General features: G+C 36.7%; 1 protein-coding gene and 1 pseudogene across 2 annotated transcripts; both read left to right on the top strand.

The window, feature by feature from the left end:
* Positions 22,315 to 62,747, top strand: DCN (decorin). Of its 2 annotated transcripts, XM_021401627.1 has the most exons (8): positions 22,315 to 22,541; positions 26,641 to 26,873; positions 44,044 to 44,156; positions 53,516 to 53,729; positions 53,943 to 54,056; positions 55,254 to 55,347; positions 60,054 to 60,192; positions 61,239 to 61,433. In XM_021401627.1, exons 2-8 carry the CDS (start codon positions 26,669 to 26,671, stop codon positions 61,431 to 61,433), a joined length of 1,074 nt encoding a protein of 357 aa, XP_021257302.1. In that variant the 5' UTR covers positions 22,315 to 22,541; positions 26,641 to 26,668. The 2 variants fall into 2 exon arrangements, with proteins under 2 accessions (XP_021257302.1, XP_021258134.1); XM_021402459.1 differs by lacking the exon at positions 22,315 to 22,541 and having other exon boundaries at positions 26,669 to 26,873; positions 61,239 to 62,747.
* On the top strand, positions 55,355 to 59,366 carry LOC110401779 (annotated as a pseudogene).

Below are 72,089 nucleotides of genomic sequence, written 5' to 3'. Positions count from 1 at the left end.
CTTTATTCACTTATAACTATCTTCACTTTAAAGAATTGTTAGCATCTTAAAAATGAAGTCCAAGTTCCTTAATTTTCCCACATATCCTTTTATTTTTAGTCTGCTTGGGCTCACAACTTCTGAAGATCTTAAACTGCAGTGATCAACTTTAACTCTCTTCCAAGCACCAAACTGTGACCAAACTGTCACAGCTGTAGATACATTCTTCTACTTCCAGCATGCTTAAACCTAAAGGTAATGCAATTCATATCGTTTTTTATCGTTTTTTTTTTTTGTTTGTTTGTTTGTTTGTTTTTTTTAAGTTACAAGCTCCAAACATATTTCTGGAAATAAACACAGTATCTCCACAATCTCTTCTTTACTTAAAATACTTTTCCTCATGGAAACGCATACACTTTCAAGGTATGAATGGTTCTTAACACCTAAAACTAATGAGTTAATTACTGAAAACAATCCTGCATTTGTGGCTGAGAAATTTGGTTTTCATACACATGGACATGACAGATGAGAATTCCAGAGATTTCTGAAAAAGATTCCAAGTTTGAATGACAGCCATTTTGTGCATTAATACAATGAACATGGTGCTCAACTGAGTGGCACGTATGCTTTTTTGCTTAAACTGAAATATCAGCAGCTGCAGGATACATGCTTGCTTTTGCTTTAGGAAAATAAAGTTATCTTTCTTGCTATTTATAATTAATAAGCAGTGACAGTACATAGAGAACGAAGAAGACATTTGCTCTGTGTCAAAAGTCTTCACAGGGCACACAGGGTCTGTGCTTTGAGAAATCTGAACTGAGATGAAGAGCACTGAGGGCAAAGTTTACTGAGGGAAAAGGAGTATAGATTTGTGAGATGGTGGCTGCAGCTGGAAAACCCACACAGGATGTTTCCACTTCTCTTGTACTGTGTCTCCTGTGCTATCTCCAAAGTTGTAGAGTTGCAAGTGCTCATAGCATTAAGCTGTCAATGGCTTACTGAAAATACCACAAATAACATTTCAGAAAGGAGAAAATAGTTTTATTCTTCACTCTGATTTCATCAGTGGTATTTGGGTGGAGAGAAGTGAATGCAGAGGCCATTCATGCTGGTTTTCCTGTCATAGCCAGCATCCTACCTGACTATAGATATAAAATCACAACATAGCAATGTGGAAAAGTTGCTTAGGTACTACAGAATATGAGTTTTGCCAGTGCAGAGATACCACTGGATGAAAAGACTTTTCAAAATTACCTCACACCTAAACCCAACTGGAGTTTAGAAAAAGGACTTTCAGTGTCTCTGTAAATCCAGGCTGGTGGGCATGCTGTAAACAAAACTGAGAGATAGCACTGAATTCAACAAAAAGTTAGGCCTCTATTTCTTCATCAATTGACCATGAAGTGGAAGACTTGAATTTATACTCTTTAGTTTGATTGGATTCAAGTTTACCATCCTTGGCTTCCATTAAATAGCTTAAAGCTTTGCAGTACCAGAAAGTCTGAGTTGGAACTACTCATGGTTTTCAGCAATCCATTTGGAATGGGGTGGGAAAGATACAAGGGATCTGAAATCTCAGTGACTGTATCACTGATCAGATCACTCACCTTTTCAGGGAGATGGAGTCTTTCTTGTTTGTCTCTTTATTGCAGTGTGTACAGACAGTTTCTAGATACTAAGAAGAAACCAGTGTCTCCTCCACACCTAGGTTAGTGTCCTCATGATCTCCAATACTTCAAAGTACTGGTAGAGGCCACTTTACTACTTCTGCAATTCATCATGTTAGGTGGAGCTACAGAATCTGATAAGGTCACAAGAAAGAATATCAATCTGTTCCTATTTAAAATGCATACTATAAGCTAAAGAAATAGAATAACTTGAATTCTCTATGCCTAATCATTTCTTCTATCTGAACTAGCAACTTAAAGATTGCAGTATGTCAGTTACGTTTGCAAAGAACTATAGCACTCAATATATAGCTTCTGAAAGAATTAAGAAAGGTTTTGGCCTGTAATATTTTTCCTCTACCCTCCTGCTTACAAAGGTGCTTTGAAGAACATTTAAACAATGTAATTATTAAATACAATACAGCAATGTAAGCCATGTGCCTAGATACCTGTGGCTATGTACTCGCACAGCTACACAAGGGGAAAAAAAAAGAAACCGTAGCAACAATGTTGCTCAGAAACAACACAGACTGGAATAATCAGATTAGAATGGAGAATACAGCAAAAATTATGCAATTTTTATATAGGCTAATATATTATCTGCCAGAAGGCAGATAATTTTCAGACGTCAGTATCTAAAAGCATCTGAAACCTAAAGGAGTGATTTTAGAGAGCTGGTTTTAGTAGGTTATGCTAACAAAGGAATGAAAGAAGTTAGTTAGTAAACACAGTTCTGAATAATGTTAAGCAAACTAGTATCCTGCTTCCACAACCTGTTCAGCAAAAATTGAATTTATAGCTGTCAGGAGAGAAAATGGTGCTTGATGGCATAATAAACTGCAAATTAATTAAAATACAAGAAGCAAATTAATAACAACTGCCTGATTTTTTGCCTTTTCCTCTTTTTCTCTCTGTCCCAATTCCTGTACTTCCTAACACCATTGTTTAGAAATATTTCAATGGGATTTTAGAAACTGGATGAAGATCTCTGACACTGAAACATTTCTCACATGACAAATGTTTTTCAAGAACGTGTCTGGTAGATATTTTCATACTGATATATGTGAAAGAGGGCAGTAGATATGATTCCTTTTTGGCTCTTGGAGAAATGAGGCAAAAAGTGTAAAGAGGATTGCATTTTCCAAAGGGATTGATTATGCTTTATTATTTATGGATTCTTTTGATTAATTTACTCCTCTTCGTCCTCTTCTTCCTCCTTGTTCTTTTCTTCTTCCTCCTCCTTTTCATGTTACAGCAAGTTCCTCGATGAGCACGAGGTGCCACAGTCTGCTTCTGCGACCAATTTGCTCCTTTCTGCCACAAATACCCCTTCTTCCTTATGCAAATGATTCAACGTTCTGTGAATCTAAAGTAAGCCTGGAGAAAAATAAGCTTGACTAGTTTGAGACCTCAGTTTAGGAGTTCCTCAGTTATCAGTTTCCGTTTCTGATTTTTTACCAGTTTTTTTTTATTATTATCTTTTGTTATTTTATCCTTATTTCACACTAGTTATCCACCGAAAATCCCCTTACTCACAATAACTTGCAGTTTGGTAACCAAATACAAGCAAAAAATAAACAAAAGAGAGTTCCTGGAAATAGCAAGAGACACCTCCCACTTTGTCTTCAGTATAAAAAGCCTGAACATCCAGATGTTTTTGATGATAGTGAAACATATGAAACACAATATTATTTAAGTTTTTAAGGAGTTGAAACGCTGTGCAAGTAGTAAAAGCAGTCAGTTTTTCATTTGGCATTGGATTAAACAGCATTTACAAAAAGCTTGTGCCTACGCTGCTGCCTTTATTGGACTTTCTGCCTTCACAACTCTACTAACTGACTGGAGATCTTACTACTAACATGGAGGAATCAGCTGAAATTTTCTTTTAAAACAACATTTTTGTCCAAAGACATCATGTTACTCCATAGAGAGTGTTTTCCCATATGCTCTTCAAATTACAGCTGCTTGGACGATCCTCCTACATCTAAGTCATTCAAAACAATGAATATTGTACTCATGCTATTGAGGCACAAAATGTCTTTATACTTCATCAGGAAATATTTAAAACCAATAAACAAGCAGAACATTCATAATTAAGTCTGCCAATTTGTTCCCAGTTCACTTTATTTTTTTATTTTTATTTTTATTTTTTAAACAAGATACTATTTTGTTTCTCTGGAAAGAAACAGAAAGATTGGGCAACTAGATGTGAATCCTGAGATAGCTGCAATGAAAACTGAATCTGGCCCTTCTGGAATGGCAGGTAGCAGGTAGATACAGTGGTTGGCGCTGCTGCCAGCATTCCCCTCCTCCCACAGGCTCAAAAATGCCCTTGGCTTTAGTCTGATAAAAGCACTTCTGCTGTCAGAGAGGGTTTTTGTAACTTCTTTGTCACAGGAATGCAACTTTAGTCTCCTTTTAAGCAGAAAATTCACTGTGTCAGGCTTAGGTAGTAGTGCTATCTAGTCGTTTTTATCTATGACTTCTTTCTGGGTAGGGAAGAAATTGAGCCTCTGATCATTATTATACAGTGTAACAGGAATCCAAGGACTGTTTTACTACACTGAAGAAATTGAATCTCTCAACATCATTATATAATATAGCATGAATCCAAGAACTGTTTTGCTGCACTAATGTTCCTTCTTGCCTAATGTAAGGAGAAAAAGTTGACTTTAAAAAGACATTAATTTGAAGACTATTCAACTTCAAGAAGTCAAAGGAAGTTTCAGTCCCCTACCAACACTGGCAGCTTTGCAGTTTTGTTTCTGTTTTCCTATAGCTAAAAGATGAAATTGTCCCATTTTCCATAGCAACGCAAAACAGTGGAAAATAATGTATGTATACACTGAGAGAGGTGGAATAAAAAGATTTTGAGTTTAGATATGGAGAACTCTGAATTGCTAATCATTAGCAAAAGTGTTTAGTGTAAATGATGAAATAATTCACTTCCTATGGCAGCAGTCCTAAAAAAGACAAAAAGGGGCAGACCCCTACATCCATGGAGAGTCCAAAGTCTCCTGCTGATATCTGCATGTGTAAAACAGCTCCCCACTGGGAAAGAGGACAATGGCATATCTCCATACTTCTGGCTTTAATTTACATTGGTTTTTTTTTTTTTTTTTTCCTTGTACAAGTTTCAGTATAATTTTCCAACTGCAATTATATTTATACTCTTATGCCTCAATTGCATTATTATACTAAATATTTAAGCAACTGTCACAGTGCTAGATATATTTTATGACTTAGTAGTAGAGAGAGGAGTAAAACTGATTTCATTTGCCTTCTCTTACTGATTCCCACGTGTTTAGGCTTGCTCTTAGCTTCTCATGTCTGGTCTGTAGTTTTAAAAGAGCTACAGAATTTGAATATAATTTTAGTTAGCAAACATGGGTACTGTTTAGTAAACATAAACACTTCACTTTTGTGTCCATTTGTAGATGATGTTTGGTAGGATTATCAGCAAAACATTTCCAAAGGAAGCTTACTGTGATAGCATTTTCACTCTGCTGTGTTATAAAGGTGTTAAACCCAGCATTTTACCATTTTACTGAAAAGTCTTTAAAAAATGATGACAGTTGAAAAGGTAAGAGCCTGAGGTCAGTTTGCTGATACATCATTTTTTGAGGACTTTGTTTTCAAATAAATTTGGGAAAATCAATTTTGGAGTATTTATATGTTAAAGACCTGGATGTAAATTCAATTATTTCACCATAATTTATCCTATCAACACCTAAGTATTCACAGTAGTCTGAGGAACAATTCACCAGTTCTTAGCTAAAATAAAGAGAAACAACAGTAAGCCTCAGGAAAATGCCCTACTAATCAGATTCAAACACATTGTAAGAAGCTACTGAATTCAAACCTAAGTTGCATGAAACAGCGCAAACACAGTATAGGAAGGACATGTCTAGGTACTAGAAAAAGAATCTGGGCATAAGAGCTATGCCATCATAGAGGAGAAAAGACAAAATAAAAATAATCTGGGATACATGTACGGGAGCAGTGCCTGCGAGAGCAATATTTTTATTATCTACAAATAGTCAGGATTGGAAATGCATCAACTGGAGTCCAGTTTTGAGTGGACCCATGCAACAGAAGCCACAAGGCAACACTGAGACAAATCAGAGAAAAGAAATCATGGTCTGTGAGGAAACTGCCAGAACTGGGGGCTAGAAAACAAAGACCTGACCTGTACAGTTAAAAGGTCCACTAAACTACTGCAATTGCAGAACAGACTATCTCCCCCCCTTCTCAGTGGTTGCAGTAGAGGAAGTGAAGGGCTTTGCTGCAAGAAGAGTTCAGGGTAGACTGTGGGAAAAAAACATCCAGCTGCCATAAAAGGTCACCTCGCCTCTGCTGGAGCAGCTGTAGGACTGCTACTGCTGATGGTCCCAAGTATCCTGAGCAGGGTGAGGGCATCTCAGGAGTGGTGTGGCTACTGCTCACTGTTCTTTGGATCCATCTGGGTCTGTGCTATTTCTCCTGGCTGCAGGTTTCTATGATTGCAGTTCTTACCCATAAGCCAGGTATCACTGTACAAAAGACAGTAAGGGATGTTTTTTTAGGAAATAACATCAAAGAGCCAGGTAGAAAGACTTTCTGGGATACTTTTTGATGCCTGGAGCAGAAAGGCTTCCTGAGTTTCTTACAGGCTCCATAACTTCTTGGCCTCTTTGTGTTACTTGCTTTTGGCTGTTGTGCTCAAGAAGCAGACTTCAAGTGTTTGATATACTGGTTGTTTTTTTTTGTTTTTTTTTTTTTTTTTAATGAGCAAAAAAGTACCCAGAGTTAAGAGTTCAGAGAATATATTTGATAAAATGTGTTCTTTTTTTTTTAAACACATTAAAAAAAAAAAAAAGACACTTTTTTCTTTTACTGGAGAAGAAAATATTCCCTACCAACAATTTCAAATCCGTATTACATCCACACTTCTTGGATTTAGCTACAAGGTGTATCAAGAGGCATGAATGTGCATGCCATGACCAGCATAGTATTAATATTAACAGTTAGCATGTTGACTAACACTTATGACCATGTTATAGTCATCTTCAAATATTAATCTATAGACCATCCTCCTTTTGATTTGTGTATTTAACTTCACTTATATACATGTGGAATTTGTTTCAAATGAATATCTCAGTGTTAGATCCAGTAATTTCTCAGCCCTTTTCTTAGCAGAAATTACAACAAATGTTAGTATAATTTTAAATCACTGACAGTGAACAACTTAAATGCAGAATGGTCCATTTTTCAAAGGTAAGTTATTTGCCAAGAATGAGTTACTCAAGTTCAGTGACTGTTGTTGTCTAGTTTCTGCTTTTATCAACAAACCTATACTTCTTGGATTGCTAAGTGCATATTAACAGCATCTTTCAAAAACCTATAGTGGATGAAACATAAAAATAAGCCTTTCAAATATCATTCAAATGCATGCCGTTTTAATATTAAGATTTGTGCCACAGCTCTTATAGATCTGGAATGACAGTAGGCCTTATTTTCTTCTTATTAGATAAATACCTTATGTGAAACACTTCTAGTCAAATTATCAAAGGATATACAGCCTCAATTTTTTCAATTGTTTCAACTCTTCAGAATGAATAAATAAATTTTCAATTTTATAAACCTGTTCTATTTGATATTTAGAAATACTCCAAGTATATTAAAAAGCTGTAAGTGATATCATTAACAAAGAGGAATGCTGCCAAGAAGCCTGTGAATTGTTAGGCTAATGCACTGAGCATTCACTCACTGGCTGTGCCTGGTACACTGCCTTCTTCAATACTCTGCATGTGAATGGTAATAAACCAAAGCTCAGCAGTAACTAATGTGCAGCAGTATATTATACGCTGTTTCACAAATATCCCTACATAAAGAATGTCAGATCCATGCCAAGAAAAGAACCAGTATGAGATACTGGGGCTGGGAAATGCTAAAAGGCTTTGTATCATTGGGGCTTCTTATCATTAATGGAAATAGACACCGTGGACAAAATCCATATTAGTGAAAACAGTGGTCCATCTAAATGTGTTCTGCAGAAGTAAAATTGTATATAAGCCAATGATTTTCTTTTTCAGTAAGTGAAATATCTGGTTACCTTTCCTGTAATATTTTATTCATTTTTGATTTCACAGTAGCTTAAATTTTCTAATTCAAGTCCAAAATTACATACTTGAATCCAGATATGTGGTCTCATTTTAGAAATGCTGATTTCCCACAATTTCCACTGAGCAAACACAACTGAGTTGATGCACAAAATTGACCTATTTACTTATGGTCATATCCAACATCCACAGGAATTAGAGAAAAAAAGAAAAAATATCCTTACATGATGTAACATGAAAGAGCTTGATCAGTCCTTTAACTTTAGGCACTTACGAAAACAAAATTTTGTCAAAAGAACCTTCAAAACGCCCAAGCAGGATCAGTGAAAAAGTTTGAGTTGAGAGGAAAATACTCACTTCTGAACATAAACACCTATTTTGGAAAATATGTGTCGAAGCCCTTGCTACTGTAATAGCTATCCATAAAGAACAGTGGCAAAGACGCCTTTATATTACAGTATATCTTACTCAAAATATTACACAAAATTATCCTCCTGAATTATTTGGGAGAAAGGAATTGTTATTTTTCAGTGTTCTGTCATAAAGGAAGAAATTTGTATCTGGATAATAATGCAAATACCCTCAAGCAAATGCACTTATAATAATATTATTCAAACTATTTTTGTATCTCAGCCTATTAATTCAGAAAGTTTTCTCATGGCCTCTCATATAATCTATTTATGCTGTGTCTGCCTGAACAATATGTGACTGAGAATGATATTTATTTTACAACATACTGGAAAATGTTCATTGCCCTCCTTTAAATAAGCATTTAGAACTTCCTGCTTCTTTCCCTCCTCCCCTCAGCAAAAAAGAAAAAAAAAAAGGAGTAGGAGTTTTCTCTTCAATTATGTGCAAAGCTGGCAAAGCTGAATGAATTTGAAAGAAAAAAAATAATTGTTAAATGGCTTGCTGCAAAGAGAAGCATTATTTGTTAAATGAAGCAAATAAAAATTGTTAAGTAAAGCAAATAAATATTGGAGGAACAAGTCTTAAGAAAAAAAAACAAAACCACAGTGCATATCTAATACACATATTTGCCTACTAATTAGTTGCCTCTGGCAACTTTCTCATGTGCCTATGACAGCTTTTACTTTTCTACCCTATTCATAGTCTGCATAAACCTAGAACCACACCAGAGTGACCACGCTGAAACATTTAGGTAAAGCCCTGTCCTGCAGTGGCTGCTGAGCAGTGAGATTGCTTGTGCCAGAGCTAAAAGGCTAAAAGTGATCTCTATGCAACGTGTAAACTTGAAAGGAGCGCAGCTATGAATGATGTTAATCCAGCATTCAATCTGCTCTGCCTACCTATTCAGAAAAAAATAATAAAAATAGCCCGTTTTTTGAATTAGGGAATTCTGAACACAGAATTTTCTGGGAGAGACTTCTAGTAAAGTTATTTTTCTTGAAGAGACTGAAAAAATATCTCACCATGGGAGAAAGTAAAAAAAAAAAAAATCACCCTGTGGGAGTGTTCAAGTACATATATTTCTTAGGTCTCAGTGAAAAATGGGAAAAGATGTCAGAAAAATATATGTGCTAGAGGAGGAAATCTCTAAGTGATTCAGTCTGGCGAGCAACAGGCGTAGCTTGAATTTTAATTTTTCTACATCTAGCATTCTCCTGCCCTCTTTTTCTGTTTTCTTTTTCTTCATTTTTTCCCCTTAAGTTCATTTAATACTCCTAATGATTCACTTTCAATCTTATATGGCTGTTGCATTATTTTTTTAGAAAAAGATGTTTTTTCTCAGACATCGTTAATATTTACAGCACTATGTGCAACAGCATAAGGTTTTCAGATATTGAAGAGATACATGTTTCTGTATATAAGAATTTCTTCAATTTAGCAGCATTTAATACAGAAAATAAGAAATATAACTATATTTTCCATATCCACCCTCCAAGAACATCTGGACTGCCAACACTATCTCCAGTGCCAGAAAAAACTCTGCTCTGTCTGTGCAAATCTAGAGCCCTGTAGAACTTCAGTTTTAAAGTTGCTTGGCTATACTTCCATACCTACAGTTTGCAGCATTGTGTGTCCTAATGTTAGAAGTTCATTCAGTAACATTTCTCCGCGATCAGTGGATCACGTGAACTGGGTTGCTATAACATTTGCATTCATATTTATATTGTACTAATGAAGAGGAAAACCCAGGCTTAACTTCATTGTTGTTTACTCCATCATTTCTTACTTCAGATAAAATTTCCTGGGAAGGGCCGAATTAAACAAGGCACAACATTTCTCTGAAATAACATGTACTTCCCCCAAAATATATATAAATGAACTCTGTAAAAGTGAAAAGAACTAAATTAGACAATTTAAATGACTGCAGTAAACTCAGTCATAGTAGGTTGAGCATAGCCTTATGTAAATTATTATCTGTACAACCAGAAGAAAACAAAGAAATAAAAGTTTACAATTTCTCAAGGGAAGCGGTAATTTTTGTTCACTACTCTTTTGCACAGAGTCAGAAAGATCTGTTGTTTTAGACATTTGAGGCTGATGTCCAGTTTTATATATTCTCTGTCAAATGCAGAACAGTGTTCAAAAATAACATTCAGGCTATGTGTATGTTTTTGCTGCTGATCTCTTTCTTTGCCTTCAAGACACAATAATGTTTGGCTCCATATGATTTTCCAGGTGCTGTTTGCATAGATTGATGTTTCCACACAATTAGTATGTGACATAGACAAACATAATTGAAATAAAACGTTACTAGTCTTCGTTTCAAGACATTTTTCAGAGCTTTGGTACTGATATTTGCTGTCACGCCTGAAGAAGGTATTTCACCATTAGCTTTTGCATGATTGGACTCAAATTTGTAGATGCAGGCAATCCTGAAATCTACAGAAAAGACAGGAATTCAATACTTTTATACTGTGTGAACCAGAAGATGATGTGTCAACAATTCCTTCAGAGTATGTAGTCACCTGTGTTTTTAGAGAAGCCATTCTTTTTTGATTTGTGAACTATTTTATTGGGTTCTGAAGCAGGAGAATTAACCACTGCAAGTAGATCATGTTTCATTACTGTAATTCAGATGGTTAAAGACTGTTAGGGAAGGCCAGGTGCCCAAATAATCCACCTCATTACTCCTTAAAATAAAATTATAATGCTATCAATCTGTATAAATCCTCAGCAATCTCAATAACACTTTTCATAGAAAGTTAGTGTCATAATTTTCCTGTAGGAGGGGAAACCAAGCAACAAGGTCTGATGAAGTCATATGGGAAAATCTGTAATTTTCACATGGTAGGTGGTTTAGTGACTTTGTATTGGATACTAAAGTGGAAGTTCATATATTTCAAAGATTTGTGAGAGCACACAACACTGTGAAACCAACTCATTCAAAACAGACTGTTTCTTCAAAACCAGGCTTTCCCTTTGAGAATTTAGTTTACAAGAGATTTAATCACTTTCAGGGAAAAGGTAGCTAGGCCAAGACACTTTGAAAAATGTCTGTTATCAAAAACAAACAAACAAACAAAAAAACAACAACCAAAAAAGCCCACCACCACCTCAGCAGCGTTAAAAGCATGTCACTGCTGTATAAAACTTTATAGTGTAGCAGACAAGGCACAGAGGATGGCTGTTCCACTCTTCTGGGCTCTTGTGAATTTCATGCAAGGTGGTAGGTACCTCATTTTAAGATTAAATGGAGAGTATCTATGGGTGAATTAATGAGTCATCAGAGGACTGGAAAAAAGAGGATCAGAATAGGCATTTGTTTAAAGTAGTTCAAGGAAGGAAATTATGACAGTTTTCAGGTATGCAAAAGGTCTCTTTCAATGTCTCTCCACATTGCTATTAGGGACATGCTGCACTTCTTCATCATAAGCTTGTAATAGCATATTGCTATTATGAAAACGTCTGCTGCAACTTCTGCTTTATAGATGTGACATGCATTTTTTAAACTAAAAAAATGGTGCTGGGTCATCAGCTCTAAAGCATGCCAGTTCCGACAGTTTTAGATACACTTGTGCCTACAGCTTTTACGAACCTTCAGCCCATGACAATCATGTCAAATTAATTATTAGCTTACCTAATGTGGTGTATACTGCTTTTTATAAATTATTGAACAATAAAGGAAACTACTTCATTTTGCTGCACCCCTGTAAACACTATGTCATATTGATTGTAATATGTAGCTAGTTAGCAAGTACATTTAAATAGAAGAGAGATGGGACTCCAGTTTACAGTCAATCTTATTGAAAAGTCTTATTGAGTTTAAAAGGACTAAAATAAATATGCTTTTATAGAAATTACTCAAAACCCATGAGAACCGAATAATGAATGAGATTCTTTCAGCAGAATTTTTACATGGAACAGGATGTAGAACAGAGTTCTATATCTGGAATATAATTTTGCATTAATATTCCTTGTGATTGTGTTGACTGTTTCAAAAATACTTTACAGTAACTGTTTTGTTTCCTGCTAAGTGCTTTTAGAGTTTTCCATAAAAAACATATATACATATATATACAATATTTTCTATTATTTCCTATCCAATTATTTTTGTTCTTTTTCTCTTCAAAGAGCTTAGTAATTATAAAAACAAACAAAGGATATTCTGATAAAACAATTTCTTTCATCAGCTTCTAAATAAAAATACACGTGGTTATAAAGCCCTTGCTCATGGTGATAGAGAATATCCTTGTGCCTATTTAAGGCTTCTATTGTGTATAATACTCTTCTAAAGCAAAGTGACTGGAACAATCTTTACTATATATGACCACAAATTCACTAGTCTTGGACTACCTCTTGGACTTCAGAAAAGCTAACACAGGAACTGAGAATTCAGTAAGCAGTAGATCTAAACGAGAATAAAGCTTTTATACTTATGATAATCCTGAGAGGAGTCTCGGTAAAGGGCACAGTGCAGGTCAGAGACTGGTAAAGGTGTTGCATATGTCACATCAGTCACTTCTGTTCACAGCCTTTATACAAACAAAACGTAACTGGAAAAAAAAGAGGATGGCAGCTTTCTTGATGTCTAGAATTATCATATTTAATTCAGATAATTATAAGCTGTCCTAACTCAACAGTACATAATCAAAGGAATCATAATGTTAACAAAGTATTGCATATAGTTCCACTTAGCACCCAGCAAACGGTTTATCTATCCTTAGTATCAAATAGCAACTCCTTCTTTTATGATATAAAAAGGCAAATCCCTTTTTGCACATCACTGGACAAGATGAAAATACACACTTAAATATTTACTTCAGTGAAAATATATATATATGTATTTGAAAGGGGAAATTTCACAACTTTTTTCAGAACAGGCTAAACAATTCTTAGACTGGAAACTAAACTTAACCTATCAAAAATATTGTTCAAACTTTCATTATAAAGCAGTAATTTGACTCTGTTATTCCTTGATGAAAGATATCTGGCATTATTTTTAAAAGCTTCAGACCTGAAATACAAGAATGTCAATTTTCATCTTTTACAGCCCCTGGTCTTTTATTATAAACAGAAGGTCATATTATGGTTTCATTTTTAATAAATAAAATATTTTCAGACATAATCTCATAAGAGAAGCCACACAAAAATAATAATCTCAGATGGACTGAAACTTCTTCTGAGGTTTAAAGAATACTTTTAAAAACTACAGAAAACATTGTGCTGTCTCCAGTGAATTTTTCAGTATTATTCCATACATTTTGTACTTTTCCAGTGCATCAATTTTATTTTCCTTTAGTCTGAAACATATAAGAAATTATCAATTTGCTATTTGGAAAAGCACTTATACAAATAAGCTGCTTGCTTTAGAAAATACCACCAACCTGCCTCAATTAACAGAAAATTCTAGAGGTCAAGGGGAGACTTACAGAAAATGAAAATGAATTTCAGTAGATGGTTAGAGCTCCATGACTGTACAAAAATCACCTAAAATGTCTGGCAAATAAATCTGTGGAGAAGAGTTGGTAAATACGTGAGAAATGAGGGCAAGTGGTTGCAAGGGATGAAATAGAAATCTACTACTAGAGCAACATTTTTTGTTATCATTATATTTGAATACATATTAGTTGGACTGATCAGGTCATCAAGCCTCTCATAATGCCTCATAATGCCCTCTCCTACAAGTCCTGGAAAAATTTATAATGAAGGTTATGGGCAGTCCCAGTGGTTTCAGGTAACTTCAAGTTTAGCACTTCAAGATCAACAAAAGCGATAGAAATATGTTAAAATACCTTTAACTGAGAATTTCTTGAAAGTATTTTTAAAGCCAGATTTTCTATTCTATCGTTGAAAAAAGGTTGTTTATTTTTGTGCCTCCATTCCAACTTCTCTTTTGCCAAATATTTCTTATTTTAAATTGACACAGAAATGGCTGCAACTGCTGTGAAAAGGTAGCATGCAGTGAGAACTCCTCCTCAGAGAGCTGAATTTTTTAACCATTACTGAAGTAAAGGTACTTCCTCTTGCAGAGATGATTCAAACAATTTGGAGTATAGACAGGAACACAGTGGAAGATCTTTAGCAACATGACAAATGACTGCCTCAAGCTGTCCAAGTCTCAAGATCCAACTTAATAGTGGTTTTGGTTTTACAAATCAAGAGCAGGCGCTGAGCAGATTTTTGCTTGCAAACTTGTGGCTTCTTCCTCAGATGTAGGCTTTCCATTTTGTCATAAAAAGCTGATGCATTCATTGCGAAACATCCTATTTCGTTTCTACGTATAAAGCAAAACAGCCCCATCCTTAAATTTAGTTGATATATTGAAACTTATTCAGTATACTGAGGTCTTAAAGGTGATTAGTCAGTTTGGTTGCCTGTTTTAATGTGAGTCCTATCTTCTTATAAAATACTAGATTTTCAAAAACTGCTCTTTGAAAGTCTCTTTGAAAATCAGATCTATTAGACATATTATGGAAAACTGTTACTTTTCCAAACCTTGATTTAGATCTCTGAGGGATATGCTTCCTGGTATATTATTGCAGATTAAGATGAGTCAAGAGATTCAGTGGCCAGATTTTGAAATGGTGCATATCAGAAGATGCTGCAGTTTCAAAAAAATTATATGATTTATGTCCACTGAGGGTGTGTCCCATCATGTTCATAAATTCATCTATTGCATATACAAATCTAAAAATAATTAAATCAGATGAGATAAATAAATACAAACCAAGCACCTTCATAACCAAAATATATTTTAAAATTTATTCAGCTGAAATATAATAGATGCATGTGCTATCCTCTAAATTAAAACATAGTTTTCCTGGGACACTGCATTAGTCCAAGAACACAGTATTGAAAAGAACTAACTGTACATCATGTTGTTAAGACAGAACTGAAACAATACATAATGTACAAGTAGGATAGTTTTCAGTTTTTCTCATTACCAATAGATAATTCAATAACTGAAGAATGAAATGTTACATTAAAAATGTTTATTGTAGAATTAAACTCTGTGTGGTTTTGTTTGTTCATTTGTTTCTTTGCTGTGTTTTTTTGTTTGTTAGCTTGTTTTTAGGAAAAAAAGCCCACAGTTTCTCTATTACTTCACTATATTTTTTCAGCTTGACTATGGAAAATTGCTGCTGAGGAACACTGATGCAATTAGTCAGAATAATTGTTCTTATATATAACAAGAGCTTATTCATATAAACAGTTTATTTATAGGAATAAAAGTAGAATCTGCTTAAAATTGTAGTGAAAGAAAGAAAGAAAGAAAAAGAAAGAAAGAAAGAAAGAAAGAAAAAGAAAGAAAGAAAGAAAGAAAGAAAAAGAAAGAAAGAAAGAAAGAAAGAAAGAAGGAAGGAAGGAAGGAAGGAAGGAAAGAAAGAAAGAAAGAAAGAAAGAAAGAAAGAAAGAAAGAAAGAAAGAAAGAAAGAAAGAAAGAAAGAAAGAAANAAAGAAAGAAAGAAAGAAAGAAAGAAAGAAAGAAAGAAAGAAAGAAAGAAAGAAAGAAAGAAAGAAAGAAAGAAAGAAAGAAAGAAAGAAAGAAAGAAAAGAAAGAAAAGAAAGAAAAGAAAGAAAGAAAGAAAGAAAGAAAGAAAGAAAGAAAGAAAAGTGTAAGGTCTTGTAGCTGAGTCAAGGCAACCCCCAATACCAGTATAAACCAGAGGATGAAAGGATTGAGCGTAGCCCTGCCAAAAAAGACCTGGGGGTACTGGTGGATGGCAAGCTGGACATGAGCCAGCAATGTGCCCTCACAGCCCAGAAAGCCAACTGTATCCTGGGCTGCATCAAGGATATGGGGTATCCTCAGTACAAGAGGGACATAGATCTGTTGAAGTGCGTCCAGAGAAGGGCCACAAAAATGACCCATGGAATGGAATACATCTCCTTTGAGGACAGGCTGAGAGAGCTGGAGCTGTTCAGCCTGGAGAAGAGAAGGCTGTGAGGTGACCCGAGAGTGGCCTCTCAGTATCTAAAGGGGAGCTACGGGAAAGAAGGGGACAGACTCTTTAGCAGGGTCTGTGGTGACAGAACAAGTGGAAATGGCTTCAAGCTCAGGGAGGGTAGATTTAGCTTAGATACAAGGAAAAAATCTTTTACAGTGAGGGTGATGAGGCACTGGAACAGGTTGCCCAGTGATGTGGTTGATGCCCCATCCCTGGAGACTTTCCAGTTGAGGCTGGATAAGGCCCTGGGCAACCTGATCTAGCTGTGGTGTCCCTGTTCATTGCAGGGGAGTTGGACTAGATGGCCTTCAGAGGTCCCTTCCAACTCCGAGGATTCTATGATTCTATGAAAAGCATATCTGGTCTATCCATTCTTGTGTTCCAGACATCAGCTGAAGGTAAAGAGATTGACTTTTCAAATACTTAATGAAAATCAATGGATTATTATCTGGACTATATGGTAACTCTCTGCATTTAACATGGTATTTTGATGTTTGATGACCAAGTGATCTTGAACTCGAAGAAATCTAATTTAACATTAATTAAAAAAGATTTAAAAGTTATTTGTGAGTTTGGATTTTTAAATTATGAGCCATGCTAGAGTCAGAAATTTCCTTTTTTATCAACTTCCTTTTTTTATTCTTGAAGAGACTTGTATTTTTGCTTTCTGTGTCTAAAAAATAGGTAAAATTTGAGTGAAATGTATAATACTCTGCTGATCACTTATTCGTTCAGGATGCTAGATAGCATCTGTACTGTTTGTACTTACAATCTGTGCTATTTGGACTCTGCTCTACATCATGATTTTTCTTTCTTATGTTTTCAAATTGGTCACAAATGCTGTCAATTACTTGAAAGGTTCAAGAGGAACACATATTTTTCATTAGAACCCCATGGGGCACACTCTGTTTAGAAAGAGTTGGCGTCTTTGTAACTCATCACCATTCACCTTAAGATTCCAGACAGTACTTCTCTAAAATGAGCGAGCCCATACAATCAAAACAAAACCAGTAAGATTTATGATGTCATTCCTTGTATCTTCAATGTCACTGTTTCATAAGTTTAGTTGAAGTTAGAAATTACTTATTTCTCAGCAGATTGCCAACATAAAAAGGACCGTTTTAATACAGAGACACAGACACAAATGCTACTACAAATGTCCTCTTTTCATCATTATACTCCTTATTTCAGGACTTTCCTGAGTAACACAGTCACTAGCTTCCTCTGAAACAGTTTGATCTCTGTGATGACTAAAATGGAAAAAAAAAGGATGGCCTGACCATTCACATGTTTTTCATAATCGGGGAATAAGCTGTTCAGAGCTGCACAGGATGTGTCTCATTACGAATGCTGGTTCATAACCCCTGACTAACAAAGGACATGCAAAGCGCACAGTTCCAACTGCATGAATTACTGTCATCCTTTTCTAGGGCATTGTGTAATCCAAATGAGATGATGAAAGTTGTCCAGGGCATGATCTAAGGGCCATCAAAATGAAAATTAAGGTTTGGATTTTCCATCAGAACCTTGAAAATGGTTGTACTCCAACTCAAAATACTGCAGAATATGAAAAAAGCCAAAATCTGAGGAAACAGCAGCTCACTTGAAATTCCACCTCCTCTTGCCTAAACTAGTCACCTCTCCCCTCCAGACTTCACTTCCTCATTTGTGGCCCCCACACCTAGAGTGACATTCTTTTGTGGGAAGGCCTCTTTCCATAGTGAGTTGTATCTTCCTGGGCTCTTCAGTGAGGGGGATACATCTGCATGCTCTTTCCTTCATGTTAGGGATTTTCTGGAGGGCATGGGGCAGCTAACACTCAGCAGAATTCAGACAGGAAGAAAATCTGATGTTATCTAGCACTGAAAACAGCAAGTAGAGTATCTGAGTACTATCAGAAATGCATGTTAGTGTGTAAGATAACAAATGCTATTGCATATGCTTTCTTTATCGTTAAATAGCCAAAGTGAGATTCTGGGGTCTTTGGTCCCACAATCACTTTTACTTTTCTCTCATTATTTGCTTCTAGAATGGATAGAAGCTAGGAGGACTCATGTAAATCTGATTTTAGCCATTCACTTTTGAAGGCAATAGGTAAAATGATCACAAAGTGTACGTCTACACCACAGAGGTGTGAGGAATAGTTAGGACAGGCTTCATCCTCAATGATCAAAGTTAAATTCAGAACATTTGTAATTATCATTGAGTAGTAAGGCTATGCTGACATGCAGTTAGCTCCTGCATCTTCTGGAGGTACTTGGACAAAACAATTTGATTCAAGAGAGAATAGAAAGGCCAGAGGACAGGAAAGACAGTGTCAAGTATAGGAACAGACTGACCTTTCCATTGAAAAGAGATCAAGGTAAAAGACACTATCACACAATGAATAGTTCAGTTGAGGACGATTTGAATCTGTTTCATTGAGTGACCTGCATATCCCACAGATTCCCTTCTGAAGAGAGCTGGGAGATGACCCTGAGAGGTGGCATGCACAGTACATGTTCCTGCAGAGTGGAAAAGGCAGAGAAAGACAGACTGACAGAAGCAACTTCCCCCAAATAAGGACTTTCTCTGTTGGAGGTTGTTTGCTCTTTGTTCAAGCAGTTGTACAAGAAGTGCTTTCACAGGTACAGAAAAATAATGCTATTGAGAGCACTTGACCAAAATCTGATACTTTGGTCTTTTCGATCTGTAGAAATGTTGAGAACTGCATGTCTGTAATCTGTGAGGTCACAGAAAACTGAAGGAAAATTGGTATTCAGAATATCCAGAAATGACATTTCTGTCTCTTTAGCTACCTTGTCTGTCTGTGTCTGGGTCAATATTTACCTGGATCAATGTTTAATATGCTTTGGTCAATATTTACTTGTGTTTTTAGTAGAGGAACTCCACTGCTATGGTAAAGATCTTACTACAGGTGTTTGGAAGAAATTATTATGCATAGTATAGAAAGGAGAGACAACCAGTAGTACATTAAAGGGCACAGTGAATAACATACCAGGGAGCTAGTAAAGGCTGGGCATGAGACACAGAGCAGGTGGAGAGGGCCTCTGAGAAGCAGCCAAACAAGGGATCCTGTTTCATTCCCTCCTACTGGGGATGGACACTTGACTAGCTGTTTCATGAGGTCTTTGAAGCGGATTTGCCTGCTCTTCTTCCTTACCACAGCAACCACAACAACACTAACCACATGCTGGTCCTCAAAGCTGACATCTTTTAGAAGGCAGCCCATTAAAAATTCCTTTTTTTAGGAGACGAAAATTAGAATGAGGAAGAACCTGAATCTCTGGGCCACCAAGTCCCTGCAGGACAGATCCCATCCTCCTGCTTTGCTTTCAGTCCTGCAACTTTCTGGATTGTGATAAATGCCACACTCCTTCCCCACACTTTCGAAAAAGTTTTCCTTTCCACTCCTTTGAGAGGAGATTATGTCAGTTCTACGCTCTTCTGAGGAGCCCTGCAACCTTCCTTACATTGCTTGATGCCTGCAGGACACGCCTGTCACCCAGCCCAGCCCCATGCTCCAGGAACTCTTCCTCCGTGGCGCAGGGCAGCTGCATGTCCCCTTCCTGCAAAGAATTCCACCTGACCTGGGCACAGCTGTTGGCAGCAGAGAGAAAGACTGGCTTCCTCTCCTGTCTCCCACCACTGCTCTTTGAAAGGTCCACAAAATAAGCTATGAGCAAATGAAGCAGATGCTATCCATCAAAATTTAATAAAAATACTGTTATATAAATAACATTAATATGCAGTTGCCTGTAACTTTCTGAGAACTGGTATCTGGAGCAGCATGTATCTGTATGGGTTAGTTAAGTTGAACTAATAAAATCTTACAAAAACCAATTGCTCTAATCATGATTTCTTTTATATTGATAAAGTAGTTGTCAAAGTAGATCAGACCGACAAGGAAAATTTATCAGTGCTAGGCTTTGTGTATGGTTATGTTCCTTAAAATAACATAGTAACTTGATATTGATGAGTTTTTGTTCATTTGTTTGTTGCGAAGTTGTTTTTCTTGAGTGACATAGCAGGAGGCAAAGAGAAGGGAAAAGGAATACTTGTATCAGAAAGGATTCCACATCCCCTGATAAGCACACAATTTATCCCCAGAGTGTTGTACATGGACACTTAATAGGGTACTGCACCAGCGTTCAATCTCGTAAGTCTGTACCCCCTCAGTTCCTTAGTCCCCTAGGTACTTTGCATTTCAGGAGGGGTTGGATACCTAATACAGACCTGCTCTTCTTCTTGACATAAACAGGCAGAATTAGGGATTTTTACAGTTCCTAAAGGATGTGACAACTTTACCCCTCTAAGTTTCTTGTTTTGGACTTCACTACAGAAGGAGGAAGAAAGTCATCCAGCTTATTCAGCTGGAGAGCCCTGAAGTCCACCCAGGAGACACCAAGTGCTCCACCTGTTCCCACCTGGCTCTTCATATTTTGTCCAACTCTCTCTACTGCCAAAGACAGAAAAGAAAAAGAGGTGGCATCCGTCTCCTCCTGTGCCTCCAAACAAAGAGATCACTTAGCTATTTACTTATAACACCTTTCAACCCCATAACAGATACCAGATCAAAAGTATTTCAGTTTTAGTGGGAAAGGATATGAATGGGCTTTGTGAAGCAAACTGACAACAAGTTTACCCTGACCTGTTCCTCATCAAAACCATGCTTTGAAATGTTTTTTAAACAAGCAGATGCAGCTGGTGACCAAGGTTCAAATAACTGACATTACTAAGATGCAGCCAAGACTTCAGCAAGCCTCATGGTGACACTTCTGGACAAAGATAAGGCTTTGTTGTAAGCATAAAAGCTTGGAACACTCCTCATCATATGTAGAAAAATGCCACAACAAAAAATATTAACAGTCTTGAATCCACTGGAGAGGCATGGGAAAAAAAGACAGAGGTAGCCATGAGGTCCAGGAACGAATAGATGATCCTTACTTTTAGTATAAATATACATAAAGAAGCTGTAATATAAGATTAAATCTGATTACATCCTTTTGCTACTCTGACCAAAACAAGCAGTAAATTATTCCAACTATGTTTTCTTTTACCAAAGAATAACAATTGTAAGAGCTGTTTTCTTGGCTTTTATTAAAATCAAACTAAAAGAATAGCAAAAAATTCAAGATTCCATTGTGTTTTTCTAAAAAGAAATCAGACTTCTTTTAAGCATACTTTTACATTTTACATGCTTTAATTTCAGAATTGCACCTGGTCCTAGCCTAGGGGCAGAAATAAAAGGATACAAGTCAAAACACAAAGACGTAAGCCTCCATTATTTTGATGGGACAGTTAACAGCACAGGGAAGCTGCACATGTTCACAATCTGTTTGAATAACTAAATAAATAGTAATCATTCTATTTACTCCCTTTCAGTTTGCCTGAATTTTTAAATTGTGCAAGAATAGAGAAATTGCATTGTAGCTTCCACTGATATTTGCATCAAAACAGGGATTACTGATTAAATTTGAAATCTGAACAGTAAGTCAAATACATTGTTCCATTAATGTTTAAAAAAGCCCCATTGTATCTTAGAGAAAAAAAAAATGGAGTTAAAACTGATTTCTCCTCTGCTTTGCTGTCCTGGTGAGAAAGCAGTGAAAAAAAGCGAAGTTTATATAAAGCTGTGTTAACCACAAATGCTAGAATCATTCAGCTAATAAAAACATGATTTTCATATATATCAAAAACATGCTGACGTTTGAAGAAATCTGTAAAGCTCTTTTTTATACAAGATAATAATAGTATATTACACTATATACTGTTTACTTAGATAATGATTATAGCATAAGCAGGGGCAGGTTAATATCTGTATGAATAGTTTTACCTAAAGCTACCCCTTTTTTTCTGATGTTAATCTCCACTTTGACTAGCTCTAAGATTAATTTTATATCCTTTCCTTGAATTACAACTATTATAAACAAGAGGAACAGCCAACCTTTTTTTTTTCTTAGCAATGAGTCAGAAAAAAAAACATAGTTAAAACCAAGAAAACTTTACTAAATATATGTCTTAGAAACCAAAATAAAATAAGTGAGATGATTTACAGCAAAGCATTTGTCTTATAGTGTACAAGCAGTTTGGGATTCTAAACAGATGAAAAAAGAATAAAGCAAATGGAAAAAAAAAAAGGAGGAAAAGAAAGCAAAAGAGCTGATAAAGTTTCTGGCTACAATACAGGAGACATATCATTACCATATGATCTAATGTGGGTGTCAGCCTGGATTGTGTTCATTGAGAGAAACCTTATTTTTTAACTGTGCTATGGAATAGAAGCAGGAGGGTTTTCCACCAAGTGACAGTCACTGAGCTGAACTTACCCCCTCCTCCTTTCCACACCTGCAAAGCCTTTTGCCTGGGTTGAATATTTAGTTTAATTACATCTCAGCTTTGAGAGCTCCTGTTGCAAATCCCTGGATTAAAAGGTACGGTTTTCGGTAATTCTCCTGAACTATGCTGCACTAATAAAACTTCAGGCACGTCTACGGCAAGAAGTAGATGGATTTTAAGAGAAGCAAGGAAAAATCCTACTAAATGTTTAGCAATGTTAAATGTTGTATCCAGCACTTTTGTTTCTTGAGAACATGAGAATGCATTCGTAAGGACTGTACACATTTCCTACTGTTTATTTGACTGTTCTGTCTCTTGTTTTGATTTGTATAAGCACTGCTATAGTCCTTTCTTTTTCCGTACCGTAAACTTTTGCAGCAGCATGTTCTCTGTTTGCAAATCAATGTTTAGAATCTATGATGTAGTGAGTGTAAAAAAGTATTCATGTACTTCTCGTTTAACTGAACTCTGAGATACATCTTTTTCCGCTCAGATTTCTTTGTATTTATTACAAACTCTAATGAGTATAATTTTGATTTCAGAGAAAAAGATGTGTAGTAGATAGTTAAACAGGATCGGTGTATGTCTTTGTAATGTTAGAAAGCGCCGTGTTACAGTGTGCAAATGAGGAACTTACATTTAAAGAAGCTGCCTGTGACTGAAAGAGTGGGAAAGAAAATTCCTGGATTTGAAACTCCTGTTAGCAGAGTTTTAATCTGTTTTTGACTCTCAGCTGCTCTTTTTCCATATGTAGACTTTCTTGTAAAAAAAAAAAAAAAGTTAAACATATAATGTAGGAGATTTTTCTGAAACTGCATGTATCTTTTAACTCGTCTTTTGTGGCATTTTGAGGGATTTCTGAGAGTGGATGAACTAATATTTAAAAGATAAGCTTAAGGCAAACTGACAAAAAGACCACCAGTACTGTGGTGACGTGAACTGATGAAGCATATTTCCAGGGCTATTTTGAATTGAAATGTGGCCAATTCTATGGTATAGTTTCCTCTGTTTGTGGAAAAGTCTTACTCACTGTAAACACATAATTAAAGCAAATTTAAACAGTTCTGTCTGCAGACATAAATATTGTGTCACAGACCTTTAAGAATTCAGATATTTTTTTTCCTTTCCTGTTTTTTTTTAATGTGAAATGTAAACATTTCTTACTAGTACAGTTTTATGTAATTTTGTATCTAGCCATTTCTGTCCATTTAAATGTGCAAACAACCGGAATATATGTGCCTGCAGTAGGAAAACATATGAATGAAGATGTGTATCCACATATCTACTCTTATTTCCTGATTAATCTGTAGTTTGTATCTGCTGTTTTCTCTGCTGTGTGGTTTGAATTAGATCCTTCATATCCTTTGTTGTCATACAGTCCTCCTTTATACACAACATTTTTTTTTCTGAATTTGTTCTAGTTTTGACAAAACAGGGACCAAAGGAAAAGGTCTACTACAGGCATTAAATTAGATAAGTGAAATTTATGAATATTGATAAGCGTGAAGATGTTTCCAAAGTGCCTTTATTTATTTATTTATTTATTTATTTATTTATTTATTTATTTATTTATTTCCCCTTGGGAGAAGAGTGTTAGTAAGTTAACTCTAGGATAAGATCCTGATTGTACATTCTTGGGGAGAGATGGGGGGGGGGGGGGGAGGGAATGGTACTTCAGTAGTGACACTGGGGAATATAGAAGCAGGTTTTTTAAATTTATTTTTTTTTTTAATTTACTAATGTGTAAAAAAGAATCTGAGGAAGCTTTTTGAAAGAATACTGATTGTCAGTGCAGGGGGTGGTGTCCAGCTTTCCTGGTGTTTATTGGGCATTTTGGAATGGGCATCTTTAAAAATGCGCTGTACTTGAGTGGTGTTTTATTGCTCATTTTCGCAAGGCAGCTTATTAAAATGAATGGCGATGATTTAGCAAGTTTGCATTCCTCTTTCAAACGATTAATCAATTGCATTGTTATTTTACAATCTGTGATTATGCCAGGAACTTGAATTAGGTTAAACTATGGCAAGAAGTTACCGCCCTGCATTAATACCTCATTGCTGTGACACCCTTACTTGTCCATCAGTACCACACAACAGGGCTGCATGCTGGGCATGGGACAGCCCTGATGTTGGTGGGGGCCAGGACAGGAGGATGCAGAAGGATGTCCCACCCAGGAGCACGGCCTGTCTTAGCTGCGGGACACGAGATTGCATGGTGTGGGGCTGTGTGAACAGGACAGGCTAAAATGCTGCAACTCTCCAGCTGACTTTTAGGGTCTGCAAAGTCCTTCAGTACATGCAGTGGGTAACATGTCTGTCTACTCCCAGAACAGAAAATACTTCACAATCTAAGAAACCAAGGATGTTTCCCATAGTGATAACAGAAACAATATTTTGCTCCATGTGAACTCACCTGGAAGTCTTTGGGACATCTGAAGAAGTTAGATATCCGTCTTTCTGTTAGTTAGATGACAGAAATGTAAACTCTGACGTTAACACTTGCACAGTTGATAGTCACCTTCCCATCCTGTCATGACTGAGTCTCAGAAGTTTCTGCAGGACTGCATTTTTGGCATCCGTAAGTAAAAATTTGTGAAGGAAATTGAACCCAGGCACTGTACATATTGCATCTAATTCCAGGCCTGTGATTTTTATTTATTTAGCTTTTTTTTATACTAACCATTTCTGTTAGAGTACCTGGATTTTGTGTTCTAGAAAGAGAGGCCTCAGTATGCAACTGTCCATGTTAATCATATAGTCCTACCTAGCATGTTTCAATAGAGTGAGGGAGTTGTTCATTCTCCCCTCCTTCCTCTCAGTTTTTTTAATTTCCAATAGCCAAAATGGAGCTGGGAAGTGCTATGTGACACTCCTAACTGTCAGCTAACTTCAAGATAGGGTAGAACCCCGTTAGCATCCAGACAAGGCATTTCAGAAGTAAATTTCAATGATCTAGTTACTGACCTGAAGAAGCAATTGAACACCTTTGCTTTCCCTGCAAAGAGCAATATCTGTATTCAGATTTGTGCTATTCATTTTCAGAAAAGTCTCCTAAAGAACAAGACTGCCTTCCTATCATTTGATGACTTGAAGGCACGTTTCTTTTTTATTAGTTTTTAACTGTGGATTGTTTATACATCAATGAAAAGTTGGAAAACATAGTTTCCTCATGTAAATTAAATAGTAAAAGAAGGTAACTTTCAGAAAGTAGAGGACAGCCTTGATAAAATATCTGGAAGCTACTGTTTTGAAATTTTTCCCTAGTGCACAACATTGGCAGCACAATGTACAGTGTCTTGAAATGTATTTTAGGCCTAAGTCCTGAGAACACATACTTATTATCATTATAATACATTATCAGTGGCAATTCACACTTGCGTAAACGTGCTCCTGTGCATGAAAATCTGCAGAATGAGGCCCTGAAGTACCCTTTGAACGTGTACTGACAATACTGAAAGCACCAGTTCAAATGCCTATGCAGTACAAAGCAGAGGATTTTCAGAGTGCATTGTTATAAGGTAAAATCCCCTAGCCAAAATCTTGGAAAGAAAGCCAAGAATATCCCATGTAATACAACTTTGTATTCCTTTTTATTGCACTGTTTAAACTGGGAATTAAGAATAGCTTACTTTAAAAACTAAGATCTTTCTCTCTCTCTCCTTCCCATCACTACATCTTACTCTTTCTCAGTCAGCTTTACTAGGATATAATTTAAAACACACAGCAAACTGGCAATTTAAAAAAAGATTTCTCAAGATATGAAATACTGCGTTACAGTTAGTTTGGGAACCTCAGGTTCATCTCGAGGGAGCAAACTCATTGCCATGAAACAAATGTTAACAAAATCAAATAGACTGTTCTGTTGGCAGAAAACATACACATGGAAAATGTGGCTTGTTGTTTTGACTGTTTTGCATAACAAAGTTGACAGTGCTGCCTGTTCCTAATAAATATTACTCTAAATATGCTAACAGATGTATCTAGAGTTGCCTTTAAACCATCTTGTGAAAAAAAGGCTATTGACAAGCAGTTAACAGACTGCTATCACATAACTGTCCTATTTTCACAGTTCAGTTTTCATTTATTGAAAGGAACAGTTATGCAACTGGTGGATATGCTGGACCTCCTTCAGCAGGAACTGTGCAGCTATGGAAAATTGCTACTTTTGCTTTAAATCCTCTACTGTGGTTCCTAGGTTCTGCCTGGAGTTGATGAACTGAGCCATGAGGCTAGCTCTCCTCTTCATCCTACTGCTGCCAGTATGCTTGGCCACGCCGTTCCACCAGAAGGGCCTCTTTGACTTCATGATGGAGGACGAAGGGTCAGCTGATATGGCTCCAACAGATGATCCTGTCATATCTGGATTTGGGCCGGTGTGCCCCTTCCGCTGCCAGTGTCATCTTCGCGTTGTGCAGTGCTCTGACCTAGGTAAGCCCAGGAGTGTGTTCATAGGGTCCAGCCTGCAAGGCTGGACGGTAGTGAACACAAAATATTTTTTATGTTTTATGTATATTTTATGCACGTACATTTCATTTGCTCTTTGAAAAACCACAGATTTCTGCTGCAGGGAAAATCACTTTTCAAGGTTGTTTCTTCAAATGTGTATTAAATAAATTTAGTGAGGTTAGATGTGGAGATGGAAACATTTTAAAAGTTCTTAAATTGCACAGTCCAGACTCCAACACTCTTAATCATACTGTCGAGTACCTCAACATAGAAATCATCCTATTTCCATAGGATTACATGAGCATGGAATAACCAACACTGAATCATGGAACAATCAACCTTGGAACCAGCTCTTTGAAGGAAAGAGCTTGGAAACTCTCCAAAACAATGAACACATTTTGGAGCGCCTTATTAAATACCTTTCTTAGACAATGTTCAAGCTGAAACCATGAGAACCGTTCTCACAAACTCCCCTTACTCCCACATGTGCAAGGGCTTGTCTATACAGTAAGACCAGCAGAGCATGAAGCCATGCCTTCCCTCACTGTATTCTGACTTTACCATGCAAAAATCTCTAGTAATGAAGTTGACTCCAGCAAAACTGCTTTTGGTTTGTTCCAGTGTTAATCAGTGAGCGTGTAGTGTAGAAAATTAAAGGTTTTCTTTTTTTTTTCTCACAAGGAAATTAGGTAGTTTGTTCAGTGGACAGACAAATAGTTTTTCTTATGATTTTGTAGATTTCATTTTTTCAAAATGTATTCTCTCAGCTCTTTGAATGTATTTCTAGTGTTTCTATTTTAGTAAGTTATTGCATTGTCTTTGATAATTACTGTAAGTCATGACACAACTCTACCAAATAGGACCTGGGTCTCATTGTGGTGGGTGTTGTCCAATTACTAAAATGAGGGGAAAACATTAGTTACATCCCTTGAAACTTCTGTGAATTTTTTAAAGTAACCCACATAATTACGCAACAGATATGTTTGGCAAAGAACCAGTGAACAAAGCAAGCCAAGCTGCACAAACTAGCACAGACTAACCTACCCATACATTCACAAAGCTTTCACAGTAATGGCTCTGCTGAAAGACATTTTTTCACTATTAAGACACTAGATAGTAGCAAACATGGAGTGTGGAGTGGAGAGGAGGTTGCACCACATACATGAAGATCTTAGGCTTTTACTGTTCACAGAATCATAGAATTGTTTGAGTCAGAAGGGACCTTTAGAGATCATCCAGTCCAACTCCTCTGCAGTGAACAGGGGACACCTACAGCTAGATCAGGTTGCTCACAGTCTGGTCCTGCCTAGCCTTGAATGTCTCCAAGGATGAGGCATCCACCACCTCTTTGTGCAACCTGTTGCAGTGCTTCACTGACCCTTATTGTGAAAAACTTTTTCTTTATTTCCAACCAAAATCTCCCCTGTTCTAGTCTGAAATAATTTCCCCTTGTTCTATCACAACACACTCTGCTAATGTGTCTGTCCTCTTCCTTCTTATAGCCACTCTTTAGATACTGAAAGGCCACTACTGGGTCTCCCCATAGCCTTCTCTTCTCCAGGCTCAACAGTCCCAGCTCTCTCAGCCTGTCCTCATATGGAGGTGTTCCATCCCTTGCATAATTTCTGTGGCCCTCCTCTGGACACACTCCAACAGGTCCACACCTCTCATGTGCTGAGAACTCTACATCTGGATGCAGTACTCCAGGTGAGGTCTCACCAGCGCAGAGCAGAGGGGCAGGATCACCTCCCTTGACCAACTTGCCACACTTCTTTTGATGCAGCCCAGGATGCGGTTGGCTTTCTGGGCTGTGAGGGTACATGTCCAGCTTGCAATCAACCAGTACTCCCAGGTCTTTTTTGGCAGGGCTGCACTCTATCCTTTTGTCCCTCAGCTTGCACTGATAGTGGGGATTGCTGTGACCCAGGTGCAAGACCTTGCACTTGGATTTGTTGAACCTCATGAGGTTCACCTGGGCCCACTGCAGAGAGACCTGGATGCCATCCTGTCCCTCTGGTCTGTTGACTGCACCACACAGCTTGGTATCATCTGCAAACTTGCTGAGGGTTCACTTGATTGCACTGTCAAGTGTCCCTGATGAAGGTATTAAAGAACATTTGTCCCAGTACTGACCCCTGAGGGACACCACTTGTCACAGATTTCCATCCAGACATTGAGCCACTGATCACCACTCCCTGGGTATAATCTTGCAACCAGTTCCTCATCCATTGAACACTCTACCCATAAAATCCATACCTTACCAATTTGGAGAGAAGGATGTTGTGAGGACTGTGTCAAAGCCCATATTGAAGTCCAGATAGATGACATCAGTAGCTCTTCCTTTGTCCACTGATACAGTTATGTTGTCATAGGAGGCCACTAGGTTGATCAGGCCTTAATCAAGCCATGTTGGTTGTCTCAGATCACCTCCCTCTCTTCCGTATGCATTAGCATAGTTTCCAGGAGGATCTGCTCTATGATATTCCTCAGCACAGAGATGAGGCTGAGAGGTTGGTAGTTTCCTGGATCATCCTTTCCACCCTTCTTAAAAATGGATGTGCCATTGACTTTCTTCCAGTCACCAGGGACTTCACTTGACTGCCATGACTTTTCAAATATCACTGAGAGTGGCTTGGCCACTGCATCAGCCAATTTCATCAGGACCCATAGATTTATGGGTGTTCAGGTTCCCCTGGTGGTTGTGAACCCGACCTTTGCTTACAGCAGGAGGGACACTGCTCCCCATGTCCTCAAATTCCAGCCCATCCACTCGAGGGGTGTGTGACAAGCAGTTGCCAGTGAAGACTGAGGCAAAAAGGTGTTGAGTGGCTCAGCTTTCTCCTTGTCTGTTGTTACCTGTGTACCTGTATTGCTCACTTGTGGGGGTACACCATCTTGGGCTTTCCATTTCTGGTTGTACCTGTAGAAGATTTTCTTATTCTTTTTGCCCCTTGCCAAGTCCAGTTCTGGTTGGGCCTTGGCCTTCATAACCCCATCCCTACACAGCCTAACAGCATCCCTATACTCCTCCCAGGTTACCTGTCCCTACTTCCACTGCTTGTGCATTTTCTTCTTGCTCTCCAGTTTGACGAGCAGGTCCCAGTTCAGCCATGCTGGTCTCTTGCCTTCCTTTCCTGACTTCCTACATCTGGGAATGGAGTGTTCTTGTGCACTAAGGAAAGCTTCCTTCAAGATCTGCTAGCTCTGCTCAGCTCCCTTGGTCGTGAGGACAGTTTCCCATGGGGAGGATGGTTTCCCAGGGGACTGTAACTGTTGTTATACTGGATAACACTGTTGGAATTTAAGATATTTTAGGAACTTTTCCCCAGTCTGTTTCAATTCTGCAGAATTGAATTCAGTTAAAAAGTGGAGATATTCACACAGGAGCCCTTTGTTGCTCTACTTGCTCCCACGTTCATTCAGTTCCCCTTCATACTCATGATTTCCAAAAAACTGCACTATAATCCACTGCATATTATTGCTTCTGGGTTAACAAAGTCCCATACTGTCAAGGAGATTCGGGAGTAAAGTGATTAAAACCCCAGTTCTGTATTTCCCAGATAATTTTGAGAGAGATGATAAGAAATACATTTTCAGCTTGGTTTAAGCCCACACAGTGCAGATACTGGAATGAGAAGACAGTGCTTTTGAAGCAGCTGGGCTGATAACATCCAGCCTCTGGGCACAGAGGAAGAGAGATCTCCCTGGGGTTCAAATACACAGCACAGCAAAATAAGTAATATTTCCCTGGCAGAGCTCAGGGAAGTTATAACCGTTCAGTTTTCCAGCCTTGGCATGAAGTTTCATCCATCCCCACCACACGTGGTTACAACAGCCACTTCTGGGCCTGGCCCAAATGGGAGGCTCATCAGGATGCAGGCTGCCCCTGAGAGCAGAGACAGGACAGCTGAAGTGTGCCTCTGCTCCACACTCTTCCAGCCTCAAGTCCATTTCTGTGTGTCTCAGGCTCCATCAAGATCAGATTTACCCCATTACTCTAGGACAGCCAGGATCTGGCTCTAAGAGCTCAACATTTCTTTGGGAACACTGAAGGTGATGCCAGGATGACCTAGTGTGCTTGTTGGCTCTCAGCTGAAGAGCACTTGGGGTGCAGTGATCAGGCTAGAGCCATAACACCAGCAATGAGGACTGCACCTCCCTGCAAAACCACCACTCCTGGCTTGCCTTTCCCTACAGCTTTAGGTATTTCCTACCCATCCAAATTAGCTATCTCCCCCCTAAAATTATCACATTTAATCATCTCGTCCCATGGGTACTTGAAGAAAAGCTGCAGGCAATAACAAGACTCCTCCCAAGGACATATTAAGAACATACTGAATTAAATCCCTGTCCACAAAGGAAAACTGAAATCTGGATCCTGTCTAGCACTCGCTCTCTGGCCTGGAAAAAAAGGGCCCCTTGCACTGGGTGCAGAGGGCAGGTCAGAGCAAGGCACCTGGGAGACCTAACGTGGGCCTTCTCTTCCTCTGTATGCCTCATTTTGTGCTCAAAGGGATATTTACTATTTTTAAACTCCTGCAGAATAAGGAAGAAGCTCACTACCTGACATAGACTTATGTGAAAAAAAAACAGCAGAACTGTCACATCCAGGGTCCAGAGACCAGATTTGCTCCTTTAATTGCTAAGTCTTTTTGTCCAGTTGCCACTTCTCATGAGGATTGGATGGGAATATTAAAAAAAAAATCTGAATTCTATAAAAACAGTGAAAAAAATGCCTGGTGGTCCAGTTACACTAGTGTCAGCTGAATTTTTTCATTTTTGTACTTTCAAGCTTCAGTCAAATCTTCCTAAGCACATACCTCTGAATTAATTTATTTTGCCTCCAAGCCAAAAACTGAACTAGCAGGAAGGAGAACACTGTCTTCTCACACCCCGAAGAAGAATTCTCTCAGAGGTACAGTTACTGACATATTGAGAACAGGACCCAGTGTACCTACCTCATATGAAATTAATTACCTTTGTGCAACAGGCTCAAGGACCTCTGCAGTACTTTTATGAAAGTGCAGCCTTTTCTGAATTTCCCTCCTGTTGCTAAAAGGAAGTCATATGTTCACTTTTTAATCATGCTTCAGTGAAGACATTACTATGCCATAGCTGGATTTTCCATAGATGTTACTGTCTTCCTTACTAACACGCACTTCAGAGTGGCTGACAACAGCTGGTCAGAGGAAGCTTGCCATGTTTAAAAATAATAAACGTAGGGAAGACATTGCTGTTAGGCAAATATGCCTCATGAAAGCCCTAGCAAGGATTAACAGTTCAGTTTAAGTCCCAAAGAGTGTCTCAAGCAAAGGTTCCTCTCAGAGGGCCCTATTAGGCAGGAGGACATATTTATTCAGCCCTGTGGCAGATGCAGTATGCTCCCTAAGCATGTTCAGTGATGGTAGACAGAGCTTTACTTCACCTTCAGATGAGTCTGTCTGCCCCTTAGGAAGTGATCAGTGTAAGCGTTCTGCAGGATGCAGTAGCACTGCCTTCCTTAGAGCTTCATGGGGTCAAGGGTTCTTCTAGCTTTCTTGCCGTGAGCATCCATGCAGGCTTTATGGTCTGCAAAAGGTGCAGGAGAGATGAATGTCAGTAAATAAAATTGAAGTAGTATTATATCTTAAATGGGATCTTTACTCACAGCTTAGAAAGGCAAGTTTTCTCCAGCTGTAAAGAAGGGTGTATTAAAGCTCAGCATGGGTGCTGGACTGTGTATTTGAAGAGCACTTTGAGATCAGCGGGAGAAAAGCTCACAGATGTGTAAAGCATTATTCCAGGGATCCAGTAACATGAGTCAGTTTATCTGAATACATCAAGTGTCTACATTGTATTAAATGATGGCTCTTCAACCCTTGTACCATGGCAACGTGTCAACAGCTAATTTATTTGTTGACAGAAGGCAATTTATCTCCTAGTATTGTAAAATACTGTAAAATATTCCAGAAGCATCTGAACACCAATTTTCTGATCTTCATGTGATTTTCCTGTCTCTCTTGGGAACCTCATCTCTCCTTTTTAAGGAAATTAACTCCTCTGGGACATACTTTGATTTGAACTTCCATAGTCAACACAGAATATTTTTTGAAGAAAATAATACTTACCTTATTGGTGATCAGTCTCAATCATTTTATGAGTTCCAGAAAGCAGATAGGGTTACTCCTTGCTATTATTTGAATCTCTACCATCCTTTCAAAACCATCATTTTTTAAGCTAAATGTTTAGTTTGAAATCCAATGTGTTTCTAAAAGTGTAATAAGAAAGAGCATGAATCGTTAAATGACAAGATATTAAGAAATATGCTTTTTAAGTAAAACCTTTTGTTAATTGACATTTTACTTGATGAAACATAAGGTTACATCATTCCATGTTTCATTATTTTCTTCCTTCTAACAGTAAGTGCTAGAGATTTATTCCTTTTCTGTTTAACAGAAGCTGAAACTCTCAGGAAATCCCCTGAATCCACATAACTTCATTGTCTAACAAGAAGTGTGATGAATAAAAATGTTAGTGTGAAATCTAGGAAAATATATTGCTGCTTATACAAATAGTAGCCTCTATGTAATAATATAATGGCCTTAAAACTCAGACTAAATGCCTTTCTAGACGTTCTTTAGCAAAACACAACTTATGCTATCATCACACAGAAGTCATTAAGCTTATAATAGTTATCAACAATAATTGGGCTAAAAATTATTATAATATTATATGATAATTTGGTGAATTGTAAGACTGACACATATTGGAGATCAGACTGTAGGACCTATATGAAGTATTACAGATATAATATAGAAGTGATATCAGATAACATTTGTCACCTAAGAGTTGTCTGGTCTCCTTTCACAATCATAGCGCATGGAACAGCTCTTCCTGAATGAGGTGGACGATAGTGACTGAAAGGAGAAATAATTCCCGGATAAGCAGACTGCCATGACAAGGCCTCAATGGTCACTTGAGGCTATACAACTAACTTTCAAATTAATGAAGATATGTGTGATAAAATTAAAGAAGAAGTCAATGCAGGTTAACAGGGTTATTTTTCAATAAATTTGATCCAGATTATAAAATTTTTAGTATCTGTTCTGTTTATATACAATTTGTTAAATTCCATGGAAGTTAACGAAAGCACAAAAGAAAGCCCTATACTCCATAAATCCTGAAAAATTATTAAGAACAAAATAAGTAGAAAACCCTCTTGAGAAGTTTTCAAGAAAAAAAAATACTGGCTAGATGGAAGATTCTCTGTATTTATAAACTATGATTAGGTTTCTCCTCTGCAAGGGCAACAGGCAGGCCTTGTTGCATTGCCACTAGTTTTACAACCTGAATTGCTGATGTTCCAGTTCCAGCTGAGAGACTTGATTCTGGGGGAAAGTCAGTCCACTCTAATTACATCCTTTATTTTTTCATTGCCTGCTCCAAGGTAACAGTTACCACCCATCTGTGCTTTTGGGTTTGTTTGCTTGGTTGACTGTTGTTTTGGTGAGGTTTTTTTTATGGTTTTATATTTGTTTGCTTGTTTTAGACCAAGGAACATTGTTTAATAAAGCCTAGCAGCAGGAACAGTAATCTTGAGTGCCAAATACAAGTGGTACAAGAAGTGACTGTTTTCTGAATAAAAAAAAGGGCTGGTTTCTAAAATATCCCACTGTAAAAATAAATAAATAATAGATGGATAATAAAAGATGATGCAATGGTTATGACATTACATAACATAGCAGGTGATTGAAGAACTTGAAACATACTAAATAATCACAAATGACATCTACTAATGCTATTGAAATCAATGTGTATGTGTATCAAGTTCTTAGCATCTCTGTAGGATGTCGTGTTTGGTAATGTGTATAACTATTTAGGAACTATTTATATTTTCAAGACATGAAGTCTGATCTGTTCACCTGCTAAAGACTCTGCCTTGTCATAGGAAGAGCTGAGGACTCCAAGGGTTCCTTCCCAGTGTTCACTCTGCAGATAGGAATGTGATCTAGGAGTTTGTGTCCTACTTGAAGCCACCAACGATAACAGCAAGAAATTGCCATTCTCAGGAAAACCACTTTTACAAAGCCCAGTTACTGTGGCATTTAGAAAAGTTTCTATTTTTAAACAAGTCTTCAAAACACTTCTTTCTAACCAAGTTTTGACATTTCTAACCCTTCGTTATTAGCTTTGGACTCACTGGTCTGTGTTTTACTTTATCCATATCCTGGATCTGTCATGTGGCTACAGGAATAAAAGTTGTTTTTCTTAAGGTTTTTATGTTTTCTTAAAGTCCAAGTCTAAAAGTATACGCTTTCTAATATACCATGCATTCTTTTGAAACTTATTTCTCCTGCTTTTCGTGTTCGTCCTGACAAAAAGTATTAGCAAATGTTAGAATTCAAGTTCTGTCCAGCTGTATTATATTTTAGGGTTTATTCATGCAGGACAGTGTTGTCCTTTACACTAGGAAAGGAAAACAGATAGGTGGAGCAGAAATCTCATTGGCTTCTCAGCAAGGAAAGAGATGGAAACAGTGAACACAGAGACTTTTAAGACCAAAGACCATACTTGCAAGTCGTGGTGATGAGGGGAGGCTTGTGTGTTTTGTGCATTTGGTGTTTTTGCATGTGTGTGCATGTGTTATTTGGCTTGTTTGTTTGTTTCTTTGTTTGTTTTGTGGGTTGGTGTGGGGCTTTTTTTTGTGTGAGGTTTTTTTTGTGTGCGTGTAGTAGTTTTCAACTCATGGGACTTACAGTGTTCAACAGATCTGTATCCTGTCGTCAACAGGGTTACATTTGCTATACAGGCAAAACTACTGGCTTAGGCATTCTATAAAGAATGAAAAGATGAAAAACAATATTTAAATATCCCTTGTGCGCTCCCTTTGCATGCTCTTAAGTGAGGGCACCCAGGAGTGCATCCTATATCAGCCTTTTGTTCATTTCCTGGGAATTTGATTGGAGTACTTTGAATTGCTACAAAAAACTGTTAAGGAGAAGATGCTTGCAGTTCTTATTTCACTGTGAAAAAGAATGCAGTAAGTATGCAATGCAGTGAAAACCAGAAACCATTTCTGCCCACCTCATTTCTCGTCAGCTTTAAATGCTACAGCATTTAAGATATGCAAATATAAATGACTTTGCAGCCTGGTTCTGCTATTGATCACCATCACAATAGAAACGTGCAATAGGTCATCCTAGAACCAGATTCTTCTTCATTGTTTGTGTCATCTAACATGTGAAAGCCCAGGATGATCTCAGTTTCTTTGCTGGAGCATTTTCACATTGGACACAGCTCATCACAAAGACCAGAAGTTCATTTTCCAATAACTGTTTTCCCATCTGCCACTCCAGTGCAAGCCTCAGAAGCTAAACTGGCTCTCAGTGAATTCCTAGTTCAGGCTGATGTGGAGGAATGATCTTTGTACTAGGGCAATATCTACTCTCAAAAAAACCCTTTACTGAATATCTTTGTATAAAGACACGTATAAACAAAGATATAACTGAATTAGCCAAACAGAACTATGATGCAATTTATTTCCCTAAGCTCAATTAGGATTTACATGCCTTCAAACTGAGTAGTTCATACTAATTCTTTACCACTGGGAAGTAAGAATGGGAAAGAAAAGGGTAGCAGAGCTAACAATGTCTGTATAATGGCAGCAGGTCATAATAAAACTAGGGCTGTGCAATGGCCATATGGTCAGAGAATAAAGGTGTAAGTTTACTGGAAAGTAGAAGAGATCTTCCCAAACCACTCTTTATTGCTGCCTCTTTATGTTAGTGCTAATTCTGGTAAATTCCAAAGCAAGGATTTAGAGTAGTGTCTCTTGATTAGTATCTATTGCCTGCTGCTTGAACCATGAATCAGGAGAACATCCTTACTCCAAAGGATCATTCAAAATTTAGTGTTAGATAGTGTTCAGTTTTCCCAGTCATTGAAATGGTCTCTTCTGAGTACTCTAAATACGTGTAAGAAATACGTATTTCACCTCAATGCATGAGTAGTCATGGATAGTGCATCTGCATTGTATCCATAGTGATTAAAGTCACAATGCACAATGTGCTGGCAGATTACACAAATCACACAGGATTGTTGCTGTTCTCTGATGGGATGTTTTATGTCAGTAACCATGATAGTAATGTAATGTTGGCAATTCTAGCAGTTACTTCAGAAATCTCACGATATTTGATTGTTTTACATAATGCCTTCATCCCTGAAGGCTCATGATTATTTTTCAAAATACTTTTCTCCCTTTCTAAGATCAGTCTCTGCTTCTTGATAAGGTATACATCTTCCAGAGCTTTGAAGTTAACAGTCAGTTAGAAAGAACCCAGAAAAGGAATTTGCTTGATTTTAAGGATACATCATTACTTCTTGGTATTAGTGTTCAGAGTCAGGAGACTGAATCTATCTGTACCAGAAATGTGACTAACGCTGAAAAATAATTCATAACATCTGTAGCTTGCAATATCCTTTAAACTCTGAAATACGTGTTCACTATGCAGAGTGGGTGGAAATGGAAGCGAGCAGATAAGCTATGCACTCATTTTAAAACCTTTGCTGTGACTTTTTCAATTAGTACTATCATAATAGATAATTGAGCAGTTGATCACAGTGTGTGATTTTATTACTTTTTTTGTGTTGTTCATTCTGTTCTGGGAAGCAATGTTGTAAATTCTGCGATTTTGTGGATTTTTTTTTGGGGGGGGAAAGCAGTGTAGTGGTATATCTGTAGATCTACTTTTGTGAGAGGCCTTCTCAGCAGGGGATGGACTTCATTTTCTCATTCTTTCATAAGGGAAGGGTCAGAGATATACAAAATAATCTGTGAAGAAAATAAGCCCAAAATGGATCTTAATGGATCAAGAACTGAAAGCAGGAAAAACATCTGAAAATGGTTGTAAGTCCCCTTTAAGAAGATGCATTTTAAGTCTCAAGTATTCCAGTGGATACTCCTTTTTAGAACAATCATGCAAGAAAAATAGTTCTCCACTTTTTCACTTTTTTTAAAATTAATAAAGTACTCATTAGTACTGAAGATTTCATAGGGAATGAGAAAGGCAGAGAACAGACTTTTACTTTGAAAGTGGGAGAGAGAAGGAGGCTGTGGATACTTCTCTGCAAAGAAAGACTATTGTTTCTTATTTTTCTGGCTGGTAGGAAGCAAATTATGAAATTAAGTTTATTTTCAAATCCTACACAATAGAGAACATATTTCCAGTAAATACTCAAGTACACAGCCTGAGAAAGCTTCAGTGAACTTTTCTAAGTCCTGTGATTTTCCATGGCTAAGACTGCTGAACCCATAAGCTTGCCATTCACCCCATGCATCCCAAAGTCCACATGGGGCACCACCAAGGGCATTCACCCCTGGGAAGGAAGGAGGGAGGGAGGCAGGGAAGGAGGGCTGCTGCCCACTGTGAGACGAGGCAGAGCCTGGCTTGGAGCAGGGAGAGCACGCAGCGGAGGAAGCACAGGCAGCTGCCAGAGAGGCCTCCTCTGCTGGGAGAGCAGCCACTGATGACCACGGCTGGGAATTACACGTAGCTCAGGCCAAATTCCTCAGCTGGCAGCAGCTGTTAGTGGAAACTGAAGGAGACTTGAAAAGAGCCCCATTTTATGGCCCCTATGATAATAATCGTGAGTGTCGGGATGTAATAACACATGTATCTGAGTTGCAGAGTTCAGATCTCCCTCTGCCTTTTGACCCCTTCTTCCAACTGGGGAAGGGAAGGATTTTCCAGCAGAATAAGCCCCATCCTCAGTTGTTGTAAAATGGATAGGAGAACATGGGAAAAAAAAAGAAAAGGAAAAAAAAAAACATAGCAAACTGCTGCATTAAGTAGTTTGCAGTTGGCACAGTTCACTTTTTGTTATTTTGACTATGTGGTCTCAGCACTGCAAAGACGCAGTTCCCAGGGAAGTGTCCTCATCTCTGGGCTACAGACTCAGACTCCCATTTGCTCCATTTCTCTCATTAGCCTCATAAATCTTGCATTCCTTTTCTGCAGAGCCGTATGGCTTCAGCAGAATCATGGCTCCATGCCAAGCTGCAGACTCTCACTTCTGAGAAACTGGAGGAGCAAACTGAATCCCCTTCATAGTGAGTGGGGTTCAAAAGCCACCCCTCTCATTTTGGGGGTTAAACAATTCCGCAACTGCTTGATCGCAGCTCCTGCAGCTGAGTGGATAATTCCCTGTGCTGAAGAAGTGATGAAGTTTGCCTTGTATACCAAAATCCCTAATCTCCCTTAGTCCTCACAATATTTCCAAATCCTTGCTACATCTCCTACACCTGCTTGGCCAGCTAAATGGCAGCCTATGTGAGTTGGGCTGGCGTATCACTGCGCTGGAGATGACTGTCCACTGCCTGGTGGTCAATCAGGGACTCCATAAAGGCTGAATTATACCAGCCTTAGCCTCACTGTGTCATTAGTTTGGCTCGTTTCTGCCTAGTTTCTGGTCTTATAAAATCTCCAGACCCATGGGACTTCGGTCTTTTCCAGGTGGTGAGGCACAAACAAACAGGCAGACATTACAATTGCATAAATCTAATTTACTTAAGAAATCACGATAATACACTACATACCAGATAGATGAGATCTAATTGAGATAAACCTGATTTCTCCATCCTCTCACTACAGAGGGGTTCCTGGACCTGAGAACTTCTCTCCACTAAACATATTCTGTGTGGCTGTAGATGAGCATTTCTTTCACTGTACTTCTAAAAGTGAGTGTGTGTCCTTGTTGTCTGTGTGATAGATATCTGGTGATCATCCAGCTCCTCTAGCCATCCCTCTAACACATTTGATCGTATTAGTTATTCCAAACATCTGTGATGTAGTGACTAGGAAAGCTTCTTCCAGGGAAAATAAAACTGCAACTGATACTGACTAACTAGAGGAAGTATTTCAAGCTAATTTACACACTTTTTTTTTTTTAATAGTTCCTATGGTATATTCTGCTCTGTAAGTATTATCATATAGATATGAGATACATATATATACATATGCACGTATACTAATAAGAATCATTGAGTTCTTATAGGTTGATGACGTAGGACAGAAGAAAAAATCTGCGTATTGAAATCTGCCAAGCATGATACTGACCTGGTCCAATTTGCAGTTGATAGTTGGAGTTGATAGTTTTTTAGCTTCTGTGAGGAAGATGTTTTCTCCTGAAGAACTATTTTAATGCAATAGTTGTCTGACTAAAGATTCACAGACTGGTTCATTAAGTCCCATATGTTTTGAAAATCTTAGGCTCTTGATTTCAGCATATGCAAGCATTTTGGAAGGGTGGGGTTATACCATTTTTGCTTATTTGTGAATTTTTAAAATACAACTATAAGCTTAAACAAGAACTGACCCACTTTTATTCAATGAAAATAAATAAAGCCATATGTGTAACAGTTTAACAGACAGTAGGAGAGGCAGAAAAATCTACATCTTTAGTCAGTTTTAAGATAATCTTAGAAACCAGAGACCTGAAATATTTCCAGATTACCAAGCCATGTAGTAGTGATTATTTGCATAAAAAGTCAGACTGCTATGAAAGGTTGTCATGTAGCTTTTTAGGAAGAGAGCTTAAATACATATATTAAAAAAATAAAACTAAGAGCTAGAATACTTGTGTGAACTGTTTTTAAAATAATTCAGGAAGTGACTCAGTTGGCATTTTCCTGTACCGGTTCCCCTTTTGGTTGGTACTGCATAAATTTCACTGGAAGACATTTGTAGGTGGACACAGAGTCACACTAAAACATGTTTTCAGAAGTCTATGGACATCACATGTGTTTCTCAGAAGTAATTAATAAGTGCAGCCCACAGTTACCCTCTAAACTCCTCTGTCTTCCATCCAGAAGAATCCAAAAATCCTCCTGGGTAAAGGTAATTCTACATGTAACTCCTACACGTACCTATCTGGAGATATATCTGTCTCTGTAGAGACTTGCAAGCTCATGTAGAAGTGACAAGTGCCAAAACACTTGGATCCAGTCCACAAGTCAAACTCAATTTAATCCTGAATTATTTAGCTGCTGATTTTATAGGATGATGTCCAGATCCATGTATTTACACACTTTCCTTTCACCAGAGAGCTCCATTTTATGTAGCTGTCAGTTGGTGGATATACCATATTGCTTAAAGCTAATTTATGTTAGTACAACATCTCTATGGCACCTGGGGTGCATCCTGTAGTCGTTCACACAATGCATGATGCTCTGCTCTCCACATATTCAAAATTCAGACAAGACAAGGAAAAACTAAATGCTATGTCTACAGCTGTTTCCTGAACCATTTTAAAAAATGATTTCAGGAAATAAATAACAGAGTATGCATATGTGTGCATACGAGGTAATAAAACAAGTTTTAAGGGATGGAAGTTATATTCTTTGTATGTGGAGCTACATAAGTCCTAGTTTTTAATACGAGATGGGAAGCTTTTATTAAAATCACTTTTCACTGAAGGTTATCTGAATATAGCTGTGTTATTGTTATAATGCGAAACACAGTTTAACGTCAGAGCTCTGCGAAATTATCAGTTCTACCTTATTCACAGAAAATGCTTGAGCTTGTAGAATCGGACACGTGAAGCTTGAAATGTACAGCTGGAAATTTAATTTGAAGCTTAGTCTTTAGCAAATCATCCCTTTAATGGCAATCCAAGTATTCTTACAAAGTATGTTCCAAGGACATCCAATAATGTACAGCTGTGCAACTCTCATGTACCCTAGCTTCTGCCACAAGCACTTAAATTACAAATACCATTGTTTTTAATATAAGTGCATTGACAGCTAGAACATACTAATATTACTTTGTATTTAAATAATTTAATAACTTTTTGCATTTGTATGTGAAAAATAAAGTTGCTAGACTGAAAACTTTTTACAACAATTATGATCTTAAACAAACAGTGCTTTTTGGGAGAGAATTTTTAGTTGCTGACATCACTGTTGTCTGCTGAGGACGGAAACTGTCCAGAAACAACATGCAAATTATATGGTATTACATTTGTGTATATCTGGAGCTCTAGTCCTACACTTCTGAAAGTAATGAGAGTTTTGCCTTCAGAAAAATTGAACTCCATGTCTAAATGAGAAAACATTATTGTAGGAATATGAAGAACCCTAAGCTCTATAATCTATTCATGTGCTGAAAATCAGTAAGGTGAATAGTTTGATATGAGCTTTGGCACTTGTCATTTTACATGCAGTATATGCTTTTGCTCATTTATTTGAGGCTGGAAGATTCTGTTTCTTAAATTTTTTTGCTTATGATGTGATTAAATATCAGCCAGGTTAACCTATATTGTAGTCAATTTTACTAAATATTGAACCCACATATTTTTATACTTCTTTAGCTAATATTTGGGAACTTATGGATGGGGAAAAATTGGAAGAGTAATTAGGATTTCTTTAAATTCAAAAAACAACTTTTTATAATGGCAGGACAACAGAACGTGTTCTATACAGAGTTGTCAATTAAATCTAAGAAGCAAACACTTCAAATGTTGAGGTCTCCTACACTCATGTATACAATTAAAGAAGGCTTGTTTCCAGGTTTTGCTAAGCATTGAATAGCAATTATAGACAGCAGTGGGATGTGTCAAATACTCAACACCTTGGAAGAGTCTGACCAGGTTCCTAAAGAAAAATTAGAGGTCTTATCTGCATAGAGTTATTTTAAAGAATGTGACTGGATCTATAATGAATTCTTAATGAGCCACTAACTGTATTAAAATGTGGCCTCTCAAGAGCTTATGGCAGTTTTGCAGTATTAACCACAGGACAGTGTTCTTTATGTATGTAGAAGCAGTAAATATGGTGCCAGATACACCATACTTTTGGTGTCCGTTCTTTTGACATCCCCTGTCAAAGCAAGGTCAGTTACAGCAGGTTGCTCAGGGCTGTGTTTTGAACATCTCCATGGATGAAGACTCAACAGCCTTTGTGAGCAACCTATTTGGACAAAAATATCTTAATGTCTTTGCAATCCCATTTTTTGAGATTAAAATATACATATTTTAAAGGACAGTCAATATACGTATGCATTTTTAATCTGAGAACAGTATTTATTATGCAGTCCAGAGTCATGTTCAGGAGACACTGCTGAAACTTAAAGACATCATTCCAAGGAAAATCTGAGTACAGCTTCAGAAACATTTCTTGAAAATGTTATTGTTATTCTACCTGGTGATATCTACTTCTGTCAGATGCCCATATTGAGACTTCATTAATGTCTGTAAAGTATTTATACCAGCCATTCATTTGTTCATCACTTCACATTTTTCTTTTTTATTATTATTATTATTTTGTTTTGTTTTGTTTTAATAAAAGGATGAGCTGGGAAAGAAACATTAACTTTGTGGTAAATCAGAATGACTATTAAAGATTTGCTCTATTCCAAGTCACACTAAGAAAGGAAAGCTGGGTAAAGTGAGTGTTATTTAACACTAAATAATTTGATTTCCATTACTTCATTGGACTTATACATCAGCTATTCAGAAAATAGTCCCAAAGAGAGTCTTTAATTTAAACTGTCTGATGTTCTTTTGGCAGTTGTAGGGAAACCAAGAGATTTGTTCTCCAGAAAACTTGGACATAGTTTCAGCTGACAGAAAAGTGGGGGTTTTGTGTCTTTCTTTCTTTCTTTCTTTCTTTTTTTTAAGGTGGAATTTACTTCAAGTTATTCAGTTACTCTCAAACAAACAATATCTTTTCTGGGAATGCTTATAATTAGCAACCACCCTTCTTTCAATAAAATACTCTACTACCCTTTAAATAGAAAATGCTCTCTATCCAAAAAGACCAATGCACAATGAAATCAATAAATGCCTTATTTCTTTCTGAAAGCAATTTTTATTCACAAAATTCAGTAGGGTTAAATGCATTAGAAATAATTTTGACAAACTCAAGGTATAGCTCAGATATATTTTCAGAAAAGAGCCTAATGGAAATGTTAATAAATAAATTTCAATTTGACATAGCAAAATACAACTCCCTTTAACTCTTCAGAGACAGAAATTCTGTCAAATAAGCCTTCATAAGCTTCTTCAGGAAATGAGTTCTAGAAATGTTTACTGAAAGGTAAATGTAACTAAGGAAAGTACTGGCTGCTGTTTGAAGTTTATTTCAAAGTCAATTGTTTATTCTTTTCACTGACCCTAGGTCTGGAAAGAGTGCCAAAAGACCTTCCCCCTGACACAACTCTGCTGGATTTACAGAACAACAAAATCACTGAAATTAAAGAAGGAGATTTCAAGAATTTGAAGAATCTTCATGTAAGTGTGTAGCTGAATTAACACACACACACACAAAAAAATTGGATAGAAAAGGTGATTTTGGCCTAGTACGCACGTTTTTAAGAAAAATTGATTAAATACTCTGTGATATTCCTCCATCATCCAGTCTATTAATTATCTAATTCCTCTCCTGTAAACTCTCTGCTTGTGCCACTAAATATCTTCATAAGTTTTCATCTCTTTGTAACTGTCTCCCTTCCATTCAGCTCCTGTTCTCCATCATAATTCCTCTCACCTATTTATTTCCCTTAGCACAGTGGTTTGATTATTTCTAGTAAACAAAGCAACTTCTCAACCCTCCCTCATCACTCACTCATTACTGTATTCCTTCCCCTCCCACCTCTGAGCTCATGGAGTGCCCTGTATACTCTGTGTGTCATCAGTTTTTCTCTTCTAATTTTAGCTTAAGCATCCTTTCAAACCAAAATTCTGCCTGCTGCACTACAGTGAAATTATAGTTTTGACAATAATAAATAATCTTAGCAAAATTCTACCCTCATCCATCTTCACCTGCCAAACACTGCTCTTCCAACACTACTGACTGCTTTCCCTTTGCCATCACCCAAACATTTTTTCAACCAAGAATCTACATTCATCCATTTGTACTTGGAAAATATAAGTATTTGTCTCCTTAATTTCTTCCAAATTTTCTCTTCAATTTCTTTGTGCAGCTTTGAGCAATTTCTAGGGATACAATGACTGTCTGACTGTAATGGAGGGAGTTGCATGAGTGGATCATGATGAGGTTCTTGTCATAATTTTAGCAACTGCTGCATAGATGCCTACATCTGACCTCGAATGAGATGATTTATGCCCCCAAATTGTTTTTTTCCAGTTCTTGTGCTTTGCTACTAAACAGATTTGACACTAATTCCTTCCTGCTTGTTTTGGTTTTCATCCACCTTGGAGAAGTGTCCTGTTTTTTCAGTGAAGATTGTCTACTGGATGCTAAAACAAACAAACAAAAAAACAGAAAAACCTTGTCAGTGAAGCTGGTCTTTTCCAATGCTTCTTCACAACACTGCATTAAATGGTATTGCATATGAAAGGCACTGGCACCAATAATGTCTGCCTACTTGGCACATAGCTCAGGTCTTCATTATACCTTGTGCTGTGAGTTAAGCTGTTGTGAGTGATGCCATCTCACTGACTGTAATTCTATGGATATTTTTCTTTCCCATATTAAAACAGATATAATTTAATACTGATTTAAATAGGTAACACTTCAGGGAAGACATTATTTCTCTGCCTTAGTCCCAAAAGTAACCAGGTGTGTTTAGGGACTGGTGGAAATCAAACAGAAGAGTGACAAAAGTAACATAGGTTTCACTAAATGACCTACAAAACAATCTGATTTTCTTAGATTTTCTCAGTAAGGTAAAAGGATTCTTCTATCTCCTCCCCAAAATAATGATTTACCCATGTAGTACATTTATGCAACTAAGCACCATCTTTATGCTTGGCAGGCATCGTTCTTCTCTTTGTGTAAGACGTGGAAATGATTCCCATCCCTCCACTTAACAATATTCTTCAGAGTCATAGTGAAAGGGGAATATTGCTTTTAGATAAGCATATCTCAAAAGCTTTGCTGTTGACAGAGGTGCATTTTTGTTTTAAGGATATGTGTGCGTATGTGTGTGATATGTATATATCTCACATATATACTTTTTTAATCATATTCTCAGATGCACATCACAGACTTGTGATAGCCTTACACTTGACAGTGCGATGTTCAAAAGTTTCTGGACTTCTACCAAAATATGAAACCTTTTAAGACTCTACTAAACCAGAAAGAGTTGCATAAATTATAGCTATTACTGTTCCAAAATCTGAAATGATCAGAAACTGCAGTCAATCTTCTGCATAAAATTACCACTTGTGTAAACATTTAAGCAGCAATTCTCTATAATCCCAATTCATACACATCTCGATAAAGAAAAAAAGATAGCATATTCAGTTTATTCCTTTGAACAATCCTTTTAAATTAATTCCTCATTCCTGTAGACACCACTTAGCATAGGTATAAGAGTTTTGGAAGAGATTTTCAGGAACAAATTGAATTGCTGTTCAATTTGTGCTAAAAGCTATAATAAGGAGAAGGAAAGGGATCTATTTATCTTGACCATGTCTTGTCTTTATCAGTACAAATGTAACTGATTAAGTTCTCAAATGCAAGTAAAAGAGGAATTAATAACTACCAAGATATTCTGTGTAAATAAAAAGATTTTCATGAGAAGGTCAAAGAGCAGTCAAAATTTGCAGCTGGGGAATATGGCAAACAAGTAGAAAAGGATTCAATTAAGGGAATATTTAAATGCAAATAATATAGGCCTGCAAAGGAGGACACCCAGAAAGCACCGAAGTAGAAGGTGGTAGTATACCTGATATTTTTATAGTTTTCAGTTAATCCAGGAAAATGTGACCAAGCTATCAAAGTTGTTCTAAAAAAATGGAACGGGACTCCGCACTATAAAAATGAAACATGAGATAGAATTTAATTGGAGGTCTCAGGACAATAATGAAAAAAACTTTGAAGAAAGATTTTTTTAGGGCCAAGGACAACAATTTTTTTTCAGAAAATTGTCTGATATTATGTAAATTATTTGCTTATGATTTAAACTTGTGACAAAATATCTAGAAATGCTATTGGAAAAGGCAGAAGAAATCTTTTTATGCAGCTGTCAGAATTTTCCAGGCAAGCTGAGACTCCTGGAGAAAGTACAGTACTTTGACCTTGTGGACATTTTAAAAAAATCTGAAATACTACATGAGTAAGCTGAAGGAGGAGTTTACAAAAACAGCACATGGAGTTGCAGGCTGTGTGGCAAAGCCAAAACAAACCAGCATAATACCTGGCACTTCGGAAAAGAGGTAACAGAAACAACCGTGTATGAGATCAGTGTAAGACTGTGCACAAATAACAGAAAAGTAACTGCATGATTTTCCAGCAGGAATTTTTCAAAGGCATAGTGTTAGGAAGATGAATACGCTATTGGGCTGAAATCAAACGGAACATTGCTTAGTTTAAGTTGATGGATGTATGCAAAACCATGGTTCCACATACAACAGAGCCCAACCTATCTTCATTTTTACTAAAAGACTTGCACAAAAGAGAAAATCTCAGCTTGGGACTTAAATTTACGACTATATTCACAATAAGTGATTATCAATGGGCAAATAAACTGAAGCACTCTTTGTAGCAACATTTTACGGAAGAAATAGTGTTTTGCACTAAAGATGTTTTATACTCTCAATTTTTATTTCTTTATTTATTTATATCAGAAGAGGACTCCCTATGGAGGGACAAGAGCCTAGAACAACTGAGGATAAGTCTAAGAACATCTTCCAGGGATACAGAAAATTTCCTGACAGATAAAAATGTTAATGAAAGAACACAGACTTTGGATGACTCATTACCATTTCAGTTCCCTTCTCACAGGCATGATCAAAGGAGAAATTAAGTAAACATGCTGCTCTTTGAATCACAAATTGAAGACTGTACATTAACGACTAGCTTACTGTAAAATATAGGCAGAAATCTCTGCCCAAGTCCTACTTGTGAACTCAATTCCCACTACCACCTAGTAGAAATTCTTAATAGGACTGAGAGACAGCTCCCTCCTCTCCAGCTTAGAGCTTCTTAGAATCATAGAATATCTCCAGTTCAAACCATATTTCTGTGAGCATTGTCCAAATGCTTCTTGAACTCCGGTGGGTCCCTGACAAATATTCGGAGAAAGAAGATGTTATTTTTTTCTGAACTGCAGCACTCCCTTATAGAGATCCCATTTCTGAGACTCTCTTTTGCATTGTGCTGAGCGCACGACGAGATTTTCCACCGAAACAAGCAATGTGCAACACATAACATGCATGGAAAAATATCTTTTTCAGTGTGAAGAGGACAAAGAACTTTTTGTGTGAGCGAAAAAACAGCCGGAAAAAAATACTGTTAGGTCCTCAAAATTTTGGAAAGTTTCAGAATACTGAACTAAAAAAATAAGAATTTTAATAGAACACAGCAGTAAAGTTAATAAATAAATAATAAATAAAGTAAACAAGTAAATTATGATAAAGTAAAAGACCTAAATGCTTGTCCCAGTAGACAACAGTAGTGTTGAAACGTTCTGTAGAATGCCAGAACATCAGGATTATTTTTATTGGAGCAATAAAATGCAGAGCCAGCTGTTCTCTGGTCATCTGTGCAAGTCACGTTACACAATACTTCCCAGTGACAGCTCAAACTTGGTGCAAACTAGAGCTACAGCAGACTCTTTGGCTTGGTGAGATTACTCAACAAGGTGCTGTGGATGTGATCAAACTGCTTTCCATAGTTTTCTTTCCTCTGTACTGACAGGTTTGTTTCAATGCATTGACATCTCTTTCTTCACAGTTCATCCACCTCTTCCCTTTCCTTTCCATGCCATCTCTTATTCCGTGCCTTTCCTGGCTATGGCCACTTGATCCACTTTACCGAAACTTATCAAAGCATTTAAGTAACAACCTAAAAACATATAATTGCACCACCATGCTTTTTTAATACCTTTATCTTTTCTCTGCATTAAGATTGTAGATCGTATGTTCCTCATCAGACAAAACATCTGGAATTCTGTTCAGAGACCTCCTTGGATTCAGGGCCTCTTGGTTCCTTCAACTTTGCCAATCTTTATGATTTTTAAAATGAATGCTTATTTTGTAAAGTTCTGTCATCCAGTAAGACACAGTGAAGGAAGTAAAAAGGTTTTTTTGTTGTTTTTTGTTAGTTTGTTTCCCCTAAACGTGCACACTCACTTTTAATTTTTGGCAGAAAAGCTTGACTATATACAAGTAGTCCAGCATGCAAGTATGAGTTAACAACTGAAACCATCAGGCAAACAAAAAGGACCAAATTTATTAATATTTTCATTTGGATGCTGACTCCTGAGCTTGCAGTTCTTAAGGCATTACTGTTCCTAGCTGCACTACAATAAAACAACAGGTAATAATAAAATACATAACCCAGGAAATTAAAGAAATTCCATCGGGTCAGCAGATTGATTTTTTAGTTTAAACCCTGAAGGCCGCATGCATCATTAAAGATTTGATGTTAGGTAAGAGCACCATGCCCAGCTGGCAAAACAGATGTATCAGCACGTATTAGGGTTGATAACAATTTGCTGATTGTTTTACAGTTCATTTCGGATTTTGGCAAGGCTCTTACTTCAAACTCTACTAAACTAAGAAGGACAGATTTAAGGATGGAAACCCCACAGAACCCTGATATTCTCACATAATGAAATGACACCAAAAGATATAATGCCCCTCTCTTCACCCTGACCAGGGTAAAAATCACAGGTTTTGGTAACCCCAAGTACACTATGCTAGTTCCTATATAATGGCCATGTGCTCACTCTGCAGTTTGTTTCTTGACAAGAGCATGCCAGCAAGTGTTCCAAACTGCCTGAACTGTGAATCCCTCTTTTTGTTCAGGGAATGAATATTTGAGGCAGAAACCAGGCCAGGGGGAGGTAAATGGCCAGACTCTCATGGACCTCAGTGGAGCCAGCATCTCTTCATGTCATACAGTCCTTTTTCTCTTTTATTTACTTATTTATATATATTTTTTTTGTTACTACACTAATATAAGAGGTGTGACAGTAAAAATTAAACTATATTTGGAGCGCAGCTTGTCCATTTTTTATTCTCTTTGAGCACTGCTTAAACTGCTGACCACAATGCAGTGGTCCATAGGTATTACCACAGAGCAATATGCAGTAATAAACCTAACGCAGCCAATGCTTATCTTGCAGGAACTGCATAAGAGCTGCAAGATCTATGATATACATATCATATTGTGTTTAACAATGGAAAAAGTCTTTATCCCAGAACAAGATGGAAGCTAATTTTTCTCTTATCCATAACAAATTGCTGTGAGCCCTCTGATTTCAAATATGCAGTGTCTTTAATGCTTCACATATTTGTGCCTCTTTCTCTTTCTTTCTCACCTCTTTTCCTGCCTATGGATAAGTACCTCAGTATCCATACCAAGTCATGCTTGAACATGTACATGCAAAAATCTTTTTGGTTGGGGATTGGTGATATGCTTCAATATTGATGTTTTTCTTTTATATATATATATATATATATATATATATAAAGAAATATCTTTAGTCCCTCCACCAAATAAAGGAAGCATAGAAAAGAGATTTTTGAAAAAAATAATTCCTGTGGCTGTCTTCAAGTATTATCTTAAGCTGTCAGGATTCTTCAGTCTGCTAGATCATTTCATACAAGCAGCACTGCAACTGCTATAGCTACAGGTCAAGCACTTTCAACGCTTTCAGACTGACCCTCATTTTTCCCTCTGAGCATTACTTGCCCTGCACAAAATTAGTACACGGAGCTGTCCTTTAGCAAGATGAATATCATGTCCCACCATGCCATCTGGGCTATATTCAGGAAATAGTCCATGTGGCATTTTTTTTTGCCTAACATCCCTTCCTCACTAGAACGGCCTGCAGATGTTTTCCCTCAGCTTTTCTCCTCTAGTTCCTGTTTTCAATGACCTCTAAATTCCCCAGAGTTTTTCATTTAATTTTATTGTGTTTTGTTTTAACTTTTGTTACATGCAAACCATACGGGGCACATTCTGAGGAAAATAAACAGCAGTGCTCCAAGGCTAATAACTTCTTTCTCTAAGTCTTGCGTATAATAGAGTTATTGTGAAGTGGGAAATAAACCCGTGGGTACAACTGGCCAGGTGCTCTGCTGGTGTGTTATCCTCATCATTTGCTGTTGCTCTGAGAGACAGTAAAACTTCTTTCAAATTCTGATGCGTGGGCTTGTTTTTACTTCTTTAAAGCTGCACAGTGGTGTGAGAAATAATGTAGGTTTGAAATAGCAGGACTCACACAGCAGGATGCAAGTGAGAAGTGATGTTCTGGTGTAAAAAAAAGTTGAAAACTACAGGGTCATGATACTTTTCCAACTTATACCATTGGTATGTATGTTCCCACTGTGAAAGTATTTCTAAGCATACTTTTGATAGATATCATCATTTGTAAGTGAGGTAGATATTCTGAATCTTTGAATAAAATAACTCTTCTGTGTGTTTCCTCAAGATGGTTTTGATCAAGACGAGCAGTCCTCACAAGAGCTTTAGCTGTTCTCTGAACATTAACTACTTACAGGATATTTACATTGCAGGGCTAGCTGAACGTATACCTGTCTATTTTTGGTGAGAAATATTTCACATCAGAACATCAGTTTTGATAATTAAACCACAGATATTTTTATTGAAAAGTAAAAAAATCTTAAAGTAGATAAAAAATTATTAAAAGATAAAGCAAATCTTTAGCTGAAATAGATGACCAAGTGGTAAAAAAGAGCAGATGTAGGTTAAAAATTTCACATGCTCATGGGCCTAAACTCACTAGGCATTGGTCTAGATATCTACAGGAAACTGTTAAAATCAACAAAAAAGACTGTAATTAGCAGTAGTACATTCAGTTATTCTGTCATTATGATTAAAGCAATGAAAGAGACTAACATACATAATTCAAGCCGTACCCCTCTTACTAAATGAATGCTTCCCATGTCCTAACACTGTGCAGGTAGATTTAGTACTCTAAAGAGAGAAGCTGCATCTGCCTCCAAATTCTGGCAATTTTCCCTTAGGAAACCAAAACTATTATTTTAGCAGTTCTTATAGCAGTCTGAAATACAAGAGAGCTGTGGCCCTAGCTTCCACTGACCAGTATGTTTACTTTGGGAGAGACTTATTGTTAGGGAAATACTTCACTGAACTGTGAGTGACCTTTTCTATCTCTTTTTGCAAATGTGGTATTGCTAGCTAGCATAAAAAATTAAAACCAGATCTGCTCAACTTTACATACACTTGGTGAAACCATATACAGATCACAATGCTTGCTTTGCTCAGGGTGAGCTCAGGATGAGTCCATTAGGAAAAAAACGCACATCAAAGACAATTTTAAACTATCTTCTTACCTCTCAGTTTTCTAGGTAGGTAGTCCAGACACACTGATTTAGTACTTAACTTATTATGGAAAGAGCTAAATGCTCTATTTTCCTCCAAGAAACATAAAAGTTGAACGCTGAAAATATTAAAAATATCTTAAAATACACTGGATGTTAACTATAATAATGTGATACTTTTTTTTTTTTTTTTGGTGTATCAGCAACAGTTTTCTTTTGTTTCTGAAAAATGGCATAATGGAGCTAGTGAACAAAAATGTTCTATAGCTTTACTCAAGTAATACATATAAATAGATAATGCTACCCATATCTATACAGCACATTCTATCTAATTCACTGGGTAAATATGTAAAACTATAAATCTGATAATTAGGCAGCAAACTGTGTCATATCTGAAAACCTTTCCATTAGCCTGCAATACTCTTCTGACAATAATGGGTCTTCTTTTTATGTCATGGTTGGTTAATCAGTATGAGTTAACAGAAAAGTCAGATTTCAGATGCATATAAAGACCTCTTCTTACATGTAACACAGCTCTTACGGAGGTCTCTCTTCCCTGACTGTATAGAGTTAATTTGTAATTTCTTTAGATTTACCCTGAGTCTAGATATAACTATTGCCATGAGAACTAAATTAGACTCTCACATAGAAAGCAGAATAAACGTGACCAACTCACTGAAGGTCTTAGAGTATGAGACTTCAAACTATTCCTCTTTGATACTATGTTATGCTAAAAACAAGCAAACAAACAGTTATATGTCTATATATCTAGATATGTCTAATCTATGAGATTATTAGCAGATAAGCCTAATAAGTTTATTCTGTAAGAAGAACAGAAAAGTGTATCTATATTTTTATTAAGCCAGGCCGTGCCTTGTCTGTTTAAGTCATATAATTTTCTGTCCTGGAAAAACTGGACAGGATGGTTGTGCGATGATGAACAAGATATAAGTGTATTCTCAGATTAAACAAAACTACTACTTTTCCTCCTATCCAGCCAGGAAAAAAAAAGAGCAAATAATACTGATGTTAATTTTATATGCATGACTTATTTTTCACAGATTTCAAGTAGAAGGACCGTGCTTAGCTGTGGATATAAATTATGATTCTTCTAGATATTAACGGAAGCTGCATATAACTCAGTCATGAAGTACCATTTGTAGTTATTATGTAGGTCTTTCTTTCTCTATTTCAGAAGTCCTTAATCTATTTATTTTAGTACTGCACTGCATTTTCTTTAGCTCATGAGATTAGCCATCAAATGACATCAAAATACACTAGAAAAGAATAAATATTTTTTTAATGCTTCATTCTTTAAATAATTTTCCCAATGATCATCTGAGATCTCTGTCATTATTGCTCCACAGGCATTGATCCTTGTTAACAACAAAATCAGCAAAATAAGTCCAGCAGCTTTTGCTCCTCTGAAGAAACTGGAAAGACTGTACCTATCCAAGAATAATCTGAAGGAACTTCCAGAAAACATGCCAAAGTCTCTTCAGGAGATACGTGCTCATGAAAATGAGATCTCCAAGTTGAGGAAAGCAGTCTTTAATGGACTGAATCAAGTGATTGTCTTAGGTATGAGCATGATAAGTTGTAACAAAATCAATCCAGTGTATTGCAATTTTTTTCAAGAAGTCCTTAGTCCTCTCAGTAATTTTATATAGAAAGCCACAAAATGTGTTAGTGAATTATACTTCTAAATTAGCTTTCACCTGATAGAGACCTGAAGTTTAATGTGTATTGGTACATACACTGCGGTACAGCTCACTGAGCATCTTTTGTCAACAGAACTAGGCACCAATCCACTCAAGAGCTCAGGCATTGAAAATGGAGCTTTTCAAGGAATGAAGAGGCTTTCCTATATCCGTATCGCAGACACCAACATTACTAGCATCCCTAAAGGTAAGAACTTCAATGAATATTTGACAGATGTACACAAGTGTAAGACAGCGACTTCCAGTGAGCTGGAGAAACTTAAAAAGTAAATAAATTAGGGAAGCCTCTTGACTTATTTTGTCAAATATCCCCTAGCTGACTTCTATTAAAGGAAAAAAAAAGCCCAAACACCAAACAAAAATACACACACACACACACACACACACAAAGAGGTCATTCTCTGGTCTGTTGGCTTTAATTGGTTTGGAAAATTTTGTTTTTCCCTTATGAGAAGCTCCAGAAGAGGTGTACTTTCAAAAGTAAGGCATTTTATGTTACTTTGCTTTCCTTGTCACATAGTTGAAATATAAGTAGAAGAATGTTTTCTCCCTCTAAGCCTAGTTTGTGAACCTGCTCAACATTGTACGGATGCAAACCCATGTAGAATTAACTGAAGCTCTACAAGCATAAAACCAGCTATCCACGAGGCTGTAGAGTTGAAGCCAAAAGACCATTCCTATGCAAAACAGAATATTTGCAATTTTTTTAAGTACTTCATTGTAAATCACTACAAAGTAAAAATAACTTTGGTATAAGCTTTTAAAAAAGAAAAGAAATATGGAATGGTTCCAATGCAGAGGAAATTATATTCAATTTATTCGTACTTCAGCCAGCAAAATGTTTTGAAGTAGTTCTGCTTTTTTGAAAGTTTAATACTAGTTGTTATTTCTTTCTTGCCACGTTTCCTGTTTTGACTGTTTCTTTGAGAGAACTAAGATAGTTAAAATATTTGGTTCCAGATTCTTTTCCTGATAAATAGAATTTGCAAACTAGTTTGTACCCCATTTAAAATACAATAAAACTACTTTTCTCATCTTTATAATGTCATTTTCTGCTGTTATTTATATATAAGAATGTCAGAGAAAGAGCCTTCATTTTAGCCTGACTACTCACATGTATCACAGTTATATATATGTTTCATTTAACGTTTTTTTATGACCTTAGGATCTTGAATTTATTTAATGGCAAATAAATTCTTACTGGCTGTTTTCAGTTTTCCTTACCGTGAAAGTACCTTATTCCATTCATGGAACTAATCTTGGCCATATCTAGCAAAAATCTTTTAACACAACATCCCCTCCTTTTTCCACACCCCAAACAAAGAAACAAACCTTAAACAATAAAGTTTTATCAAAAGTAATTTGATTATATTCTCTGTCTCAGGCCTTCCTCCATCCCTTACTGAACTTCACCTTGATGGCAACAAAATCAGCAAAATTGATGCTGAAGGTCTGTCTGGACTCACCAACTTGGCTAAGTAAGTGTTTATTTTTTCTTTTCACATATAAATATTAGTTGAAATTGTAACCATTGCAGATGCAATTAAAAATATAATTCTGGGCTCGTCAGCATTATCATCATTGAAGCTTTAAATAATTTAGAAGGAAAAGCTCCTAAGACTTGTACACTGAAATAACAATATGAAAATCTTTTTTTATTTCCGAGCACCCTTTCCGACTATCTTCAGTTGTGAGTTATGTACGCCAGTTTTTTAATGTAAATACTGTTATATTTTAGAACTCTTCTATGAAAATAGAAACATAATTGATGTAAATGACTATTACTCAGATTATTGTATCTAATTCCTAGATCTCCGTCTTAAACGTTCTGAATGTCATAATGTAAGCAAAAAACAGAAATCAAAGAAAGATTGTTGAGCAAAAGGATTTAAATTTACCAGCTTTTAGTAGCTTGGACTACAGTTTAGCACAGTGACATATGTAATAATTAACACACGTTCACACATTTTGAATCTGACAGTCCCAAGTGATGAGGCTCACAGCAGCTTTCTAGAGCTTGTAAAACAAGATATTTTGATTCATGTTTTATGTTCATGTTTGATTAAATATTCATCCTTCCTTAAAATAAGTCTTTTCCTGGATTTCATGAACAAAATAAAAATGTCGTAATTATGGGTTACAGCACTGTAAAGAAATTATTGTTAATGATAGCATATAATGATATAAAATCCTTCAGGCAAATGATAAATAAAACTTTAAGAAAAAAAGGAAAAAAAAACCCACCAAGATCTTAATTACTCAAGTAGAAAGTAATTTACTGTGTGGAAATGTGTTGTCCTGCAGATGATGCTGTTTTTCTGCTTTTTCAAGTTAATCTCTGGAAAACACTATAGACAACATTACATGGATAATATTGTTGGAATTCCTTCTTAAGACATAAAGTTGCATGCAGCAAGTGCTAGTGGACAACTTAAAATATCTAACCCTGGGCTGCTTCCATTGTGGTTGTGCTGTACTAAGAAACAAGGTACTCTGTTGTGGTCTGGAAATGTGGAGCTGTGCAGAGTGGGCACCAACTTTCTAAATTGCTCTCTGGCCTGTGGTTCAGCAAGCAATGTAAGCACAGTCAGAAGTCTTCTTTTGCAAAGCTGAAAAATAAGGCGGAGTACAGATCTGATGAAAAAGGAGGGAGCTGGACATAACATAGCAGACATACAGAAAGGAAGAAGTTACAGGACAGCACATGTGATAAATCTGAGGGGCAGGCTGCATACCCCTGCAGTTCCACAGAAATAAGCAACCCACAGCTTTTTTGTTATATGGGTAAGACATCAAGAACATCAGTATGGGGTCAGATTACTCTCCTGGATTGTATCAACACTGCTCAACAGTCTAATAGCTGCCCTTAACAGATAGTTGACCTGTGAGAAAGAGGTTGCTTTCCTGACTCTGGTTTGAGCCATAAACTTACACGCAAGAGCTTGATGTAGTTCTTCAGCTTATTCTCTCTTGAATGCTCGAGCTCTAGCAGACCAACAATATTTTTTCCTTTTTTTTTTTTTGTCTTATAAAATTACTCACAAGTCTGTCAAAATTTTTCTTATAGTACTGCAGAGGAAAAAAAGAAGTCTCAGGACTGTAAATGGAACTAAGACTTTGCTAGTTTCATGCAGGAACGAGCTTTGCAGAGGAGTAATCACATTATACAACTGTGTTACTGGAGTCTCTATATCTTATTAAAGTTTACTGAAGAAAAGACCAAGTGCCAGGTCCTGCACTTTGGCCACAACAACCCCAGGCAACGCTACACGCTTGGGGCAGAGTGGCTGGAAGACTGTGTAGAGGAAACGGACCTGGTGGTATTGGTTGATGTTTGGCTAAGCATGAGCCAGCAGTGTGCCCAGGTGGCCAAGAAGGCCAGTGGCATCCTGGCTTGTATCAGAAATACTGTTGCCAGTAGGAGTAGGGAGGTAACTGTCCCTCTTTACTCAGCACTGGTGAGGCCGCACCTCGAGTACTGTGTCCAGTTTTGGGCCCTCACTGCAAGAAAGACATTGAGGCCCCGGAGCATGTTCAGAGGAGGGCAATGAAGCTGGTGAGGGGTCTGGAGCACAGGCCTTATGAGGAGCGGCTGAGGGATTGTTCAGTCTGGAGAAGAGGAGGCTCAGGGGAGACCTCATCGCTCTCTATAAATACCTGAAGGGAGGTTGTAGTGAGCTGGGGGTCAGCCTCTTCTCTCTTGTAACTAGTGACAGGACGAGGGGGAACGGCCTCAAGTTGCGCCAGGGGAGATTTAGGCTGGACGTTAGGAAGTACTACTTTTCTGAACGAGTGGTCAGGCACTGGAATGGGCTGCCCAGGGAGGTGGTTGAGTCACCATCCCTGGAGGTGTTCAAGAAACACTTAGATATGGTGTTGAGAGGCATAGTTTAGCGGGGTTATTGGTGGTAGGTGGATGGTTGGACTGGATGATCTTGTAGGTCTTTTCCAACCTAGCTAATTCTGTGATTCTATGATTCTATGAAAATCGAACTGCATATACCTGAGGTTACTTCAAGCCCAGCTGGTTAAAGTGCATATAACAAAAAAGTGGGCTACTGTAGGCAAAATGCAGCGAAAAAGATCTGAGAACTACTTCTGTGCTTAGCTATAGTTGTGGATATGCTATTCAATTATGTAATGACTATGTAATCTAAAACACTATGTTATCAGTTCATTAATATAGAAGGAAATAGATTTTGTCAACAGAGTAAGCAAGAGTCATTTTCAAACCTCTTCTCATTTTTTCCCATGGGAAAAGAGGGAAGATAGTGTTCTTTCCTTACACTCTTAATCGTTCTGTACTTGCTACAGTCATCTTTTCTTATTTCATTTTTAAGCATAACCTCAACTGACTTAGAGTTCATTCACATTTAGAAGAGATGTAATTACATATAATTTCACTGCTTGTGAGTTAGATACACATTTGTATAGATTTCTCCAGTTTTACACTTCCCCTAAAAGACTTTCCTTGCATGAGCTAATAATCCCAAGTTAGATTTCGTCTGTGTTTATGGTCTGTACAGATCGATATGAAAGTCTGGCCTGCTTTTCTTATGCTGTTTTCCCTAGGTGTGACACATCTGCTTATAGACCTGAAGACGTAGAAAACATTCAGACATATTCATCAAGAATTGATAGTCTTCTGCCTAGATGTTGTTTTCTTTCCTACCCTTTGAAAAATATTCACTATTAGTGTCTATTCCTGAAGTCCTTTGTATAAATTCTGTAGATTTCCATGCTAAATTGCTCCATATCATCAAATCTCCCAAGCTTTTCTATAACTCCACGTACTCTACTCTAAAGGAATTTTGTTCTAAAAAGTTTAAATTGGGATTAATGAAAATTTTTCCATACCAAATTCTAGCAAAGGTAGAGGATACTGTGAATTGATTTTTGAGTAAATTAAATCCATGGTGATGTGAATGGAAGATCTCATTCAGCCTTCCTTTGCCTTTTAATAGTTTGATAATATTGCAATATTTAAATGAGCATAATTATGGCTGTTTATGTTACATGTAAAAAAATACCAATTAGCAGGATCTTTCTTTTACTGTTTATTCTTAAAAAGAAATTCATAAAACATGCTTCTATTTCTGTACAGCAAACATATTCCATAAACATCTTCTCTATAAATGGAAAACAAGACATTTTAGTTCTGTGATTTTATATTAGGTCCAGGTTTTGACTTCTGAAACTGGCACAAGTCACAAAGAATTATAGGTAGTAGATTGCTGTGAATCAGACTTTCTTTAAAAATAATCATCCATAAATTATTTTATCATAGAGATTCTGATCATCTATGTTAAGTTATTTCATTGTTTCTGTTACCTCAGAACATTCTTTCTCCAAAACATAAAGGTCCGCTTAAAGGAAAAAAATGATAAAGCAAACTAGATGAAGCATATGTAGTTTTACAGAAAAAAAAAATAACAATGGGCAATGTGCCTACTCATGACAACTGCAGAATTACCACTGAATTCCTTACTGCAGCACAGAGCACTGAAACTTAGGGGAGTCTCTTTCACATTTTCCAAACTGGACCACAGAAAGGGTGTTAATAAACCCAGAATGTGGTGATATAAATTGGGAAGGATGACTTTGTGGTTAAAATTCTGGTCTGGAACCCAAAATAAATGTGTAATGACCCATTTTTGTGTTCTGCTGAGAAGATCACTACATGACTCAGCTCCTGTTTACAGTTTGCAACATGGCTCTAACTACATGTGTACTTTAGAAGGATGTGGTGAAGATTTAAAATTAACAGTTCTAGTCACCGTGGGTCTAGTTTGACAAATAAAGTTACACTCAGTAATCCTAAAGTCATTTGAGAAACTCTTAGTCAACTTTTACAGAAAGGCCGATGCCTATGTGGATACACAGTATGTACTTGCAGTGGAATCAGGCATATACAGAATTTACAAAAGTATGCAGTACTGTGGACAAATTAAGTGAAGTCATGATACTTGTTATTATGATAGCTCACACTAGATATCAGATGTTTGAATACATTTTTCTAAACTAGTTCTCAGTGGTGACTCTGAACCTTATGCATAAGCATGGTCTCTTCTACTGTACTAGTTTGTAGAAGAAATCACCCCAAGAAAGATGATTATGTGGGCAAGTTCAATGTTGTTTTCATGTTTTTTTTTTTGTTGTTGTTTTGTTTTGTTTTGTTTTCCAGATTGGGTCTCAGCTTCAACAGTATTTCTTCTGTCGAAAATGGCTCTCTTAACAATGTACCTCATCTGAGAGAACTTCATTTGAATAATAATGAACTTGTCAGAGTGCCTAGTGGGCTGGGTGAACACAAATATATCCAGGTAAGCTTTATCATACTGCCTCAGACAACAATGTTTGGAAGATTATAGATGATACATGTATGGTTATTCAATTTTGAACAGAAACATAAACTTGTGAAAAAGGTAACATGATGCAAGTTTCACTAATCAGTAGATAGGCATGGAAAAGTAGTAAACAGGACTCTTATTCTGGATTTTTTGGCAATGGAGTTGTCTAGATCCGTAGGCGTGAATTTGTATCTCTGTGTGCCTAAAGGGACACAACAAATATGGAGTTATTTCTGTACTTTTTTTTTTTTTACTCAGAAAATATGCTTTCTAAAAACATTTGTTGACTTTAGAATTTTTTTATTCAACTCAGTGATGCTTTTTCAGCCTTTCCCAAAAACCTTCCCTTTGGTATCCTACAAAGCTATACCTTCAGGAGGTGAAAGAGAAGCAGTTCACACCAGCAGTGTTTTGAGGTCCATGATATTAAACAGCAAGAAATATGACCTCTTGGAACCAGTTAAAATCTGTCTCCACTTGGTCTCAGGTTTTAGAGGAAAGAAAGCTGCCCATAAATGAAGATTCCCAGATGCCTCACTGCCTTCATGTAGCTTGGGAAAACTCATCAGAAATGGTCACTCTGGAGCAAAGTAATCATCAACTATTTAAATCACTATTAGCAGTTACTTTGGCTCTGAGTCCTGTACAGTTGCACTCATGAGTGTGAAGGCTGAACAGAAACCAATCAACACTACGTGCATTCTTTATATACAGCATATACTTCTGAACTACACTACTACGTTAATAATTTCACATTTGTCTCCTGTTACAGTATGACCAAATGATAGTACTACTACTGTATTTCCTTGCACAATTTCTGCTCTTTCTCTAGAAATTATTTCTGATTTGATATATTACATATATTTCAAAAAGTAAGAAGAATCAAATATTTGCCTGGAAAAGTGGATGTTTTGTTAGTCTGAATGATGTTGCACAATACTAACCATTTGACATGAAATGATTTATGTTATTTGGCACAGCAGCTCTATTTCTCACTTCTGCAATTCTATCATTTTCAGGTGGTCTATCTTCATAACAACAAGATTGCTTCAATTGGTATCAACGACTTTTGCCCTCTTGGCTACAACACCAAAAAGGCGACCTATTCCGGTGTCAGTCTCTTCAGCAACCCTGTGCAATACTGGGAAATCCAGCCCTCTGCTTTCCGTTGTATCCATGAACGCTCTGCAGTACAGATTGGAAATTACAAATAGATTTCTAAAGGCGGGGTTTGGTTGTATTTCAGCTAAAGTACCTGTTGTAATGGGCCTGTTCAAAAAATTGTTGCTAACACTTAATGCCAAATACCAGAAACTTCACTGTAAAGTGGATCCAATTATGTAAAATAAATTAATCATTACAGATGTTCAAGATCAAACATACCATCAAAAAGAATTTCTGTCTGCTTTAAACTGACTTATTTCAGCCTTCTTTTCCAGCATGCTTTCTGTGGTAATTTTTGGTTTGCTGAATGCTACAGGTTTTCAGATTCCACTGTATATGAGATTCGGAGTAAATATTTGTCAAACTATGATTTTAAAAAAAAAAAAAAAGATAGTGATTGAGCATATTTTTATAGCCACTGAAGAAAAATAGTAGAGGAAAAAAGGACTCTCGAGTCATCTTGAAACTTGAGAAGGAGAGATTTACCTCCTTTAAATTTATTTCAAGCCCTGGAGGTTTAAAAATATTACTATAACACTAAGCTAATTTTGAATGTATCTATTTAGCAGAGGCAAATAAAATTGTTGCTGATGTCATTATGTTGGGAAAAAAATAAATTCATATTGTACACATAGTTCTTTTAAGTTTGCCATTTTTTTAGAGCAGTGCTATTCAGGATTAGTCTAACATAATCCTAGTGAACAAAATAATGAGTAGTCTGCAGTACAAAACCTATAACTTATGTCTGGAGCTCAATTACTAATTTTCTCTAGGGCAAATCCCTCTCACCTTAGTCATAAGCAGTTTCACTGATTTTCAGTGAGGCGACTTTGCAGACTAAGGTATTAGGCTTTAGTCAATGGAATCAATCCATGTACATATCTACAACAAAAATAATAGCAGCTCACTGTTCATTTCTTTTACACTGTACATTTGTCACCATCCTTTACTGATGTTGTTTTTCAAACACTGTTCTTAACTGTCAAGTAGAGATATGCAGGCTCCCCATCAGATGAATCTGTGAAATTTAGATTATAAGCAAAACCCTAAGTATAGCAAAAAATGAAGTGAAATAACAGTAATACCTAGTTGGACAGTGCTGGGACATCATTTGTGAAAGTATCTTCTCAGAATGATCTGAAGCTTTCTGCAAATTGGGATTCTTCAACACATTCTAGTGGGTAGTAAGCACATCAAAGGTAGGCTGCACATTTCTACTGTCAATCTACAAAGCTAACCATATACTCAATCAAAATGTCACCTTAAAAGAATCTTCTGCAGCCTCTTAATTCTCCAAAGCCAATCTCTCTAATTTGTAAAACATATATGTCATTTATATTAAAGGATAATGCAATACAGGCAAATTCCATAGTGTTTGTCTTTATTTTCTGTTTTGTTAGCATGACATACTGTGGCAGAACTTTAATTGTGATTAAGCCCTGAAAAATGAATGTCTTTGGCATGGTGATAAGTAAACAATGAGCAGATTATTTGAAAGTCTTTTGTCTTTAGAAAAATTTCACTAATAGGTATTTCTTTTTTAGAATGTGAATATGTTCTCTTAATAGTTGTCATTTATTTATGTAATAAATAATTGGAAATTATAATGAATCATGAAAGCCATTACACAGAAACAAGGTGTTGCCACCTTTGTTTGTTGTCTAATTCAAAGATATAGCTGATGAGTTCTCATATTTGCATCTGATTTTCTTCTGGGTTTCAAATTTTCTGAGCGTTATTTTTATAAAACTAACAATACTTTATATCCTTCTGTCACTAGGGGAAAACCCTCCAGATTATCAGCAGGGTATTTTGGCTTTTGGTTGGGTATCTGATATTACTAAGAGGGACTTCATGTGGAAAGTTGAGTGCTAGCATTTCAGTAGAGAACACAGGCATTTTTTCAGCTTGAACAACTTCACAAATACACTTTACAAGAAGAGATTCATTTAATAGATAATACAAATAACTTATTATATAAAATTTCACATAAACATGTGTACAAACTTCCCTTTTCTCTCTCCATAGCTTAAAAATCTCTGCAGACTAAGGCTTTTCTTTCAAATTAGAAACAACCTTAAGTCTAGAAGAAAATACCTGAGCCTGGTACTCCACTGCCTACACAATATCCATGCAATATCCAATATACCAAACTTACCTGTCTTCTGTTTTTAAGCACATATATATCATATAATATATTCAATGCCAACAACTGGAAAGATTATGAGACTTTCCTGATTCCCAGCCCTGTAGAATAAAAGCAAATAAGCAAATCCTATAGCACAAGACTCCAGAGAGATTTTGACATTGACAACTTCAGAAGGCAAACACCCTCTTGGTTTTCCAGAAATTGTACAGACAATCCATCAATATCTAACTAACAAAACCCTACAATGAGTCCAACCAACACGGGGCATCTGCAAACTATTCAAAGCATTGGTGCATTGGAAGCTTAATACTTTTAAAACTGTTTTTTTTTTTGTATAAATACAGAACAGATGGCTCTTCTGCTTTTGGAAGGAAGAGAATAAGAGAAAGAAAGGGTGAAGGAAGGAAGGAAGGAAGGAAGGAAGGAAGGAAGGAAGGAAGGAAGGAAGGGAGGGAGGGAAGGAAGGAAGGAAGAAAAAGAAAAAAGAAAAAAGAAAAAAGAAAAAAGAAAAAAGAAAAAAGAAAAAAGAAAAAAGAAAAAAGAAAAAAGAAAAAAGAAAAAGAAGAAAAAGAGAAAAGGAAAAAGAAAAAAAGAAAAAGAAAAAGAGAAAAAGAAAAAGAAAAAGACGAATGGAAGAAAAGGAAAAAAGGAAAAAAGGAAAAAAGATGAAGTGAAAAGAGAGAAAGGAAAAGAAAAAAGAAAGAAAAGGGAAGAAAAGAAGAAAAGAAAAAAAAAGGAAAGAACCCAAATAATTGCTCCATAAAGAATGAAGATGGTAAACAACCACATAATAACCTATGGGATTAGACTCATTTTACTCCCATAAAGGAATAAAATCCTTATTTCCTGGGGCATCCTAAGGCATCTCAGCTCTTCCTGCAACACTGGGCCACAGAGGAGTCACTACAGGCAACGGTTATGACCATTTCTCAGATTTGAGGATAGATTCTTCTAGGGAGCCTAACACAAAGTATTTCATAATAACTTGAAAATCTAAACTGGTGGAAATGAGAATAAGAAACTGTAGTGACGGATCTTCAGTTGCAAGAATGGTATAAGAATGTAACTGCCCTACAGAGGCTTCTTATTTCTTCCCCTGAACACAAAATTATAAAAAAAAAACACTAAAAAAATAGCCCTTTCTTACCTTTGATTTTAAAAATATATTTTATCATAACTGTCTTGGTAAAGAAGGCAGAGTAATAAAATCAGACAGTGATGTGTTTTCTGTCATCTTCAATTAACAATGCCTATGACTTGTCTTGGTACCTAGAAGCAAGCCCAAGTAAAAGTTTGGATTTCACTTTCTCTCATTCAAAGGACTTTTCAGTAACATAGCCAATATTTTCTTCTGTTCTGTGATACCTAAACAAATCATTTTCCCCCCATTCACTGATTTTATTTGAATGTTCATTAAAATCCTTGTAGGAGTTTTTTATCTGAAGAAAAGTATGCCTATCTTCTCACTGAAATGACTAAATAAGTTGGAAACAAAATCTTGAAGAAGTGATGCTTCGTTGTTTTGATGCATTATTTAAGATAGATGATACTGCTGTGAGTTGCTCTTTTCCCTTTGTAATAACTTTGCCTTTTTTCTCTTTTTTTTAAAGATATCCATTTTCGAAAGTACATATACATTTTCTGTTAGCAAAACCAAATATTGTTAAATAATTTTATTTTTCAAAATGACTACAAAAAAACCTCCAAATCAGACCCTTCATATGTGCTTGTCTTTTAAAGCCACAAGGCAGCTAGCTGGCTTTGGCTTTGTCCACCCAGTTATGGACAGTGATCACTTACTTGATTTTCTGATATATAAATATCATTAAGTCTAATTTCATTTTCAGGAAAGGGTCAAATCTTAAATTGTTTCAATTTAAGATTTAAGTTCTTAAATTGTTGTCAAATCAAATACTAAACAGATTACCTTGCTCTGATTTCTGGGTCTATAGATTTTATTCAGTATCCTCCCTGGACTGCTTCTCACATCTTTTAAATGCAGTCACTGGTAATAGCTCTTTGGCTCATAATCTGTTTTATTCAACCTACTAGTGAACAAATCTGTTACAATCTCTTTCTGGTGATATTTGCTACTTAAAAAACACACAAAACAAAAATAAAAAATAAACACAAATAATGTTGGCTACTTCATAGTCATCTACAAAAAACAGCACAAAGTTGAGAAATTAAATTTCTGCTCAAGGCTAGTGTTACTTTGATGTGTCTGTAATATCAGACACAAAAAACCTATAAAAGATTACAGGAGACTTTCTGATCTCAGCACTACTCTGAAGTGCCACCTAGTGTCACTGAGGCACAGTAACAAAGATGCTGATCATGAACTGTGAAAGCAAGGAGGAATGTGATTCTTGAGGGTTTATGAAAAGAAGTTACATTGATTCATTAATCAATATGCTTTGTCTGCTATGTTTGTTGTTGTTGTTGCTATTAAGTGTGCATAGCTGTGGAATCAATAGCCTGTTTGCATGCCTCTAGTCAAATATTCTTGTTTTGCCCATAGATGTATAAATCACATCCTCTCTGAATGGACATATTGCCCTTAAGTCAGCTTTGCTGCAGGGCTTGGTTTACATCTCCATTTAAAAAAAAAAAAAAAAAAAAAAAAAAAAAAAAAAAAAAAAAGCTTATTTTCTATAGTTGTCACCAAGCTGTTCGTAGGTGGTGATGGGTTTTTCTTTTCATCCCAAATTTTAAACCATCCATGTGTTGTAGCTGGTGCTATTTTAATTGAAAATATTCAATACTGAGAAAAGGAAGGAATGTGCTTGTGTCAAGTTCACAAAACATTCTGAAGGCAAAAACACGGGCTGCGAAATAGCCATTACTAAGTGCATTGTCTTCAAAACTAAATAGTAAAACTAAAAATAGTTGATACATTTTAGAATAAAATATCACCCTCATTGTGCAGAAGCAACAGAACCCAATGCTCCGGCAGTTACAGCTGTAATATAATAAAGTTTTTGTGCATCCCCTGAAAAGGAACAGAAACTGCTTTAGTGTTTGAATTAAACTCAACACAAACACTCAAAGAGCCAGACTCATCAATGGATACATTTAAAGTGACATAAAACAGCCTTTGGTCTCCTGCCCTGCTTCCTGCTCTGGTTGTTAAGCACTGTTAATGTATCCTAAGTGCCTGAGGATCAGTCTGGCTGCAGGCTCTACAGAGAGCTGCTGACCCTGCCTGTTAAACTCTATGCTTTCTTCTCTGAGACACATGGAAGATGTGGTATGATTTTCTTCAGACCTGTTTTGTCAGGCAGCTCTCTTACTGTGCACATTATTCCACTTGAAAGCTTGGGAGATTACCTCTGTGTGGGTGTCTTAAATCAGCAGACCAAAGAATGTTAATGCTCTGTCACTGCCTGCTTACACTGGGGGTAATTTACGTTGGGGATGGAGTTGGACAGAACTATGAAAACTGGTATTGTTTTAATTACATTACATATATATGCACACATCCTATTGGATTATAAAATAATATTGAGAATAAAATTAAGAAATAAAGGGAGCTAATCACAAAATCAGAGCATCTGCAGTGTAATGAATAGCAGTTATTCTGAGTTTCTGAATCCACATGCAGGACAGCAGCAAGCAACACAGTGAAGAAGTTTATGGAAAATAAGAAACGCTATGGGCCCTAAGTCTGCAAACATTTACCCACATGAATAGTTCCAATGTTCCCGGTTAGAGGAACTGAAAGCTACAGATAGGAACTCAGTTTTGGAAGGAAAATAAACAAAAAAATGCCATCCACTGCCTGAATACAAAAAGCCATTTTTTAAACAAGCAAACAACAAAACCCACTAAACTACCTCTGTCCAGAACAGTCCAAACCAAAGAGCTGTCCCAGGTAGTGTATTTGGCTCAAGCCCAAAGTAAGGAAGTATGATTACTAGCAAATTATGATTTCTAACAATGCATGATATGATATTGTACTTATTTCCACAAATATATTGGTATGTTTTGTGTCTCCTAGCATTTGGTAAAATAGACAGTAGAAGACTTATTGCTTTCTCTGCGTAAAATCCAAGATTTTTCCCAGCTCTTTTTTTTTTTTTTTAAATGACTACAGTATTTAAGTGCATCTTTTAAGGTATATAATAATTACACCTTTTAATTATTTTCAGCTAATACATTCAACTATATATTGCATTTGTATGAAAATGCTTTGAGGATTTGTATACTATTTTTGCCAACTTCGAGTTTGGACAAATTGCATTATTACTTCCATATGAAGACGTTAATTGAGATGAATTAGGCTAGTGCCTCTCCACATACCAACTTTTTGAAAGTGTTCAAATCCCAGAGTAAAAGCATGGAAAATAAGATCCATGTGTGTGCTACTAAATACATGTTAGGAAGAGATCTTTCAACTGGAAAACTCAGAACCAATTAAACTAATCAAGTAGTATGCTGCTGATGACTCCTTTCATCTGTTAATTTCAAGGTATTCAATTTTTGCAGGAATCAAAGGATTATGACGAATAAACCAAATTCCAAAGTACAGGAAAAAAAGAGTAACCTAAAAATGCATAAAATAAGACTATCTTAGTATGAAAGACAGAATTGTTCTGAATATTTCTTGGCTGTGTTAGAAACACTAGACAACTGAATTGCTTCAAAAAGCTTATTTACTTCTGAGAACAATCCTTCAGAGGTTTGTCCATACACACCGTTCTAATGTGGATATGTTCCAGTGAACACTTGAAACCATGCAGTATCTCTGAAGTATTAGCTAATGAAGAATGACTGAGAGATCCTAAACCTCAGATGATTTAGAATTTCACCAGCTGTCACCAAAATTATGCAAAAAGATTAACATGTTGGGTTATATATATTTTTCTTCTATCTCCTACTGCTTATTCCAGCACCAAGCTCATCCGAAGTTGCTCTAATCTTTTTTAATATATTGTAAGAGCCACTGCATGGATTAGCTACAAAGAGATACAAAAAAATAAAATAAATGTGAGAATTTCTGTAAAACAGGTAAAGATAATTGAATTAAGTTATAGAAAATGTTAGGTAGGCTCCTCACTGCAGTCAAAGGACTAAATATCTGTGAAATTGCATTATTTCCTTTGAATTTCACTGGCAGAATTCTAACTCAAAGGATTGTTCTGTTCCTACATCTTGGGTAGTGGGATTGTGTATACACTGTAGAAAAATGGAACTGCTCAATGACTTTTGATTACTCTGCAGAGCTAAGAAATAAAAAGAAAGAATAGAAAAAGAAGTCACATCCTATCTTGCCAAAGCCCTGACTTACAGAGGGAGAAACTGAAGAAACCTTACACACTTTCTAACCTCTAGGCTGCCTGACAGCTTCTGGGCTTCTATGAGAGCATGAGCAGTTGTACACAAACATATGTGGTACTGGTGTTGTGAGCATACTACAAGACTACCTGTATTGTCCAGTCCCTTACAGGGCCTCCACCTACGTAGACATCTTTCACGACTTTGTCCAAAAGCCAGGTTTAAGCTTGGATCCTTTTCTTTTGCCTGAGCTAATTGCTGAGGAGCTGTAGGAGACAGCAGCTGTGCAAAAGAAGGTGAGCTAGGAGCCAGTGGTCACACAAGGCAGGGCAGCAACCTCATTAACCGGGTGCACAGTCCCCCGTACCTGATCAAGAAAAGCAGAGTGGTTCAATGACTGTATCCCAGGGTGGCCAATTGTCCAGTGACAGATCTGCAGTGAGGAGGCAGATCTATGATTATGCTCAAATGTCAAGTCAGTAAGATAATGCCAGAACTGACAAGGTAGAAGACCAGGTACAGCATGGCCAAAGCTGGGTTTTGGGAATGAGTTTAAGTGCAACTGCTGAGTCAATAGAGAGGGGCAGTGTGGCCAGAGAATCTGGATTGGGATGGTCAGGGCTATCAGAGCCTGCTGGTGTGCTCTGGGCCTTAACACATGGCATACTGGTAAATACAGTCCCTGGAAAAGTGCCTAGTCATTCCAATGGCCCGGTTTGCAGGCTTGAAATATGGAAGATCAGTGAGTCCTCCTCTAAGAACATATTTAGCTCCATGTTTAAGAAGAAATTCAGGCATAGACAAGATGATCTTTCCTTGGCTTAGAGGCACATAGAGATAGATTAAAATTTTTAACATCACCTGAAAGAATTAGGAGCCCAAACCCTTTTTTCCAAGACTTAGGAAAGTACATATCTTTTTTGAAAAAGTTTTGGGACATGAATGTGGGACAAGACATTAGTGGGGCTTCATGTTGGCACCCTAGATAAGTCATGAATCTGAGACAATGCAAGTCTTCTCTGATGGGTCTGGACATACAGGACACGATAATGCAGGCTCACACTTATGCTCAGTTCTAGTCCCACTTGTCCTTCATCACTTTCCTGCCTCAAGAAAAAACTTTTTACTAAGACTCAGGGAAAAGTATACATCAGCAAGATACAGAAAAGGTAGGAAGGTCTCAGCAAGTATCCTTTCATAGAAAGCGTGGGGCTTTCTATTGTTTTACTCTGTTTATACTGTTTTCTGCTACAAGCTAACAGGGTTATTCCATTGCTGTTATGATAAAAGTTTCATAGCAAGTGCAAAGGTTTAAGCACTTACATACAGTGTAAAACCCTTCTGTTTGCCAGCATTGCTATCATGAATGTGTAAGATCCAGCTCTGGAAACAAAAGGTTCTCATTCTGCATTTGTGATATTGGAATAAAAGTAAAGGATTTTGCTATACAGCAACTAGTTAGACATTACTGAAGTTATCCATGGAATATAAAAAAGACTTAAATTTTAGTGTTGCTCGTTGGTACTGCTGTCACTAAGCCTGTGTCAGCAATTCTATGTGAAACCAGCTTTTCCCATTTAAAAATTATTACTCTGTTAAAACTTGGAATAGGATCTTATTTCTGGAGTTATTTTTTTCTCTTTTGCAAGTTAAAAATAATCTGTGTATGTTCTTCAAAACTTCTGTCTAAGGCAAGAGTGACATATACCATCACACACACATGCAAACAAATAAAATTTGAGAAAATGATTAAAATAATGAAATAATAATTTGATAAATGTCAAACTGTGGATCAGCTAGTGTTAGCAGACCTTAGGATCTGATTGTTGATTGTCTTATTCATGGGCCTGGTTATATTCCAGAGACTAAAGTTGCATCTGTTGTATTAAACTAAATCATTACATTTTCCTATTGTGGACTAACTAGCAAGGCTTGACATCTATTGTAAGTCTTTCTCAATCTACAGAACATGATAGCTTCATTTAAACAGTCTGTTGAGAGTAGTAAGTCCCAGATCACGGCTAGGAATTGTTCAGTCAAGAACTATATAAAATTCCATTCTAATAAATTGATACTATAATAAATAGGTTATAAATGCCAGAGATACTATCTGATTTACTAGTGTAGGTAGAGCCTAAATGTGAAATTTGACCTCCATCTGCTTCTAATCAATAATATTAAATGGGATGTCATTCACATTTTGTTTGGACCTATCTAGATACTGACAATCCCATTACCTACTCACCATATGAACGCTTTCCTTTTTTTTTTCTTCTCTGTCAGTTGTAATGATTTCTTCAGAAAAAGTTTACATCTATATTTTTTCATCTTTGACCAACAGCTAATATCATGAAGCTCTAATCTGATGAAGAGTTCAGAGCAGTTACAATATTTGACTGCAATGTTTCAGTTTCCATAACTATGATCCAAAACAAATTACAACTCAGCTTTTGAAGAGAGAAGGAAAGAAATTAACTCTAGGTTAAATGCATACTGTTATTCCAAAAAGGTTAGGTGCCTTTGAAAATGCTATTCCATTTAATTGTGCAATGCATATCTGTATATGCAAAAGTAACTTCAAATATTAAGAAAATATGAAAAGCTAAAGAGATATCTGTTGATTCCAATTTTTAGGCCAAATTGGTTTACCAATTAGCAAATAGACATGCATGTATAGAAATATACAAATACAAAATTACCTCAAAAACCTTTTGTGTTTCCTGAAGTCTGAAAAATATGAAGATGTAAAGAAACAAAAATCAGTCTCAATAGAGAAAGCTCTAAAATTTATAGGAGATAAAGAAGAATACTTAGAAAGTGGTATATTATTCTCCAGCAAAATAGGATGAAGAAAATGTTGGCGTCACTTGTCCCTTTCAAGGTTAGATGAAGAGCAAATTAGACCTCAAGTAGTTTAAATTCAAAATAAACCTATGAAAACCTATGATATAAATCTCAAAGGTCTCTAAAGTTTTTTTTTAATTTTTTTTCTGGCCTTTCTAATGTCCGTAACTTACACAATTATGTATGAAATCCATTTAAATGCTTTGATTGACTAAAGCAAAAGAAAGCAGATCACTGACTCAAGAGATGACTTAATGCAAGCAGAGGACTGTTTTCTAAATTTTGATTTCACTGTTGAAAAAAAGTCCTTGTTATGCCTTTTTAATTATTATATTTTTAAAAGATGGTAAGAAAATGGAAAATACCTTTGGGTGATTATATTTTGACTGTCTTCAGGGTTGCACATCTCACTTTCCCTGGCACTGTTTCTTTGACG

The sequence above is a fragment of the Numida meleagris genome, chromosome 1, assembly GCF_002078875.1.
Source record: "Numida meleagris isolate 19003 breed g44 Domestic line chromosome 1, NumMel1.0, whole genome shotgun sequence".
NCBI classification, from domain to species: Eukaryota; Metazoa; Chordata; class Aves; order Galliformes; family Numididae; genus Numida; species Numida meleagris.
This window is presented reverse-complemented; position numbering and strand designations above follow the sequence as displayed.

Bases quoted from the DNA above. Each gene is read 5' to 3' on its own strand.
- DCN (XM_021402459.1), top strand. From the start codon at position 26,669: ATGAGGCTAGCTCTCCTCTTCATCCTACTGCTGCCAGTATGCTTGGCC. The intron at 53,730-53,942 runs GTATGAGCATGA...TTTTGTCAACAG, and splicing joins GAATCAAGTGATTGTCTTAG to AACTAGGCACCAATCCACTC. The intron at 54,057-55,253 runs GTAAGAACTTCA...TCTCTGTCTCAG, and splicing joins CATTACTAGCATCCCTAAAG to GCCTTCCTCCATCCCTTACT.